This window comes from Siphateles boraxobius, unplaced genomic scaffold (assembly GCF_051911475.1).
Source record: "Siphateles boraxobius isolate OS27281-9 unplaced genomic scaffold, OSU_SipBor_1 48, whole genome shotgun sequence".
NCBI classification, from domain to species: Eukaryota; Metazoa; Chordata; class Actinopteri; order Cypriniformes; family Leuciscidae; genus Siphateles; species Siphateles boraxobius.
Window position 1 is genome coordinate 5,191,403 of NW_027509119.1, and position 60,948 is coordinate 5,252,350.

At 38.5% G+C, this 60,948-nt stretch overlaps 1 protein-coding gene and 1 long non-coding RNA gene across 7 annotated transcripts; one reads left to right on the forward strand and one right to left on the reverse strand.

Annotated features, from left to right (window-relative positions):
• The first annotated feature begins 14,644 nt into the window (after positions 1-14,644).
• Positions 14,645-17,855, forward strand: LOC143710652 (uncharacterized). Its single transcript, XR_013194619.1, has 2 exons — positions 14,645-14,754; positions 16,703-17,855. It is a non-coding gene; the product is annotated as an uncharacterized LOC143710652 (long non-coding RNA).
• mmp15b (matrix metallopeptidase 15b) lies at positions 17,397-57,819 on the reverse strand. 6 transcript variants are annotated; one of them, XR_013194616.1, is made up of 11 exons: positions 50,616-51,580; positions 41,691-41,839; positions 39,719-39,841; positions 39,312-39,619; positions 36,081-36,242; positions 32,327-32,553; positions 29,811-29,949; positions 26,213-26,363; positions 24,659-24,777; positions 19,299-23,256; positions 17,397-19,213 (listed from the first exon to the last, which is right to left on the reverse strand). XR_013194616.1 is itself a non-coding variant. In XM_077201645.1 (10 exons), the coding sequence occupies exons 2-10, from the start codon at positions 41,825-41,827 to the stop codon at positions 22,769-22,771; spliced, it is 1,854 nt and encodes a 617-aa protein (XP_077057760.1). In that variant the 5' UTR covers positions 41,828-41,839; positions 57,577-57,819; the 3' UTR covers positions 17,397-22,768. The 6 variants fall into 6 exon arrangements, 2 of the variants coding, with proteins under 2 accessions (XP_077057760.1, XP_077057759.1); XR_013194615.1 differs by having other exon boundaries at positions 17,397-19,256; XR_013194617.1 differs by having other exon boundaries at positions 17,397-19,156; positions 19,200-23,256.
• Positions 57,820-60,948: the final 3,129 nt, after the last annotated feature.

Here is a 60,948-nt window from a genome sequence, read left to right on the forward strand (position 1 = left end):
TCTTATTTCTTATAATCCTCACCAACTGAGTTACGTCAATAATGACAGTTCAATATTATTGAACCACCATGGTTCGAACAACAAATGTGCAAAAGAGTTTTGGAAAACAAACATGACTAGTTTCTCCAACGATGCATTATACAGTGGTGATTAGCAGCCATTTACATCGTTGTAAGGTCAAGTTTATTTATATAGCACCTTAAAATAAAATAAATGATGACCATTGCTGCACAACCAACATAACACAAAGGGAATGTGCGTAAGGGTAACTTACTACCAGCTACCAGCTTAGACCAGCATGAATTCTCTGGTTCATGCTAGTTTGGCTCTGATAAAGCTGGTAGACTAGCAGGGTTGAAGTAAACAACACCCTCAGGTTAAGCTCAAGTTTTCCGGTAAAGGATATCCCCACAGCAGAAAACTGACATGGAAATGTGCTAGGAATAAGTGCAGACACAGTTTTGAGAATGTAAACATGAAAGTCAATGTATAATCAACATAATTCCCTATTTGGCAACAGAAGCCTAATTTAGTGACAGTGTACAGGGACGCCCGGCTAAGTATTGGAATCTGGAAGGGGATTTGACAATCCACTCCGCTGGGCTGTTTATAGCCTGCGCTACGTAACACTTGCAAAGAAAATCCAGCTTCAGCTTCAGTGTGCATGATAAGCGTGCATTAGTGGACTGAAGAGAATAAACAGGCCAATAAATTACACCGAACGCCCGTCGTAGGCAGAGGAGAGGCGTCTTAGCCCCTTGGGATGTGTTTGTGAAAAAGTGGGCAAACATGGAAAAGCTAATGCGAGTCAGCAAAAAAACAACAACTCATTATTATGCCGTCTAACAAGCATTTTCTCTCTTCATTTTACATGCTTTCCTGGACTACATCAGGATTAGAAATAAAGCAACATCAGCAATGTGGGTTCAGACACAATTATGTGTTCATTACAAGGGAAAAGTAATTCTAAATCCTAACTAAGAATACTGTGATTATGAGTTTAGAGATTATGCAGTGGCTGTGACTTGATCCAGAAACACATCCCACTTGATAAAGATCTTTTGTTGGCCCTGGATCAACATTCTTAGTCCTAACCCTTTCCCTGAAGTCTAATAAAATGACATTCACTACAGAACACTTAAAAATTACAGAGTAATGATAGGTTGCTAAGAATGTTGTTCAAGCCAAATTGACAAAGAGATAGCAAGGATGAAAGCCACCGTGTTGTTGCTGTGTTGCGTCTTGGTCAAAAAGTTGCGCTTGAATAAATGGCAAAGATTAACAGTCGGCGTTATACGAAATTACTCTCCATACCAGCAGGTGGCAGTAGTCTGTATTTGTCATTAAAAAATGGAAATCGAAAATAGGTCTCAAGATATACAAACCATAAAGCAGCAATTGCTTATCTTTTTGATTATGACTCATGTTGGTTAGTTGGTATTCACGTTCTTCATTCCAGACAGCCATGGATTAAACAACTAGATTCATATGGATTACTTTGTGATGCATGAACGTTTTGGTTGCATGAATTTTCAATGGTTGGACAAGAATGGTGAAAGAATATTAAAAATACTATCCTTTTTGTTCCGAAGATGAACGAAGATCTTATGGGTTTGGAACGACAAGGGTGAGTGTATCATAGGGATGATACAATTTTCATTTTTGGGTGAACTATTAATAACCACACCCTCAGCGAAATCTCACTGGTCTAAAATTGTGCTCCACGTGGCTTTATAAATAGATAAGCTGTGTATCTGATGCTATGTGCAGAATTTTCCCTTTCAATGAGGCTATAAAAGGGAGAAATTAAGTGATTAAGGTATAAGTTCTTCTTTCAGGTTTCCTCAGAAAATAAATAAAGGAAGTGATAATTTCACCAGCTGACCACATCCCAGCCAACATTTGTATATTGGGCCCATATGGGTATGAAATGCGCTGAAAAATGGGCCCCATGTAGGATTGTCCGCGGGTTACAAAATGGCCCCATGTTAATTGCCCAGATGAATTTCATGAATGATTGGACTTGGTACTAGGTGGGACCCAAGTGGGTAACATGCACAAGACCCATCTCGGTCCCAGCTTTACAACAAATCACTAGGTGCGTTGATCGGTATGACGTTGAAGTACCGTAAGAGCGATTAAAGAGCAGACGGCTCTGTATGCTTTTGAATCGCTCTTTGATGTCATGCCCCAATTGGTCTGTGCAGGGCCACTTCAACTCGAACACACACCTAATGTCTTCACGTTTGCAACTCCCACACACTGATATTTCAGCAGCTCGACCAGCATATCTATGCCCTTTCCTCTAATGGTCCACTGCTCTTCTCTCTGTTTATCATCAGCTGACTGAGGGTTAAAGAGAGCTGGAGGATGGGGTCTTATCGCTGCCTAAAACCCTTTCATCTCACTCCCTTCCCTCCTCAAACTCTGTTTGAAGGACACTTGTGTTGTAGAAATCCCTTTTGAGGGAAGGAGCTGTTAACCCTCACATAGACTTGAACTCTACCTTAGGGACTTTAAAAAGCCTACTTACCCTTTTCGTGTTGCACAAATAGAGATCAGGACGGTGCATATATCAGAGAAAAATGTGTGAATCTCTTCTGCATCAATGGCTTCTTTCGGTTTAAATCACATGAGAAGTCAACAAAGATTATACTGGACTAAAAGGATTTGGAAAGGCAAAGACAGAGACTCTGGCTTTGGCTCCATGCCTCTTAAAGCTTATTTTTTTTAAATAAAATGAAGATAAAGTATTAGAAAAGGGGGGAATAAAGTGGTACACTTATAATTGTAGTCAATATGTAGTTTTAGATGATAATTTTGCACATTCTCTCTGACCCCAAGAATTAAACAGACCCTTTTTTTGTCTTCTATGTAAACACTCTCTTATTACAGAACATGAAATGAAAAATAATTATCTCCTGTGCTTATGTACATGCCCGGCAAGTTTAATGTTGAGTCAAATATGGTTGTCATCTGTCGTATATCAAGATGGGAAAGAAACATTTTTGTACCTTAGTTTCAATAAAGGGACATTTTGGACCGGGAGGAAGTTTTGAGTCATGAAAGTGACATTATTTTTACATAGTACTTTCACAATTTGATTTCTCATGATTAGCCTTTAGCAAATTCTTAAAGCCACGTATTTTTACACCCTAAAACTGTCCTGGTCGCTGAAATCATTTCACCCATGATTTTATGTCAAAATCATGTTTCCTTCAGACTATGGCAAGTGAATCACAATTACACACACACACACACACACACACACACACACACACACACACACATACACACATACACATACACACATACACACACACACACACACACACACACACACACACACACACACACACACACACACACACACACACACAATGATGCCATTCAAGTGTGGAATGGAGAAAGGAATGTGTGCAGTGTGTTGGTGTGAGAACCAGACAAGAGCATCACACCACCTGCATGCAAGCCCTATTCATTTAAAAGCAACACCAGCAAAAGAAATGATCTAGTGTCTCACCCAAAGACATTTTCACATTTTGTCACATAATTCACTGTGCAAAATTATGGTGTTGTGGGTGGTTGTCATGGCATTGTTGTGCAGTTTCTATGGTGGTTGCTAGGTGGCTACTTACTGGATCAAGTCAAAAGATCCCACCATCAACTCTATGATAGCCTGGTCCCAATATGGTTCAGGTGTCTCCTTCGTCTTATGGAATTTTCATCTGTTTTTATAATCAACCAGACGAAATTTAAAAGTCTCACTTAATAGTGATGTTTGCATTAGCAAACACCATTAATAATGCAATATCATAGTCCCTCTGCCCTATTATATTGTTTTAGACTGGGCAGAAAGCATGATTGAAATAACATCTCTGGCCTGACTAAGAAATTATGTCCAGTGAAAAGTGCATTACATTAAATAAGGTCAAAAGACACATTTCATACCAAGGTATGCATGAGTAATGAATAAAAATAATAAAAATGATGAATGACATATTTCACATTTGGCTCCTGAAAACACTTTTTCTTGAATCTTGATATATCTCAACTCTTAAACTGTATATGTGTCATACAGTATCACATACCATAAATACCAAATTACATCACTGTTTTAGGGTCACAGTTTCGGTACGGTTCAATATGTGCAATGTTCAGGGGGAAAAGTACTGTCAAATAAAAATAAAGAAAATAAGAACAAATAGTCAAACTACAAGCTCAAATAAATGCAATAAAGCAAATATACGAATAAAATAAACAGTGCTTTTCAGGTTTTTCAGGTTTCTAACAGTAGTTTTCAGAAATCAGAAATTGCATATAATCTTCACTGTAAATGAAATAAAGAGGAATCATTATTAAAGTTACAAACGCTATTCAATCAAGAGCAGTGAGTGATTTCCTTGTCCTTTGTGTTTAATTGCCATTAAAAACACAGATAGCAGGAATATTAAGCTGCTGTCACTTTAAGATAAAATGCACGGATCCAGTACACTGATACTGTAGACATGCATTGTCTTTCTCGGCTGTTTACGTTCACTTAAGACATAACCTACTATATTTGCTATACTTGCCAAGACAGGCATGTTGATATAATTTGTGTGTTGGTGTAAATGACTGGTGATAAGAGCATACGACACTCGCATTGAACAAAGTTTAGGGGAAGCTAGAATCCGTATCCATCGACAGAAACATACATTAGCCTAACTATGTCTGTCTGTTTTATGTGTTGTTATTTTCAACAAACCGTATATTATAGATGCGTATGCAGATTTGAGATGAACCACAGCGCAAGTACGGGAACCGTATGGCTCGATTTTTTACAGAGAACTGTTACACTTCTAATATAGGCTATAGGTATTTATATTTTATATATTAGTATTTATACCAAAACATAAATATGAATTAACAGATAGAAGTCAAAACTTAAGATGTTTAAGTGTTTTCAGCAGCCAAATGTGAAAAACTACATGATGAATAACAAAAGGAAAGGAGAGTAATAGTACCTAATGCTTGTCTGTGCTGATCAACTCAGAACTTGAATTAAGTCCTGACTCTCAACTCTATTTCCCTAATTAACATGCCACAGGAGAAGAGGAAGTGTCTTTCCGCCGGGTCTCCATCTCTCTAGTGTTTCGGTTGTTTATGTGAGTGATCTTATCTGGGTGACAAGCCAACAAGAACCAGCATGATGATGGATGGAGTGCTGCAGTGAGCGAGTGGATGAGTGCAGCACAATGAAGCACTGGCACAGAACAAGGGAAGGAGGGGAAAGAGGAATGACCTTTCATGATGGTCATCTGAGGTGGACATCTAAGGCCTTTTCCACACTAATACGTTTTCATTTGAAAACGCATCTTTTTCTCTCCGTTTTGGCCTTCCGTCCACACTGAGGCTATGTTTACATGGAAACGATCTGAAGAGAAAACGCAAAAGTGGCATTGCGTTATCACTTTTTATTCTGCGTTTAGACCAGCGTTAGCTCCAGGTGGCTCAACACCAAGTCCGCGCTCCTGCGTACAACCCTCCTTCCACCTCTCTCCCTAGTAGCGCGAAATAAAAACATGGCGTAGCGGACACCAAAAAGACTCTTGTACGTTTATCAGAGCTGCCACGGCAACTTGAAGGTCCGACGTATGGGTCTAATCTGACATGTTGGTTGTTATTTTCCTGTACTGGCGCATGCCTGTGACGTAAACGCGTACGCGACGAGAGCCACCGTGAGCAGATTTGCGTTTTTACCCTTTAGACGGGAAAGCGACGGTGGAGCGTTTTTAAGATTTCCACTCTGGAGGGTGGTTTCACTTTTTTGAGACGACACACTGAAAAAACGCTGTCCAAAGTGGCTAGATTTGAAAACAGCGTTTTCGTGTTGTAGTGTGGACTGTAAAAACGGAGGTATTTTAAAACGATGACATAAGTTTAGTCATTTGTACCAATATTGTATTGTAACCAGTATTGTACCAATAAATATTCTTGTTTATACTGGTATTGTGCCTTTTATGTGCTATTTACTTTCACACTGTTGCTAAAATATGTTACTTTGCACACTCTTCATATCTCAGTCCTGCAAAGATGACAGAATTTACTCTCATTTGCTGTCCTGTGGCAATAAATGAGAGAAGTTGTTTTAAATCAAACAAATGGTGACTGAGCGCGACCTGGACGCATCAGTTAATGGTGAGATATTTTGCTAAATAAAATGATCCTGCCAGTATTTATATTTCCGTCTGTATCATCTCAGTGAGCTTTTGTGATTTTTTACGCATACGCAGTAAGGTGAATTTAGCGTTTTCAGGCGTTTTTCAAAAGTTTCTCATCCACACTGAAACGTCGGGAAAACGCCTGCAAACTCTTGTGTGGACGGAGAGTGTTTTTAAAAGAAAACAGCGTTTTCAAATGTATCCAGATTGATGTAGACGTAGCCTAAGTTGGGTGTATCTATAAGAGTTTTGGAGAGTAGATGATCCGTAGAATCCTTCTATTCTCGGAGCTCAGATCGAATTCTGTGTCCCTAATTCCCCATCTCTAATATCCATTTGGAATCGAGGAGGAAATTTGATGGACTCTATATCCATTGAGTCATCCCAGGACTCTTTTTGCTGCCTGACCCTTGAACACTCCCTGAAATGATGGTATGGAGTCCAGATGCTGAGCCCCCCGGTGGGGTCTCCACTGCACAGCTGCAGGACCAGCAGACATCATGGGCCGGGAATGTCTGACTAATCGGAGAACAGGACCACGAGCAGATGTGCTGAGTCTGCTAAGTAATCTAACATACGTTTGCACACTAATACAAGTGCACTCCTCCCAACACACATTTTAATAATATATCAGAATGATTTTTATCACTCTGACGTAGCATAAAAGAGTGTAAATGTCTTAAGAGAAGAAACAGATTGATGCTCTGGTCTTACTTTCTCCTCCGTCCTGAAAGGTCTAGCTCAGGGATGTCAAACTCAGTCCACAGTCCAGGGGTGCGTTTCCCGTACAACGATGTAACTGGCTGCTTAACTACCATAGTACGATGCATCGAAATCAAGAAATCAACTAGCTAGTCACGACTGTTTCCCGAAACCGTACTGTCGCAAATTGGTAGTTCAACCAGGTTGGTTAATGATGTCACGCACTTGGTGGAGTACTTTTAATGAATCTGTCTGAGATCGAATTAATGTTAGATGTTTTGCTCTAAGTTACTGACATGGCATCTATTTTGGACTATTTCGCTTTATTTCCAAATTCAATCTAGGCTCGTTCATACGCGCATGCGCACTCGGTGCTTTAAATCTCTTGACAAACTAAAAGATGTAAAAGACATTGGTATGTATTCTAAATAAAAGATAAAGATTGTACTGAATGTCAGCTTGCTTATTTTGCTCAGGATAAGAATTTATTAAGTCCACATGTCATGCAAACAAGAAACTGCTTCTACCACAGGTTGAGATCTGTCGTTCCAACCACACAACTTTGTGATGCTGTTTGCGAATGTTCGTTAGAACGATGGTTTCGGGAAACAACGACTCGTTGAACTGCTGATAACGACAGAACTTGCGACCATAGTTGGCTAACGATTGCTTTCGGGAAACACACCCCTGGACAGTTTAGCAGTTAAACACACCTAAACCAGCTAATCAATGTCTTCAGGATTTCTAGAAGCTTCCAGGCAGGTGTTTTGGAGCTGGTTGGAGCTGAGCTTGACACCAATGGTCTAGCTTATGTTTTGGATTCTGGTCCTTAAAGTGGAAAGCTGAAGTGCGTATAGTAATCTATGTATAATCACGCAGGGAGACGACAGAAAAACACACGGAGAGGATCAGGTTTAGTTTCTGCTCTAAAGCCGTAAGACCAGCCGAACGCTGTGAGTGTGTGTTAGAAATCAGGAATGGTGGGAGAACATTGTGCTTGGTACATTTTTCAAACTTGCGTCTTCAGCCGACAAAGTTTAAATCCCGTTTGGCTTGAGCGCTTACCATAATGTTCACGCTTTAGATCAGTAGACGGAGAGAAGACGGTCTTTTGTGGCTGTTTGAACACATTCGACCACATGAGCATTTACACTATGAAAGCAATCCAGTTGAATGCGTTTTGCCTCCACCTCTGAACACAACAGCTGAAGCATTATTGCGTTAATGTAGGAAAACTCTTTTACCTTATTGTAAAGTTAATTTCCAGGTCATGGTTGACTTGTAATATGACCATGGTTGTCAGAGTATGACAAGATTTTATCCACATTTTGGCCTGTTTTTTCCCGAGCCCTTTTAATGCTTTTAGCATCAGTGTCTGTCTGATGTTGTTCAATCTATCCAGCAGGGAAGGCAGAAAGACACCTGTGCTGTTTACAGGCGGAAACGCCCTGCAGAGAGGTAAACAAAGCATTTACTAGAGTACTCACAGATGTGAACACCCAAGGCAAGGGAAGTATCTCTATCACTATTCCCAATATTTAGGGTTCGAGGGAGAGAGAAGTCTTAAAGAGATAGTTCACCAAAAAAATCAGTCATCAATTACTCACCCTCATGTCGTTTCAAACCCTTAAGGCTTTCATTCATCTTCGAAACACAAATGAATATATTTTAATGCCCCGCCATTGAAAGTCTGCTTACCCAAAACTGTTCAAAATGTTCTTAAAGAGATTGTAAAATAAATCCATATGAATCGAGCGGTTTAATCCAATTCTTCTGAAGAGACACGGTCGTTTTATATGATAAACAGATTTAATTTAGGCTTTTATTCACTTATAAACATTGATCCACAAACATATAGATAACTCAAATATGGTCAAAGCTCAATTGTACTTGCTTGATGCGCAAGAAGAAATCTCATTGGTTCTCGCAAGTCTGAAACTGAAGCATGCTTGAGTTTCCGTTTACTAAATTTGGGTGCTCAATGTACGTTCAATGCACCAGACTTACAATTTACGCCTGGTAAATAATAATAAAAGCTGAATAATTCCATAGACTTACATTGAAGAAAAAAAAAAGCCATACAAAACCACATTTTAGTTGCTCTTTGTTTGCAAGTTATTAGGCCAGTTTTCTATGTTTCTTAGCACGTTTTATATTTTTAATAGCATGCATAGTGAGATGTACTAGAGTAACATGGAGATTGTGGCGTTTTATAATGTGGAGTCAGCATGACTGAACAGACACTGCAGGTATCCTGTCTTATTTGGCAGTAATACAGCTTTTGGTTCTTAAACACATGTCTTTTGATTCACACAATATGGCCTTTTGCTGATCTGATTCTATAAAGGATAAGAGCAGTCTATTAAAGTTTTTTTTTTCTTTTGAAAAAGACCGATCAAAAGGTTCTGTCTCTCAGGACTATCTAATGCTATAGTCATAAAGAACGATCACATAAATCAATACCATTTGTGAATATAATCTCTGAGTGCTTTGCATCTGCATCAGAGGAGATGGAAATTCTTTAAGCCCCAATGCACATGAAAATGTATGTGTGTGTTCGCAATGAAACATGCTTACTAGTATACCATTTACTGCATACTAGGCAAGTCACAGTGCGTTATACAATACAGTAATAAACTAACAGTAAAACAACAGTATTAATGTTGCAATGTTCTTCAATTATAAAAATTTCAGCTGTAAAGCAGCTCTAAAAAGACAATAGTGTCATTATGCAGATCAATTTAGTTCAATGTTGATTCAATTTATTCAATAAAAGTGTCAATTTTGCAGTTCATCATGAAGTGAGCATAAATCCGCTATAAGAAACTCTAAAGGACATGATTTTGTTATTCAGCTCAAGTCAGTACAGTGTCGATGTTGCAGTTCATCAATTATGAATTATTCGATTCAGCTATAAAACAGATCTACAGAAGATATTTATCCTCATCCAGCTCAATTTAGTTCAAGCTTTGATCTCATCCAATAATGTCAGTGCATTCAAATTGATAATGATATTAAGTGTTTTGACGGTATACCGTGCATTGCCTACTATTTTAACCATATACAGTATGTGACAGCATGCAGTAAGCAACTATAAACATCTCAAACAGAAGTAAGCTGTCACATGACCTCAAAAAACCCTGGAATGAGTGCATGTAAACAGGTCCAAAGATAACCCAATGTGTTCAAAAGAGACACTGCTCCCCCTGAAACTTTAGTGTGTTCACATGTCGTAAGTATTCGAGATTTCGACTTGTAAAAAGTGTTCACATCCTCATTTAGCTCGTAATTACAACTAGTAGGCTGGGAATTTTCTGAGAGCTCCTACTCACACCACTTAAAATAAGAACTTTAAAATATATACTTCAGTCCGAGTTGAATGTAATGTTTTAAGCTGCTTAAGTGCATTTGCAATTAAATAAAAAAGTGCTTTTTAAGTAGAATTTAAGAACATATTTATATGTATTTGATAATTACTTCTATTGATCTTGAAATATTGTTAACACGTACAGCTGGATATACTGAGAAGTATTTATGCTAAGCTAAAATTTGATGTAATTTCTATTGAAACGTGTATGTTATGTATTTCAATATATTGCAATTACACATCTGTACTAATGAAGTTGCTATATAATATAGACCAATATAGAATATCGAAAATGTCAAAACAATTTGACGTGATTATAAAGTGCACTTAAGGGGATTTTTATTTCATTATACTTTTAATTTAAAGTGAATTTTCAATACAATTAAGCAAGATCTTTGAGATCCATGTGAACATGTCGTGTGTGTGTGTGTGTGTGTGTGTGTGTGTGTGTGTGTGTGTGTGTGTGTGTGTGTGTGTGTGTGTGTGTGTGTGTGTGTGTGTGTGTGTGTGTGTGTGTGTGTGTGTGTGTGTGTGTGTGTGTGTGTGTGAATCTCCAGGGTTCTGCTGCCTCAAATGTCAGAGACACAGGGAGGTTATGGGAACTAAAGAGTAGAAAGAAAGCTGTGATGAGCAAAGACCACGACTACTTGATCAAGACTTTCTCTCAGGAAACACAGTGACCTACACAGACCACCTGACCCTGTCAAGCAACTTCCTCTGACCTCCGATAGCACACATCTCCACATATCCTCAATATCAGGTGATGCAATCCATCCCATGATTCTCTTCTCCAGGTTAAACCTCCAGACGAAATAGCACACTACTGGTTGTATTTTCTCATAGGTGGAAAAAAATTGATTAAAGTGAGATTAAATACATCAAGTATATTTGTGTAATTTAACATAGATAATTATTGCATGTTTGCGTAATATTCTGAGTTTGCAGTAAATTGAGTAAATTTACTGTAAATTTAAAAGTAATGCAATACTAGTTACTTCAAAAAAGTAATCTGATTACGTACCTCACATTACCCCAATACTGATCTTAAATGTACTAAATTGCAAATTCATCATTACAAATGTGTAATTGAGAATATATTTAAATGGATGAAATACAAGAAAAAAAAATACTTTTAAGTATATTTTGTTTAGCATAAATGCTTGTCAGGACATTTGGCAGTACACTTTAAACATGTAACATGTACTTCCCTGAGTCAATAAAGCACTGTAAACAAATGCTAGTTGCATTTAATATAGAATTTAATACATTTTCATTTAATTGCAATTAACATACAGTTAAATGTCAAAAAAATCATTTTCAGCTCGCACTTAAGTAATATAATTTTAAAGTGTATTATTTCCATAAAAAAAGTATATGCATGTAAAAAGTAAAATAAAAATATTTCCCTATATCCCTTTCTTGCGGATGCTTTACGTCATATAGCATTTAACAGATGCTTTGTCAGACAAACATCCTTTTACTGGCAGTTCTGAAAGCTTCTCTGCATTACAGCTCAACCGGAAGGTCATTACGAGCTAGAATCTCATTATGATCATAACAATGATAATTTTTCCACTAATGTGTAACATATGGAGGACTTCAGCAGCCATTACACGACCAGGCCATTAACCAGCTGCTAAATGACCTCAAATGCTTTTTCAAGACTGAACTCATGTAAATACTTGATTGTTTCTCTGAATTCTGTAATGTGAGTTTACTTGCATAAGTCACTTTTCATGAGAAGTCATGCACAGTAATTTTCCAATCTGCTGTCAAAGAAAAGTTTAAAATTTTGTTTCAAGTTTAAAGTTGAACTGATAGATCTGTTCTGTGCGTGCAATAAAAATTAATAAATCAGTGATTTGCATTTCCACTTTACATTAAGGTGCACTTTCCCAGGTTATTCATGTTTATAACTAATGAAATAATGTTTTGAATGTGTCCACCCTACATTAAGGTTCACGATAATTAATATTGGAATTCATTTGTTCATATTTAAAAGTTAAGGTTGTGCTATTATATATGTTTTGATACTTTCATATTAGAATTTAGATGATGATTTAGATGAAACAAGAAATAAATTTTTATACATTGCTGTGGATAGGCATCATGAGCTTCTGTGCAACATAGTAGGAAAAGTGACACATGAGATATTAATTTAAAAAAACGTAAGCATTTATAACATGTAAGTTCAAAATGGCTCACTTTTTGGAAGATATTGCATTAAAGGTGCAGTGTGTGATTTTTAGCGGCATCTAGTGGTGAGGTTACGAATTGCAACCAACAAAAGTTACGGTGGCCGACAAGAAAATATGCCATAGTCGGAGACAGCAGAGAGTAGCAGTTCAGCAGTGGGGTTTCTTTACAAGGATAAATGAAAAAAAAATGATTTTTATTTAATTATTCAGTAAAACTGCTCATTCTAAGGTAATACAAATATAACGGTTCATTAAGTAAAGTCTTTATACACCACTGAAAACTTCTTTTTCAAGGTAGTGAGGAAACGCGCTCTGTAGCGCTGTGTGTTCGCTGTCGGCTACGGTAGAAACATGACGACACAATATGTCGACCTCCATACATGGATTTCTCGGCGACGTCATCACTGCTTGCGCACGCAGCCAGGGGGCAAAAGACCCGCGGTCTTCGTACCGGAGTAAAGGGTTTCTGATGGCAGATACATTTTGATAGACGTACCCTGCCATGCATTTGCATTTAGCCGTAAGGATGTAACCAAGGCCCTTATGGACATACACCCAGGCATCATAAGGCTTGGCTTTAATGCCTTGCCTTTGACTAGGGAGGACATCTGACCTCAACACGCAAAAATTCGGTGCAGCATCAATGTATTTGACGAAAGTATTTCAAAGTATTTGACGAGCTGCACATGACCACATAGTAGCCACGTAGTTGTAGGCCTATGCATCAAGGGATTTGTACGCTCGAATCATTTCTCTTGTATATCCTACACACTTGGTGTCTGAATTAGATAATTATATATATCAGGCCATACAATTGCTGGCCACTTCTTGTCATCCACAATCCAAAGATCGTCAGGAATTGCGTAGGGATCCGGCAAGATCTCACCATTGCTGAGAGTACGTTTTTTAATATAATCGCCACGGTCGGAGCTAGGTAGCCTCCCACATAATCCATCGTCAAATCTTTGATTTACAGTAGAGTAACGTTTTATGTGTGCAGTCATGATATGTTGCAGGTCGTAAAGTAACGTAAACAAGGTTAACTTATATAAAAGCAAATTCGAGCTCTATAGAGGCTATTACACTACCAACTTAGTCTAACATGATAATTCATACATGCATCACAGTATGTCCGGATTTTGATTCGTAAAATGTTGGACGTTTTATAATGTTATATGAAACACAAACAAACAGATCCAACTCTGAAATTGTAGTTTATTATTGAGTCAACAAGAAATTACAAACAATGCGATATCTACGTTAATTACAATGTTCTTTTACATAACTCGGCATAACAGATAGCGGTTTTTGGCCCCCTGGATGCGCGCGCATCCGGTAGTGTTTGTATACAAGGAACCCATGTATAGAAGGGGGCGCACGCGGTTATGGAGATATAAATGTCTCATTCTAAGGTAATAAAAACATAACGGTTCATTATGCAAGGTCTTTATACACCACTGAAAACATAGTTATGGATCTTACATTGCATTTCTGTCAATAGATCCTCAGAAATATTACACAATGCACCTTTAAAGTCACCCTTTTTATACGAATGCAGTTATAACTGCTTATCAACGATTTATGCAATTGTAAATTAGTTATTAGTCTAATGAACACCCTTATAAACCCTCTACAAAGGGAACATTAATGTAAAGTGTCAACTTATTTTATTATATTAGCTATCTGCAAGTAGTTGTTTAAAAAAATACATGTTTGAGATTTGAAGTAGGCCTATAGCCTACATGTCGACATTTAATACAATTAAGTGCAGGTCTTTTCATAAGAGGTATGAAAATGATATGAGCAGAATGTCAGTTAAAACCCTTCATATTAAACTTGGATTTCCTTTTCCCGTATGACTTTTTTTTTTTTTCGATAGTGCTAATGCATTCAATGTGACCTGCACTAAGTGGACTTTGTTGACAACATTACTGATCAGGAAATAGTTTAAAGACCCTTGGAGGAATAAAGTTTCCACAACATCCTAATAGCCACCTTTCTGCTCAGCCATTGTTCTTTAACCCATTGTGTACCTTCAGTCTTCAGAGCTGTCCATCAGTGTTTCGTCTGGCCTCGGGCTGAGAAGCTGACCAAGCATTGAACGCCTGCTTCTAGGGTTACAAGTGTGTGGTCAAAAGTGTGTCAGGTTAGAAAAACAGGCATGCCCTTGGAGGATTCGTTTAAAGAAAACGCCTCAGAGCTGCAGGTGTTCGTCGTGTGTTATGAAACATTCACAGATGAAGGAAAAAACCCATGGCTCGCATCAGACGTGCGCAATTAAAAGGTGTGTTAAGTTGTTTTGGTCTGTGTTGTTTACAAGTTTAGCGGAGGAAATCTTGAAATTGTTCGTGAAGGAAACCATATAAATCCAAAGAAAGAATGTGCTTGCTGGGTCTTGTTAGAGTCGTGGGTTTTTATGGAGAGATGTTATGGTGTGCGATCTCTGCCCAGCATTATTCTTCCACAAATAAACACTCCAAACCACATGCTTTCTGCTAGAAAACACTGACCTCATTCCCCAGCCGGGACGACATGTGAATGGAGTGGGGGGATGCTGTCAAAATGTAACCAAGCATGTTAGCGACAGACCACCTGTTTTCTTCAAGACGATCTGTTAGGAAATAGCAGGTGCCTCAGGGAGGAGTGAGTGTTAAGTGTGTTTCTTTAACAAACACCAGGTTAGGATCTGAAAGTAATTACCTCAGAATTAAGTAGAATCATATGACAAAAATAGTAAGAACTGCAGGCTAGCATGCTATTTTGAATTCAGCCAGTTTGAATATAGCGTACTCCTAACTTTCTGCTCTGCCTGCTTGTTTTAACTCAATGTATTGAGTTAAAACAACTCATTACAGTTGCTATACACCTGCTATTCTTACTATTTTTGTCATATGATTCTACTTAATTCTGAGTTAATTACTTTCAGATCCCCACCTGGGGTTTGTTAAAGAAATAGGCTACACTTAACACGTGTTCAGCGAGTGGTTTTTCCATTTCAGTTATTGTTTTGGAAATAAAATTGTTATTTTGCATGTGTAATAAAAAATTTTGGTTTAAAATGGTCCCAATGAGTCTCATGAAAAAGCTCAGGGCTGATTCTGGTCCATTCATTACATTGGAAATATAAAGTCAAGACAAATTTACCTAACACATTAAACTCATATTACTATTTTTGCAATACATGCCTCCGTTTACAGCACCTTTAGACAAATGTACCTTTATGGGTCAGTAAGGTTTTTTTAAAAATGTTTTACTAAGAAATCTGTTACATGCATATTTTTGTAAAGAAAAAATACAGTAAAAACAGTAATATTGTGAAATATTCTTACAATTAAAAGTAACTGTTTTCTATTTAATATATTATAAAATGTAATTTATTCCTGTGATGCAAAGCTGAATTTTCAGCATCTTATTCTTCAGTGTCACATGATCCTTCAGAAATAATTCTGAAATGCTGATTTGCTGCTCAAGAAAAATTTCTGATTATCATAATAACTGTTGAACACAGTTGTGCTACATAGTGTTTTGTGGATTATTTGATAAAAATAGAGTTCATAAGAACAGAATTGATTTGAAACAGAATTTTTGTAACAAGGTAAAAGTATTTGCTGTCATTCATTTTAGTGCATCCTTACTGAATAAAAATATTAATTTCTTTAAAAAAAACACTTTGAACAGTTGTGTAAGGTCATCCATACATTCAGAAAATTAGTACACAGCGGAAAGAGAAGAATGATAGTGTTATTCCGGACATAAAGGGGATGGGGAGTTTAGCAAAGTTGGGAGTTTTGTCATTGCTATTTTATCAACACAGATATTGAGATGGAAAAGGACATAACAGGGAGGAAACATTAGCTGAGTTTTGTTGATCTAGGTCAGGGGTGTCCAATCCTGTTTCTGGAGATCCTACAAAGTTCAGCTCCAACCCTGATAAAACAACTGGCGCAGATATTTAAGATCTTCAGGAGCACGTGAGCACATTACAGACAGGTGTGTTGGATCTGGTGGATCTGCAGGAACAGGATTGGACACCTGATATAGGCGGTTCATGGTGGTTCACCGGGTGTCTGAGACAGCCTGAAACTGATCCATAAAGCTTCCTGCGCATGATAATGATTAAAATCAGTGTATAAATCAACAGCACACTCTGGATTTGTGTCTGCTTGGATTTCAACAGTCCACGTTGTGGCACCTGCTCTTTATGCTTCTCATCTTTTCTCTTTGTATTTCAGCAACTATAAATATCCCGTCCCGTCTCCCATGGCCCATGCGGCCCTGCTCTTTCCTGAGGGAGAGGAAGCTCAGGCTGATTCAGGGACCCGATCTTTCTCCTGGGAGAGAGGAGAGCCCAGCGATGGGGGTTGGGAAGGACACGGCTTGTTTACACTGGAGATCCCTGGAGGTCTGCACTGTACAAAACACGGGCAACCATGAAAGGCAAACACAACAATGAACATTAGAGAGTGAATCAATGCTTTTTTATGCATTCTCAAAAGTATTGGCTAATTTTATTTTTATAAATTAAATGTTATGACTTTAAAAGGTTTAAAGTCAACATGATATTGTATTTGCAACTTATTTTACTTAATGCGATGCACTGTTGAATTGTTCACAAGACCACAAATGTGTGTAAAGTAAGTACACTGTAAAAAAAAAAGTTGCTGCCTTAAATTAAGTACAATCAACTTGGACGTTTAAGTCATTTCTAATTAAGTTACATTAAACTGATTCAAAAATCTTGTGTAACAAAGTTGAAAATTGCTTAACTTTATTTTAATGAGTTAAAGCAGTGTAAAAACATATGTTGTCAACTTATTGATCATATCATTTTTTACAGTGTAAATTAGGTCGATTTTGATTTCATGTTTACTTTGAGAAGACATGTTTGAGAAGTAACTGGAACTTCAACAGAAAACGGAGACTTGATTCTTTAACATATTTTTTCTTTTATTACTGTTTACATGTCCAGCATGGATAGTTAAACACACTCAGAAGATGTGAACAAACACAAATGTATAAAATCCTCAGTTTCTACATAAGAAAAAAATCAAAAACACAAATCGGAATGTTATTAACAAGGTAAACACCTATTTAACAAAAAACACAAAAGAAAACATTGAAAAGGCACTATTTACAATTTTAAAAATGACCAAATTTAAGATAATATTAAGAAAAAATATTAACTGAATCTAAATTTAATTTTATCATTATTAATAAAGACGATGAGGTGTTTAAAAAAACACTGCAGCACAACGTTGTGCACATTAACAGCATTGCTTTAAATGTTAGTGATTTGCTACTACTGCATATTTTGTCTGAAATGCTCCGTCTAGTTTTAAACAGCATGTTTTTGTAAGGCTCATTAAGTAAAGTGAGATTCCCTTCTAGACAATGTGCATGCCTAGATGCATTGTAACACAACAGGCTTGATTTGATATTGAATCTACCCTCGACACAGAATAATCCAGGCAAGAGCAAACACACCGCCTCATTCTGCTCAGCTGATTCCACAAAAGTGAAGACAACATATTGTCTCAACATTTTTTGGCTATTTATTCAGTAACCTAACAATGATTGCAGTCTAATAACTGCAGCTGGTTAATAAATGGTGTGGACGGATGTTCTTAGAGGCACCTCTGATCAGAGCTCAAGTTTATATCAGGAGAATATACATACACACAGAGAGAGAAGTCACATGGCATATGTAGTGTCACTGTACTGTCCATTTGGGTGGTCAAACTCCACTTAACTGTGATGAAAAAACCCATCATTGCATAAAATAGCAGTGGTCCTGAGCTACGTTTATGGGAACGGTGTGACCAAAACTGTCAACGTCCATGATTTACACTCCCAGCCTTCTGAACAGAGACTGTTGTTAGTATGCAATGCTAGTGTGAGGGCCGGTGGGAGGAAGCTTTGTGGCCCTGGCCGAGGGCCCAGTCTATCTTCCTGTTGGCCAGAAGCAATGTGCAGGACAATAATGCAGCAAGAGAGAGGGGCCATTGTTATAAGAGCCAGTCCTAAACTTGGCCAAGAGTTGATTTGAGATGACGGTGAAAATATTAGACCTTAAAATCTATGCTATCACATACTAATAAACAGACCGTTTTGATTATTCATCAGTCATTGTCTATCACAATCTTGTTTAGTCACCCTTATCATTTCTGGAAAAAAAGTCAGACAGACAAAAACAGTGTAGAAACAAACGTACTTAGTAATACAGTTTTAAATGCATACTACTTTACTTAAGGTCCTTGCACACTGAGTCTGAAATATTCGTATGCGTTTTTTCGTATTCATCATTCGGTGGCTCTGAAATGTCAAAAAAAAAAAAAAAAAAAAAAAAAACTCTCAAATTGTTTGCTATGGACAGTTGGACCCGATCCAATTTTTTTTATGACGGACGAAAGTTTCGGAGGCAGTGTGTAAACGTGATTGACACAACGTGTGGTCGTATTTATTTTTTAACGTGTGAAAATTTCGGACTCAGTGTGCAAGGACCTTTACTCTGATGGTACCATGGTACAGTGAATATATCAGATATATATAACATCAGGACTGGATTATGGACCGAACCAGTGGTGCCAGTTCCCAGGGGCCGCCCGAGCCTACAGCCGTGCCAAAGACTGCCAAAAGGACTGGTAAAGGGGACTCATCACAAGGGTCCTTGGTGTATACAGCTGAAGCTGACCACTAGGGCCCAGGGACCCTGAGCACATATAATGGGACATGACCACTAGGGCCTCGGGCCTCTGGGCACATATAATGGGACATGACCACTAGGGCCTCGGCCTCTGGTCACATATAATGAGACATGACCACTAGGGCCCCGTTCCTCTGGGCACATATAATGAGACATGACCACTAGGGCCCTGGGCACATATAATGAGACAAGAACACTAAGCCCCCGGGCTCATACAGTGGGACATGATCAGTAGGGCCCCGGGCCTCTTCTGACAAATGGGGCCCCTCAGGTAATACAGAGCAAATGAACCCATAGCACCTCTTAGTGAATACAGCCCAGACTGACCAATAGGGCCCTGATCACCTCAGCGAATACAGCATTTGCTGACCTTTTGGGACCCCTAGGATCACTACAGCAACCAAAGTGACAATTCGACCAAAACATGTTTTCCCTAATTGTGTTACCTAATGCAGGATGATTTATATTATATATAGAGAGAAATAGGAAGGATGGGGCTCCAAAGATGTGTGCCACTAGAGATCTCAAAGAACCATGACCTGACCCTTAATACCATACTAATGATTACTATTTATGTAGATGATTTGACTCTAAGAATACCATTGCATAACCATCATGGTTGTGTCCAAAAAGAATGGTATTGCCATGGTACTACAGTATGTACCAAAAGACCATGACAATATCATGGTACTTAAAAAAAGAAAAAAAGTGGCAGATTATGGAAAAAGGCCATAAAGGAGTATTAAAATAAGACAAAGAATGGGCTGTAGTAGTGGGAATAAGGCCTGAGTGAGCGCCTGAGAGTGAGCGTTTCAGATATCCTTCAAGCCTGTTTATGTATTCCTCATTGATCTGGGTGAGTGGAGGAGAAGGTAAAGGGCGTCTGGGGAGGGACGGAAGAGCTTTTATGTCTGATTAACTCTCCTCCAAATCTCCCCGGACGACAGGAGCACCGTGAGGAGGGGCGGATCGCCTGGCAACTGTATTCGCCGGGATTCATCAGTGACAGCATTCCGGTCATGACTGTCCTGTGTCTCCTCTACTCTCCCAATAATATATATCGAAGTGCTTTCTGCTCTACCTTGTCTGACAGGGCAATATTTATAATGCCACTCACTTTCGTTCTCTCCTCGACGTCTACATCTTCCACTACAAAAAGGGAGGTACTCTCTCGCTGATTGCGAAGGGTAAATGACAGAGATTTTGTCTGAGGCACTTTAAAAAATGGCGGCGGTTTGTTTTTCAATGCTTTCCGTGTCCTAGTATACTACCTGTGTTTATGTAGGTTAGACACAAGACTAAGCAAACACCACAGAAAGCAAACACAGACCTACCTGGCAGCAGTTATATCTTACAATGTTAGGAAAATTGACTAATTTGCCTACTTTGCCTAGTAGATCACATCAGCATGAATAAGTCGTGAATGAAACAGGGATCCTGTTTCCTCTGCTGGTCAAGGAATGCGCTCCAAAAATAACTGGCAGTGGACCCTGGCAATGTGTGCCAACACGCTCTCATATAGGGATGGCATTGCTACACACACTATCTACCAAGCGGCTCAAGCTGAGGCCAAAAATATACTCTAAGCAAGTATGATAACGCAGATGTGAATGCGAGGCCAATGCACTGCAAGTGTACGGTCTCGTCGGATACACTAACGTGCATTCGTATTCAAACCTCAGGGTGAGGCAATGGAGGTACCCCTTAAAATGTCAAGATTCATTAAACGTTTTATTCAGGTAGCTAGCTAGAAACATGTCTACAGTTTAACCAAAACTTGCTCAGCAAGATTCCCAAACTGTTGCTTCCAGATAGTGATTAAATATCTGGCCATAGAAGAACGTTTACACTAATGTCTGATATAGCACCCCTTGAGGCAATTCTGAGAATGCAACACATACAATTGAGACACCTAAATAATATATGATCACATACTTGTGTACAAGTATGTTTCAGCCTTGGAGAGGGAGCTGGCAATGGGTTTATCCCACTCCTGGCTGTTTGTTTATTACACCCCCACCCCTAAAATATCCCCACCACTGTAATATAATCCAGTTCAAACTCTATAAACACACTAAGTCCTTTCGCAAAGACTTCAGATATAAGGTTTCTGCAACTTAACCCTTTCCTTCTGAACTCACAGTTGTCCTTGCTTCTTTCCCTATTGTCTCACCCCACCTTTGTCATGACGAGTGACATTTCTTTGGTAGGGAGAGCTTTGGGTTTGGGAAAGAGGAGCTTACCAATGGTTTTCAATCCCCTGCTGTTTTTTAAATTAGACTATTACCTAACATTCCCTACAACAGTGAGCCCCTACTAAGGCTTTTATTTATAATTGGGCACCAAGAAGCTATTTTCGCATTTTAAATTGGTGTACGCTAGTGGTATGTATTTTATAGTTCTATTTTTCATATTTTCATTTGATTGAACAATGTAAAGCTATTATATAAATATACACTCTCTCAATGCCTCAAGCTTTTTCAACCCCCCGTAAATGAAACCAACCTAATCATTATACTGCTCAGACAATAAAAAGTATAATCGCCACAGGATCACGGCACTGTTGGAGATAAAAACACACCAGCTTGCAAGAAAAAAAGTCAAAAGGGCTCTACAAATATGGACGGAACCACATAATAAATGTTAAAACAAGGGGCAATAAAATGCACTAGGTAAGCAAAACGTAGAGAAAAGTCCCTATTTTGACACCAAAAGAAATAGCAGGTAAAATGCAATCAAACACAATTGGACGAAGTTAATGGTTGAATAACCAGGTCCAGTTGCTTGTGAACTGACACCAAAAAGAAAGGTCTAAAAGTCGGAGACCACTCGTTGAGAATGTTTAATTTTCTTAATGCAATAAATGTTTTCTACATTAAAAATATTATGAGAATGACCGTTTGAACTTAAATAAGCGTGAATTTCTTTACTTTGACAGCAACACTCAAGCTGCATGAACAAAAATAATTCAAAATGTGTTGCTTTTTTAAAAATCTAGAAATTTTCAGGTTTAAATTAGTCTCTCAATCCCAGACTTTCCTTGTGGTCTCAGACGTTTGGACTTCGCTGTATTTCAACATATTACCAACAAGTTATGATAGAAGCGGCCACAGTCTTTATAGTCTTTACGATGATGTATTATGACTTGCCCGGTCGGTTGGAAAACCACAGCTGAGAGTCCTGAGAAAAGGTGAATGGATGCAGAAATATTCCTTTTCCCACACTTTTTGCTCTGCAAGACTTCCCGTTCATCTTTTACGCAGTGATTGGAGATCTAGATTGTGACATCTTCAAAACAGAAATTAAGAAAACCCCAAAAACAACTGATTCAAAAGAAAAGAAAATATTATGAAAAGGAAAGCCCAACAACAAAATCAATGTGCAAACTTTCTTATATAAATAGACTAGACAACATGTTAGGAAAGCACCATGGGAAAGGAAAAGAAGGGTGAACATGAAAGTGTGTGTGTCAGTATCTGTGTGTATACATGTGTGTGTGTTTGTAAGCATGTTTATGTTGGTGTTTTGTGTGTGCAAAGTTTTAGGGCATGTGAAATGGAAGGGCAGAACAGGGATCGGGGATCATTCTGAGAGGTTAAACCCAGTCCTGCATTGAACGTCTGCAGTGCACTAAATACTTGGGTGCTCCTTTCCTCTGTAGTGTGTTGATAATAGCGTAAATCAATCCCAAGATGCACAGCACCAGGACCAGGGGTACCGTCACCATGATGATGTTCATGGTACGTTGCGTTTCATCTATCTTCAGAACCACGTCCACCTCATTCGTTTTCTCTTCCGTCTCTTCTTTAGAGTCCACGTCATTGGTGTTGTCCGTATCCTTGTCCTTGCCCTTGTCTTTGTCCTTGTCTTTGTCTTTGTCCTTATCTCGGCCAGCATCTGGGTTGAAGGGGGGCCGATCAGGCAACTTGCGTCCCGGGTCCACGTCGGTGTCTATGTCAGGATCGAGGTCCACATTACAGCCCATGAAGTCTCTAAGAATGGACTTTGGGTAGCCCGGCTCGCTCGTCATTCTGTGGTTGTCAAATTTCCAGTACTTTGAACCCTTGTAGAAGTAAGTATGAGCTGTGTGAGAGACAAAGTTGGAGAGTGAAAATTGTGCATCACCGCATACAAACTAAATTTAGATTATCTGGTCATTACTTTATTCACTGACTGATTGGGGAAAATATTATGCACATAATACACATTTCAGTTCCACCTGCAAGCACACACTAAATCAATTTCATTTCAGTTCAAATTAATTCTATTTGTAAAGCGCTTTTCACAATACATATTGCTTCAAGCTGCTTTACAGAAAATGCTTGTTTCAATTATCCATTGAAGAACCAAAATTCTACAAAATATCTTCTTTTTTGTTCCACATAGGGCAGCACGATATTGGGGGGGGGGGGGGGTATTGACATTGCGATATTTTGTATTTCTGCAACATATATTGCGATACGAAAACAATTTCAACAGATGACTTGAATAGCTCTATTTGGAAAGAATTAATCATTTAGAATGATTTTGTAGGGAAGTGCATCTGCATAGATAAATACAATAGATACAAATTAAATAAAGAGTGCTTTATGTTTTTCAGGTAAGTCTAACAGTATTCAGGTACGGAAATTGAATAATCAAATGTAAAATTACACTGCATAGCCTTAACTGTATAAATGAAATATAATGAATCTTTGTTAAAGCAACAAAAGTGATTTTATATTTGTATTTTATAGTTTGATCAACATTAATGACACAGATAGCAGCAGGAATAATCGGCTGCTGTCACTTTAAGATCAAATGCACAGATCCAATAATGATATGCATTTGTTTTCTTTCTCAACCGTTTACGTTCATGTAAGCCATGACTGTTTAAGGGGATTCTCGCCGTGATGAGCATGTTGACATCATCTTGCGTCTATGTGTTCGATCAAGTACAAATACACGCGAGAGAGAACTGAATATGGTGAATGTTTAAACGGACGCAACCTAAAACACGTGCTCTTTTGCTCTATGATGGTTAAACTGCAATTAATCTGGTGATCAACTACGATCCCTATACTTGAAAGCGCACATCCTGCGATGTGACTATTGTGGATGCACACATCACAATATCGATGCTAAAACAATATATCATGCAGCCTTAGTTCCACAGAATAAAGAAAGTCACAGGTTTGAAACTACATGTGAATGAGTAAATTAAGACAATTTATCTATTCCTTTAAATCAAAATTAATATCTATGGTTATTGATATCATGCCACAGATCCTGTTTGACTTGCAGGAACATTCCTTTAAATGGGAAAGAGCTTTCAGTGATGTAAGTGTTTCCCGACCATATTGCATTACTTTCTGAAATCAAATGTCATGCATTACCTTCTCTCAATTTCTTTGTTTCACCGTCTGTTTGATCCCCATCCATCCAGTACATTAGATGACAGGCTCTAGATGACCCATCAACCCCACACACCACTTCCCTCACTCACCTCCATCATCGCTGAGGAAAGCCCCCTTGGGAGAAGACGGCACAGAAGTGCCCCACACACTGATTGGTTTAGGGTAGTCCTGATCCGCGGCCCTGGTGTGCTCATTAAAGCGCCAGTACCTGTCGTTTATCAAACACAGTTCAATGCATATCATTCTGACTTTCCTTGATGCAACTGTTTCAGCAACAGCACAGTGACCTGATTTACATATAAAATGAACATCCAATAGCAGGTGATCTGATCATAAGTGCACACCACTTTCAAGGTGCTCACTTTGCATTTGTATCATAAATGCTAATGCGAAACAAACACTGAAGGATGTTATCATTGTCGCAAATCAAGGGCTTAAAACTTTGCCAGGTTTGTATGACTTTAAAAGTTTTTTTAAAAAAAGAATAATACATAAAAAAAAATAATGAGGTCAAATGATGTGATATTTTAAGAGACTTAACACCAGTAAGCATTTAAGTGGTTGTTGTTTTTCTCTCTAGGAAATTCTAATAAAATATTATGTTTAACTACTTAAAGGGAAAAAATCCCTCATGAAAAGAGTTTCGAAAAATAATGAACGAAAACCTTATGATATCAGGACAATTGTATCTCTGATATTTTTGACTTTGTGCTCCTTTAAAAATATTAAAATTACCTTTTTTAATTTAGAAATGGAAATTATATCATAGGTGTATTCAGTTCAATGTATGTATGAATTTTATGTATTAAAATTCATGTATTTATGTATTTTTGATGTAGCGTCATTGACCCATTTATTGGAAAATGGTTAAATGTAGTCAAAAAATAGTCAACCTCTCCTCTATGAAATACAATCTAGACTGGTCACTGAAGAAAAAGGTGAGATGTGTTAATACCATGAGTAAACATCAATCTCTCTCAGCGGACCACTTTTGATCAGACCACCCTTGACCAAGATTAAGACCAGATCCAGCAAAGGCAGTGACGCACCAAGCCAACATAAAGAAAATCTGTGCTTGATCACATCAGAAAGACTACAGGCTACAGACTACGTGCATGTAAGGAAATAACTGTCTATAGCAGGTATCAATTGTCAATATTTTCCATAAACAGAAATTAGCACTGCAGATATACAAACCAGTGCTTGTTTACCATTTTGATTATCATTCAAGCTGATCACTTTCTTCATTCCAGGCGGATCATGGTGTTATGAAGTTATTTGCGCATTCAAATGCTCAGGTAAGATGACATAATGCAGCCTTCTGTCTGTGCCATCTTGACTTCACTTTTTTTTCTTGTGCATTGACTCAATTGCTAAGCTAAACAGCCAATGAGAGTTATCTCTCTCTCACTGACAGACAATGATTCAGCATGCTCAATTGGCCAAAATACCCCTGATGTCCAACTGGTGCAGACGGTGCGTAACACATAAAAAAAAAACTGGACTGGACGATGCTCAACAACGGCCCAACGTTAGCTTAGTGTGTCAGGGCCATAAGGGCCAAAAACAGCTCAAGGGAAACGATTAGACAAACATAAGAGGCAGAATTCTTTGTGGAACAAAAAATAAGACCATTCCCTCACCAGTCTCCTTTGAAGAAGTAAGTGAACCCAGAAGGTTCCCACCAGATGGCCGTGTCTATCTTGTCATATGGGATGTCTCTGCCATAATCCATCAGTTCTTGAGGGTAGCCGGGCTCCAGGTTGGCTTCCCTGAACAACCAGTACTGGCTTCCTACAGGTGGATGGTCAAAAAGAGAGTATCGTTTTTTTTTTTGTGTGTGTGAAATTTGAATAAATATTGTGTAAAATGTTTTTGGGGGAGTGTTATTTTATTGCAGCAATCTCATTGCTGCAATAAATCATCATATGAGGTTTATATATCCACCAGCCATTGAAAAACCTATATTGGTAATTTGCAGGTGGGACAGACCACTTTTTGCCAGGGTCGATATTGTTCTTGGTTACACCTCTGGTAAAATTGTATGTTTAGTTTTTTTTTTCTCAGAATTTTTTACTTCATCAGAATGGTACGAAACTTATGATATGGATGTGAGATATGATATGGATACTTATGGATATGATCCGAAAAGGTTAAATGGTCCTTAAAAACAGTCACTTGTAGGGGTGGAACGGTACATGTATTCGTATTGAACCGAATCGGTACGGTCGTCACGGTTCAATGCACAAATGTACACGTAGAATACACGGTATATAAATAAATAAAACTCTAAATAGCGATAAAATTCGCTCAGTTGGCGTTTGGTCTGAACGCAGCATTATGAACAGACTGCGATGTCAATATTTCAATGCTGAAGTGTGTGTGTGCGCGCGAGAGAGAGGGAGAGGCACGGGCGCGATCGAACTGTGTGTGTGTGTGTGTGTGTGTGTGTGAGAGAGAGAGGCGCGGGCGCGATCGAACTGTGTGTGTGTGTGTGTCCATGCTCAAAAAGTGAATAAATGGATTATAATTTAGTGCTATAAATCATTGAACTAATTATTATTGAACCATTATTGAACTAAAATATAGCATAATCATTTTATTTATCAAGTCATTTTTGACCAACACACAAACAGTATCAGAGGGTAAACCAAACCTGGTTTTTACCACCAGACCATTACGACATACGAACATTAATTGTCAACATATTATGTATTTATTTACTGACGCAAAGAATATCGGGACTAACAATATATTATATTACAGTAGATGTAAGGATGAAACTATCACATTAAACATGAGTTACATAAATAAAGTTACATTACAATAAATTAAACTCGGAACCTCGATCACGAACATATCGCTGTTGATCCCTGCATATCGGCTAACTACTAGAAAACAGGTTACAAAATAAAACACTCAAAAGTTCAAAATTGAACATGAAGAAAGAGAACAGAGGTTGAAAACAATAATGAGGAAGTAGAAAAGACAAGAAGGGGGGAGGCAGCAACACTCAATGAGTAACAGGATTTCATTATGCAAGTAGGGACTTTCCAACCTTTGACACAGTCTCCAGCACTGAACCACAGATTGGTGTTTACTCTCGATTATAACACATATAACTGCATGACAACACTGAAAAAGATGCACCAACAATGTGGGTTAGGTTCGAATCCCACATTTTAGCGGTTAAAGTGACGACAGAGAGCATCGCATGGAGCTGTTACAGAAACATTGGGATAAGCTTCAGTTTTTATTATTTTACAGTATGGCAGACACCGAGGCACCATCCTCATGGACCCGTTTGATTCAACGGGCCCTTATCCAAGTCCAACCGTTGCTGTCAGCATCTGGTAGAACCGCTAGCTGACGCAATGGCCTCGCCTCACCAAGAACAGATGTTGCTCCCCAAGATGTTTGGTCTCCCGATTTTCTCGGATGGCAGAAATCCAAATGTAAAAGGGCCTTGCCATTTACATCACTTGCCCTAAAGAGTTTCCTTATGGGAGCCAGCTTTTCAAAAGTACATCGCATACACATTTATCTTCACAGAAATCTTCAGTAGGAAGTCATTAGATGTCTGTTTCAGGGGTGCAGGGTGTTGATATGTAGAACTAATGTGGGAAACCTCACTGTGGTCTGAGCCGTTTTTGATTTCAATCTGCTGGCAGGGCTTGATCATAACGAGGACTGAGTTTCTGGCCAGTTGACTTTGCACCAGAGATTTCATTGATTTTATGACTTGCAAATATTAACATTTGGTTTCCAGTTATAAATTAAGATGATTTCAATATTATCTAGCAAGATGTTAGCATGGATGTTGTTGGACTAGAGTGGTGCAGAGATGACGTTTTTTGTGTGCCACAATCCGTAAACGAGTTAGCATTTTAGCACTGAAGTCAATGTTTTTTTTTATGGGTTTTTGTTTAAAAGCTTGAAATAAAGTAAGTCTGTGGTGAAAATAAGATGGACATACAGTATGTCGGAAGCTTAATGATGGAGTATTTACGCTTCAAAATTCATAAAAGTTTTGTCCATTTGTGAAGATTAACATGATGAGCAAAACGAGTAAGAATCAAAAGCTTTTGTTGGTCACAGTCTTTGTTTTCTGCAATAATCAAAAAGTCATTGGAAAAATCCTAATGGGTTTTTGTCGAAGGAAACAGTGTGATGCTGAAGTTACGGGTTGGTCTACACAAATAAATCATCACTGCAAAAAATTACAAACCAATCAGTAATGTTTGCACCATTTGAGATTAGAAAAAAAACAAAGCAAAAGTAAACAAAGCAAAGTATGTTTATGAATTTATTTGATGTAATGGAGTGACATTATTGTGGTTTAATTACTAGCTTTTTTTTTTTAACTAGGCAACATTCATTTGAAATGTTTTTAGGAAAACTTTTAACAAAAAAAAGATTTGTATTAATCGGACACATACAAAAATGTAAAATGATAAAAAAAAATATTTATTTTGGTAGTAGGACATTTATAGTAGTAACATTTATTACTGTTATCTTTTTCACAAGAACTTACAAGCATTATGTAAAAAAATATATATTTTCAAAAATCCGACATATAACATTGCACAATGCTAAAAATAAAATATTTTTGGTGGTGGGGGCAGTGAAATACTGCTAACTTTTTTACTGGCCCTGCAATACATTTTTTTGTCATTTTCAAATCATGCAAAATGCTATAAATATACTTTTATATATGCCAGAAAAAAGTATATCATTTTCATTATAAGGGTTTCTTGTTACTAATGTAATATTAATTGTAATTTTCAGCTGCAAGTAATAATAATAAAAGCAAAAATTCTTATTGAGTCCAGATTGAAGTGAAGCTAATGCGAGTTAAAGCATTCACAGTATTTTGCTTCCTTTGCAAAATTTATGGTCAATCTCCAGAATTATGCAGCTCCTAAATAAAAAAAAAATGAATTTCACCTTAAACCCATAAACCCATATATAAAACAAAAAGCCATGTCTCTGAAACTCTACCTGTAAAATCCATCAGACTAACACATGAGAGGCTGAGGGAAATCAAGGACACTTCCTGCACTAAATGACAAACGTCCAAATCAATGGCTTGTTCTAATGTAAAAAGCACTTCAATGTGATGTAATTCTGCCAGCCTGGGAAATAATTTCTCTCATGAATATAACATTTTTATGGTCTATATTAACTTTTAACAGCACAGAGCTATATCAGTTTTCAAGTGCAGTTAGAAAGGGAAAATACCTTTGAAAAACACAAATCGGCCATCATGCCTTTCATACGCAGCGTCGATGTCTCCCGGGAGACCCCTCCAGAAGTGTCCGATCGGCATAGGGTAGTTATCCAGCACTCGATTCCTCCTCACTCTCCAGAACCATCGACCCTGGGTAAGAAACGAGATGATGGTTGTGTATTCTGTACTAATGGTAGAAAAGTTTATTTGCAGCCCTCTTTTGTCCACTGATATCTTTGAGGGGAGGGTCTATGTGTGGGTAAATGTATGCGTTTATTCAGATCTTTAGATCTAATGGACGAAATAAGCTCACGCAATTTACATATGAACGCGACGGGGAACGACGGAAAAACACATGGAGAGCATCAGCTTTAGTTTCTGCTCTGACAGCCTCAAGACCAGCCGAACGCTGTGAGTGTGTGTTAGAGATCAGGAATGGTGGGAAAACATTGTGCTTGGTACGTTTTTCATCTTCAAACCAAATTTGGGTCTCCAGCCGACAAAGTTTAAATCCTGTCTGGCTTAGCGCACTTCTATAACGTTAATAATAATAGGTGGGTGTGGCTCTGAAGCTCCGCCTTCTCTGACGTCGAAATCTTCTTCGGTTCATTTCTTCTGTTCAGTCTGTCGAGGTCAGGCGTCCGTAAGTAAAAACATGAACACAGCTGCTGCTTTAAAGCAATCTACTGTATAAAGAGCTATATAAATAAACTTGACTTTACTAGAGTGCAGAATTGCAGAACTGGTACAAACATCCACATCACTACGATGAGATGCTTTCTTAACTGCGGTTTTCTTACCGTTTTCTCATTTTACCTGTGTGTAAATTCTGTTATTAGGAGGAAAGTGCACAGTACATATTTACATATTCATCTAAACGTCGCTCCAAAGTCGCTATACCACTGCAAAGGTATTTCTTTTTACCCCAAAGAGAAGAACGAAAAACAATTTCGCTGTGAGTTTATCGGGGCCTTTAGTATGAGATGCGCTAATGGTGATCAAGTACATGCACATAAACTCAGTGTATCCTTTACACACACTCTGGTTCTCCACCAGGACCTTTAGTGTGTTCCAACTTTCAAACCAAGTCCAAATTAAAACCAGAGCCCGTTCTGCGGCCAACACGCTCCCTACACCCTCCTCAACCCCAACACCTCATCGTAACACACACACGTGCACCTTGTTCTTGCATGGAGGAACACAGTCTTGCACGAGTTAACTTGTAGTATTGTGTTACATGAGGAACGGCCTTATTTCAGGAACCTGGCTTCGAGACATGCAGATTACCAGGGAGTGGTTCTTGAATCAAGTCATCAAGGCATGTGATTGTTGTGTAATGGATAACCTGACCACTGCGACCAGTTAAACAGTAACACCTGAAGAAGAAACACTGTGCTAACAACTGTGCTAAGGTGTAACATGCCAAGTAATGCCTGCCCGTGGCTCCCCATATTAAAACTAGTTTTTAATATATTTTAAATTGTGTTTAAATGATACAATATAGTTGCAGTAGCATTAGTAACATTATTTATAATAATAATACATTAACAAAATATAATATTAAAGTAATTTTTGCTTACCACATCTATAAATAAAATGAATATTGAAAAAAAAAAAATATATATATATATATTAACACTTTACAATAAGGTGCCATTTATTAATCAAATATTCAGGATATTTTGGTTCCTAGATAATTATTTGTAAAAAGGTTAACCAGGAGGACACAGACATAATTGCTAAATTACATAATTAGGATTTTTATAATAACCAAGCTATTTCCATTTATAAATATCTCTTCGTTCTTTCATATACTGTACATTTCTTCTAACTTCTCCAACAGCAAGACTAAAGCAATGTGCTTCTTCATCTAATGGCAGAAAGTGAAAGATCATATGATGTGGTGTTTTTTTGTTTTGTTTTTCAGAGGAATTAAAGATACTCTGCCACAGAGAGCACTTCTTTCATGCAAGAGCAAATCACATGACATGATGTGACCACAAAACCGCAACTCCAGCAAAAGGGGCAGAGAAGTCGTGTGATGTATCTCCTGATCAACTCCAGACTCCAAATACATGTTTCCTTTCCTCTTTATGGAGCTCTGCCCCGTAACAAAGATCAGCACGAGGGTTTTTACGGCCCATTGCCTAACAAAGCCTGATTGAGAGCAGGCCAACCTCAGCAGGACTCGACCTGTGTCTCAGGGCTTTCACCTGGAACTGTGACTGTTATTGCTTCACCGCTTGAGTGAATCTAACAATACCCGTCAAAAACATGTTTGCAACATATAATTCTCATTACTATAAAAAGCTTGGTTACACTTTATTTTAAGGTGTCATTGTTACAGTGTAATTATACAGAGTAATTTTAGTTAATAACATGTACTTACTATAGGGTTAGGGTAGGATAAGGATATGGTTGAGGGTTAGTTGCATGTAATTATGCATAATTTACTGTACCTGTAACAAGGACACTGTAAAATAATGTGTTACCAAAAGCTTTTATATAGCTAGGGTCTTTAGCTCACCTTAAAGACAAACATCTCTCCCCTGAGCATGGTGACGGTGTCGAAGTTGCCCTCGCAGATGTTTGGGCCGTAATGATCGGGGCGTTCGGTGGTGCGAGGCCCCGGTGGCCGGCGAGGAGGCGCTCCGCGGGGGGTTTTAGGAGGCTGAGGGACCCTGGGGTCCGGGTGGGCTGGGCGTCGAGGTGTCACAGTGGGGAGAGCCTGAGTTGGAGAACTGTTTGGGGGTCCTACATGGAGGAGTGGAAGAAACAAACACAAAATACTTCAGAATTTCTACCAATAATAGCTCATTGTTGCAACCTCATAGTTCAGGCTATAATAAACATTAAATGGATAGGTTATATATATATATATATATATATATATATATATACATATATATATATATATATTAGTGCTGTCAAACGATTAAAATATTTAATCGCGATTAATCGCATTAATGCCATAGTTAACTCGCGATTAATCGCACATTTTTATCTATTCTAAATGTCCCTTGATTTCTATTTGTCTCATTATTTTTTCAAATTTTAATGCTCATCAACATGGAAAAGTGGATCAGCAGTAAGTTTGTTCTTAGCTGTGGTATCCATGTGCTTCTGTCTGAAGTCATCCATTGTAGAGCTTAGATCGGGCCCAAAAAATCAAGCCCGACCCGAGCCCGTGCGCATTGTGTCCGAGCCCGGCCCGACACATAAACTGTAATTATGAGCCCAAGCCCGATTTAAACCCGTCCATTTTTTTCATACGTGGGTCGTTATAACTGACGTTCTCAACTATTTTCTATGTTACTTTCTCCCGCCCGCAACATTTTTGTCCCGCTCCCGCCCGCAAATACTCTTTTTTTGTAGGCTACCTCCAAATACTTTCGCCTACGTGTCGCCACCATACACATCAGCATAAATGCTCCTGATAAATTATTTGTTATTAAAGCATTAACACACAAACCACTGTTATAACATAAAAGCAAGCAGGCTACTGAGTGCATGGTTTGGCATGACTGAATGCACGCAAAGTGCGCTCCCTTAATAATTCCTAAAAAGCTGACATCAGTTCATCGCCATCTCACACATCTGTTATTATCAGTGAAGCTGACTGCACAATGCATCTTCCATAATATATACACTTTGTTTGTTATAATTTGAGGATTTGCCAGCTTACAGAATTCAGCACTGAACAAAAAGTTTTTTTTGAGCGGTGAGGGGAGTCTATTTTAAATGCTTCTGATGCTTCTTCATATGTCTGTGATTGGCTACATCCCTCAACGCTGCAAACATGTTATAAAAAGAAACTCTGGCCTGTAAATCGTTTCTATTTTGTTTTAGTTGTTCTTGTTGCTTTTCTGCAACATGAATAAAAATGTATTAGTTTTTATGTTTTATTCATAGATATTTCTAGTTTGCGGGAGTCCCGCGAATCGTTTTATTCTCCCGTATCCGCACACAGAGTGAGTGCATTACCGCTCGAGCCCACCCTCGCACTCGGCCATCAAATCTAGTCCCGCGCCGCACTCTACTGCGTTGAGAGTGCACGTCTCTAGATCGGCGTCTCGCGCTCGCGCCATCCACTCAAAACGTACCGTTAGCCTACTACTCTTTGGCCGGCGCGCAAGCCCAAAAAAGTACGTGCGGCGTGCCTGTTGTTTTGTTTCCGGTCTAGCTATCCGGTGTGATGTTGTTTGCTATGCCAAAAAGAGCGTTAATCTCGCGATAAAAAAATTGACGCCGTTAAAATGTGTTTGCGTTAACGCCGTTAATAACGCGTTTAACGCACAGCACTAATATATATATATATATATATATATATATATATATATATATATATATATATATATATATATATATATATATATATATATATATATACTTTATTAGGTACAACAGTTCAACTGCCTGTTAATGCAAATATCTAATCAGCCAATCACATGGCAGCAACTTAATGCATTTCGGCATGTAGACATGGTCAAGACAATTGAGCATCAGAATGGGGAAGAAAGGTGGTTTAAGTGACTTTGAATGTGGCATGATTGTTGGTGCCAGACGGGCTGGTCTGAGTATTTCAGAAACTGTTGATCTACTGGGATTTTCTTGCACAACCATCTCTGGTATTTACAGAGAACGGACCGAAAACTGAAAATATCCAGTGAGCGGAAGTTCTGCGGGTGTAAATGCCTTGTTGATGCCAGAGGTCAGAGGAGAATGGCCAGACTGGTTCAGCTGATAGAAAGACAACAGTAACTGAAATAAGCACTTATTACAACCGAGGTCTTCAGAAGAGCACGCACAACATGTTAAACTTTGAAGCAGATGAGCTGTCAGCTAAGAACAGCAAACTGAGGCTATACTCAGAGTACAAAAGCTGTCACTGGGGCAGTACCTTTACAAAAGGTACACTTTTGTTCCTTTTAGCCACTTATATGTACACTTTAGCTAATAATATGTACCTTTAAGGTACCAATATGCTGCCTTTAGTTACAAAAGTGTACCTTTTGAAAAGGTACCACCACAGTGACAGCTTTTGTACCTTTTTTTTTGTTTTTTGAGAGTGTACAATTCACACAGACTCACCAAAACTGGACAATAGAAGATTGAAAAACATTGCCTGGTATGAGTCTCGATTTCTACTGAAACATTCTGATGGTAGGGTCAGAATTTGGCATAAAAAAAAACATGAAAACATGGTGTGTGTGTGTGTGTGTGTGTGTGTGTGTGTGTGTGTGTGTGTGTGTGTGTGTGTGTGTGTGTGTGTGTGTGTGTGTGTGTGTGTGTGTGTGTGTGTGTGTGTGTGTGTGTGTGTGTGTGTGTGTGTGTGTGTGTGTGTGTGTTATTGTCCAGGTCCTATTTCATCTACAAAAATAAGATAATATATTTTGATTAAAGTAAATGAAGCCTTTTGTATTGATTTTAAATTGTGACACGTTCCCTTAAACTTTCTCATTATGGTCATTTGAACATGGTAGTATTTTTTGAACTGTCTTCAATTAATGCAGATTTAAACAAAAATGTTATAGTATTACAGTAATTTATTTAGGCAATGAGTAATGATAATATAGAGAGACACCAGTGAGAATTAATGGACCCTGAACGCATTACGAAATCCTAATGGTTCTAAAACTAGTCTTCATTTTCTGTATGCAAAAAAAAATAACTTCATTTTTTTTCTTTTTAAGTATGAAAAATAATAGTGATGCTTGCCTTCACAAACACCAATGATGTGTAAAATGATTAACGAATTCACCATGACATGAGAAAGAGTGCTTTCTTCTAAACTGGGAAGGATGCCTACGATTCTCCCTCACAGCTGAAACTCCCTCATGCAAAACTTAAATAAATATTACTGAAGTCCCAAAAAGACCAGAGTATTTCAAAAGGAACATGGCCTGGTCAAGGGCAAAGTAAATCCAATCTACCAGAAAAACAAACATAAACTTTACACCAAAAGCTTTAATACCACTAAAACTGCTTACTATAAACAAACAAAAACAACTCATGTATATAATAACTATGTTCCAGACCGAACCAGGAAACTAAATGTAATCTAAAGCTGTAAATCTAGATTGTCTAAAAACGCTTTCTGCCAGATGATAAGGAGAACGGCAGAGAACGGGATCCGGAAATTAAATGCGCCAGACCAGAACAAATGTTGCAAAACCGCTACGTCAATAGCAGTAGAAATAATCACTTGTTCTTGTTCTAAACTGCCCACTTGATCAGAGATAATATACAGTAAAATAAGAACATCACAGGCGTCAGGTTACCGTAAATCTGCTGGACCCCACGGAGATCATCCTCAGGCAGCTCAAAGTTTTCCGTGTCCATCCACTGGTAGAAAGGAGCCATAATCGCCAAAGGATTATTGGAGTGCTCCAGTCCAAGGGCATGGCCCAGCTCATGTACGGCTACCAGGAACAGATCATTACCTGGAGGAGACACATATTAAATATCACATGCTGAGGTATAAGAGACAGCTAATGGTCAGCAATGAGGAGAAGGGCTGATTTACTGAGGTCTGATCTCTGATACATCAGCATTTGCTCTGGGAGATCACAGCTGCATTTAATGAGCACTCTGGCTTGAGGACACATGATATAATGCATATCAACTGCATATTGCTTTTGCTGTAGTTAAGTGTGCACATTAAACAAAATCGCCACTGGTCTTGCAGTAGATAAGGAAGAGTAGCTATATTTAGTTGGCTGGGTAAATGGGACATAAGCCGCTTTTCCACCATTGGGGCAAACCGTTCTCGTTGCTATTCTGTGCCGATCCGACACAGCTGGTACGGATGCGGTTTAATTTTCCACTGTGGGGATGATAACGGAGCTCTTTGGAATGTAATACAAATGCAACAATATGGGATGTAAATAGTGACCGTGTTATGAGGGATGAAAATATATTTTTAAACTAGTTTACTTCATTCAAACACCGCGCTTGGCCAATTACAGAGAAACTGGTAGCCAGTGACCAATCCTTTACAGCACTGCTGAGAATTGCAGGCCGAGAACGGTTTGTAATCGTGGCGTGCCGGACAAGCAGAATTGGAAATATAACCGTAACCATTCCTTACCATTCTTGGATGAGTTTGGCCTGATGGTGGAAAGGAGGCTAAACACTCTTAAAAATTAAAGGTTCTTTACTAGCATTGATGGTTCCATGAAATACCTTTAACATTTATGGTACCTTTCCATTGCACAAAAGGGTTTTTGATAGTGGAAAGAGGTTCTTTAGGTTTTAAAATGGTCTTCGCACTATGTCCCTGTTTACACCTGGTATTAAGATGCGTTTTGGTTGATCGGATCACAAGTGGATGACGGGTACAGGTGTTAACGGGCTCTAAAATGTTTTTAGCTTGTCCACTTTCGACCTCTTCCAGAGGTAGTTGAAAACATATTCGACTGGATTTATTTCAGTGCAAACACTCATGCGGTCAGTTTGCCGGCTGAAGACCCAAATTTGGTTTAAAGACGAAAAACGTACCAAGCACAATGTTCTATTACCATTCCTGGTTTGCACTTTTTTTGTGTTATTACCCTTGTGAAAAAGAAGTACACTTTGGCATACTTAAAGAGTACTTACTATGGACATAATATACAATATAATTTTACTTTTAGGACATCTAATTGAATGTTAATGAAATAAATGAAAATGTACAATGGTTTAAATTTATATTAAATGCAATTAGCTGAACTTTAGATGTAATTTAGAACATTTAAATATATTTAAAATATATATTAATATATTAAATATATAAACTTTTAATGTATTATCAAATAACACACTACACTTAAAATTATAATCATGTAATTTACATGTGCTAGTCAGCATTACAGTGTGTTAGTCAACACATCAAAATAAGGGTTCTTCTTTAAAACAACAATGATTAAAAAATTAACTTTTAAGTAAAACGTTAAATTTGAGATAATTGCAAAGCGCACTTTTTAAAAGTACTTTTAAGAAACAGCAATGAATGTGCACTCTCTTTAAGTGCACTTAAGTGGCCTTTTATTTAATTAATGTTATATTATCGGCAAGTACAGTTTTTTTAAGAAATACACTTTTGAGATTTGGAGGACACTAAGTGTACATTCAATAAAATCAAACGCACTACTTTTTCACAAGAATAAGCACCCTTGCCGATTGAAAATCATCATGTCCTGAATGGGTACAGATTTGTAATACATAGTAAGTGTTCCCCAGGCTTATCGGTGCATTTGAAAGGAGTTTGTGAAATTTGCTTTTATTTGCACACGATTAATGGAAACACTTGCAATGACAGTGCATTCAGTCTGTGACTGATTTTAATCATATTCTGTCTCCATTTTACGGCTGTCACAATGATCTGTGACTCTGCGGGTGTAAATGGCTCAATGTGATTCTTAAATCCTGATTTCGGGAGGGACAGACAGTGATTGACTGCTTCCCTTTGATACTGACTGTATTCATTATTAGCCAGTGTTAATGCAGGCTGTATGAAGTCATCGGATAGTAATGCTGCTTCTTCAAGGTTTTTTTTTCTCTCTCTCAGAGAGGCAACATCATTAAGGCTAATAAGTGTGCAGATAAGTGAAGCACTGAACTGGTAGTCCTGATGCTTTCAGACAGTTCGATCAATGACGGCTTTCACAGACCAATGCACTCGTCATTCAAAGCTGCTCTTGTCTGAGGGTCATGACTAGTAAAAGATGCAACTTCAAGGCAATAGGAGACATCTCTCCTCACAGCTGTGACACGGTGACCGAGACTTCAACTGTAGCTAACAATGATGATCCTGTACGTAGCCAGACATTACAAACCTATGAAAATACGCTGTGGAAAATCCTCGAGATTCCTTTTGAAGTTGCGTGATGAGTTCTCTCTCGGTGAATATTACAGTGTGTCAGTGATTAATCAAATGTGTCATGATGGAATGATTCCTTTAAACTGTTTGAAAAACTACATCCCATGATTAGCCTTTGGCCCATTTAAAGACAAAGAGGCTTTTCCGAGTTACTTTAGGAATCAGGGAGCGTATTATAGCAACTTTCGATCTTAAAGTCAGCATGTTAGTTGCAATAGTCTTGTGACGTATATCCGAGTGAAACGGCTACAGGACTTGATTTTGTCTATGGGGAAATCATTGGATTGTTGTGGTTTGCTATTGGTCGATCTCATGTGAGTGACAGGTTGCCGCGCCCATACGAATGATTTCTGAAGGATCATGTGACACTGAAGACTGTAAAAATTATGCTGAAAATTCAGCTTTGATCACAGGAATAAATTACATTTTACAATATATTAGAGTGGATAAATTATAATAATATTTTACAATATTGCTGTTTTACTGTATTATTTATCAAATAAATGCAGCCATAAGAGACTTCTTTCAAAAACATAAAAAAACATCTTACCGACACCAAAATTTTGAACGGTAGTGTATGAATATATCATTTCACATATATGCATATTACATATTATGCAATCTATAAAGCCCACAGGTCCTTCTGACTCACCTTGTAGGTTTTGCGAGCCAATGGTCCACGGCTCGTCTGAGTCGAAGTGAGTGTCTCCACCCATCCCCGGACCAGGGAAGTAAGCATGAGCCAGGAAACCTCCCTCTCCGTCAAACGGAGAACTGTCACCATGGAAACCCGATGCGAAGAAGATCATAATATCCGGTTCCTTCCGACGGCCGTATTTGACCTCATGGAAAGGAATCTCATCAAATGTCAGCGGCGTCACTTTCTCCCACACTTTGAAGGCCCTTCGGATGGCCTCGTATGAGTTGTACTCCCCGATCTTAGGCGTGTAGTTCTGAATACTGCATCCACAACAAACACAGGAAGAACATTGATGCGAGGAAAATCAAAATCACTGAAAATAATAATGATATGGACTGAAGAGTCAAATTCAAACCCACCTGAAAGTTATGTGGGTCTTGTCCCACTTGTGGCCAGTAAGGGCATAACGTTTCCGTCGTACATTGGTCTTGATTTGACCCCCAAACTTGTCTGGGACGCCACAGCGGGGTCTTTTCATGGCCCTAAAAAAACAGCAACAGATGAGGGCTTAGTGTTGAAAAGTAATCACAAAAAAATTCCATGTTAAGAAAGCTGAACACATGGGAACAGGGCTTGACATTAACACCCGCCAACCCGCCGAAATAATAAACTAAGTACAATGTAGTATAGTCAAAAATTTACATTTTTCGATACTGAAATATCTGAAACACTTCCAATGCTCATTTGCCACAGATTAGATAGATGATATCAGCTGCGCTTTCTCTCTCTCTCATCTCTCCAACAGCGAGTAACACACAAACCCGCCTCTCCTCACTCACTCGTTTCTTTTCCTCCGGATGAATATTGTTGCTGTTACATGGCTTGAATTTCGGCATTGCATAATTTTACTTATTCCCACAGATTTTGTGCTCACACCCAAAGTGTGGCACATAAAGCCATCTCTCAGAACTAAATTGAGTTCTTTTTCACTGCTTTAACAGTCAAACACACACAAAATAATGTCAAAATGCCAGTATTGGCGAGTATTCACGTAAACACAGTCAGTTATGTGTGAAGCGAACAATAAACAGTTGAGAAAGAAAGCGGATGTGTAACAGTATAATGGATCTGTGCGTCAAATTGTACACCTGCTGCCAAATTATGAGATACTATAAAAAATATCTATATGGCAGTTTTTCACCATGGGATGTCAAAATTGTGGCCAGTAAAAATGTTGAGTGGCTAGAGACTTCGGAAAACCACTAGCTACAGTGGCTGTGAACAAAACAAAGTTAATGTCAAGCCCTGAATGGGAAGCTCTTTTATGTCTATGCAGCATGGTGGACTTTGATCTTATTAAAAAAATGTAAAAAATATTTCCGGTTATTTTTAACTAAACATCTGAGGAGAACATCTGTGGCATGTTTTCCATTACCATAGTACAATCCTTTTCACCTGATAATACACTTACATAAGGCAGAAAACAGCACAGCTCAATGAACATTTTAAATAGCAACTATCACAGTTTTAATAACAAAAACACTTTAACATGAATGTGTAAAGGCCCGTTCACACCCAAAACAATAACCATAATTATAATAACTATAATATAACTATAATAAGTATTAATAATCATAATTGTATGAGAATAGGGAAGTTCACTCCACAGATATATCATTAGCGACGCAGAGGAATTATATTGTTTCAGAACTACTTTTTCCACCTGATTAACGATAAAAACTTGACAGCCAATCACAATCCAACCGAGTTTAAAGAGATCAAGTATTTCAGGAGGCAGACAGCATAACTGCACACACGCTTATTTTAAACTGAACAATATCATTTGTTGGTGTGGACACTAATAAAGTTATCATTAAAGTTAACATTATAGTTATCAATCTTGATTTGAACGGGCCATCAGTATTATCTGTTAGCATGAGACTGGTGTAACAGAATCGCTTGTAAACTGTTTTCTATGGACATTTTTTAATCAAACTCATGTTACAACCCGGGCTGTGTTTCCAAAAGCATCAAGTTGATCATGGAGACTATTGCCACCAATGTTCTCTACGATCAACTACGATTAATCAGCTTTTGGGGAAAATGACCCAGCTAAAAAAAAAAGGTAATGTTAACATTGATAATGCATGACCACAGGATCCTTCAGCTAGAAAAGTACTTCCACAGACATTATTAAATGACCAGCAATATTCCCTCAAGGTTCTCTATCAGGTGAACTCTGTTTTTCTGTTCAATTACAGGTTTAATGGGATGAAAGTACTTGATGAAAAATCAATGGTTTGATTACGATGAGTTGAAGATGACTGGTACAGTAGTAGCTCAAACACTACAGCTGATACATTAAATAATGTGATGGACTGAGTCTCTTACTCTATGGTGACGATGTCCATCTGTCCAGTGATCTCCAGCCCATAAAAGCGTTGCATGTCGCTGATGGCGTTCGACAGGATTTGAGCTGAGCGCATGGTGGACATCTGCCTGCTGGCCTGAGGGAGGTAGCCGTACATCCGCAGCCATGACTAAGAGAAAAACACAGACAGATGGAATTAAAAGGACATATCATGAGAAATCAGATTTTCCTTGACCTTTTCTGAACAGGTATATATAAGATATATCTTTATGACATCTGAGAGATTTCTGTCCCTCCATTGACAGCTAAGCAACTACCACGTTGAAGCCTCAAAGTTAAAAAAGAGATCGTAAAACTAATCCATAAGAATTTTGCGGTGTAGTCCAAATTTTCTGAACAGGCACGGTCGTTTTATATGATAAACAGATATAATACAGGCTTTTATTCACATATAAACTTTCATCAACTCACACATTCGTTGTGGTAAAAAGCTCAATCATCTTTGCTTGTCGTTTTACGATCTCTTTTTGAAGCGTCAAAGTGGTACTTCAGTCAATGAAGTGACTGAAATCTCTTAGATTTCATAAAAATATCTTCCTTTGTGTTTCGAAGATGAACGAAAGTCTTATGGGTTGGAAACGACATGAGGTATAAGAGTGAGGGGGGGGGGGGGGGGGGCTATGAAAAACTAAGTTGTGGCACAAAAAGTTATAATGAAGTGACTCCTTTAAGACCACAGCAATTCAAAAGAACATAAGTCTGTCACTCCAATGAGAATGAGGGAGAAATAAGATATTCTCACGGACTTAAAGACCATCACACCTGTTATACGCGACACCTAATACTGGCCCAGACTGTGTGCGACCACTTGAGGCAGATCTGACCACAGATTGAGGGGAGACGGCACCAGCTGCGGAGGTCAATTTATCAGGCTTTAGAATTAGAGAGTGACCACTTTTCCCCTCACTGCTGGGGGACTTTCCTCAGGGCAGACACATGCATGGACTCCCATCTGGCTCTTGTGTGGGATGCGGTGGGCGATTTTAAAAGGCCAGAGGGTTGATTAAAGGGGGTGAAAGCAGGACATTATGCATTGATGTGCATTAAATGTGGCTACAGCTACTGCTTATCATCATTAGTTAGGTCATTAAGACAAATTATGTAATTAAACTACCCCACTGTTAAGCCCACCCTGTAGCAAAACTGATCGGGCAGCCCTACACCAAACAACTTCCCATAGGAAGTCAGATTTCTGTAATGTCTCAACTGTTTCTCCTAGACAGCAGTGAGATAAAGTGGAGAACAGATGGGGAGGTATCTTGCTTGTCTCATTGTTTAGAAAGTCTGAACAATGTCCTCTGATTTGTAAAGATTCTACAATCAAAAGGCAGAGGTTTTAGGTCTATAAGACAGCATTCACACTAATTTTACATTTTAACATATCAAATGATTCGTCCTGTTTTTAAGACAAAATATTACTTCCGCACACAAATCCATCGTTTATATGCAGAAAAAAGAAATTAAGTTCAGAATCAATAATGAGAGAATCATGATACAGAGAAACCATTTTTTTCTCCCATCCCTAATTACTTATAATGAGAAACATAAGAGATAAATTGGTCCTAAGATGAAGGAACCGAGAACAAATGCAATACTAAAAGCAATTCAGAATCAATTGCTCAACATTGTGTTTGTGACTTTACAGTGCAAACTGTTTTTCACCTGGTATTAATAAGCAAAGGGCTAATGTGGACGTCCCAAAGGGCTCATGTGGTTATAAAGGGGTCCCTGCTTTAATAATGTGCCCTTCTCTTCCTACTCCGTAACCAGAGCTGTCACACTGTTGCCTGGACCCGATCTTCACTTTCCATGGCCACAGAAAACACAGGCCTTTGTGCCCTTCTGTGTGCTGAGAGACAGCTGGATAACAGTCAAACAGTTGAATAGCTGGCCCTGTTTTTGCCAAGGGTAATGTGCCACTGCACCAAACCAGTTATCTGCAGTCTGTAGAAGCAAAAGAAGTGACTATAACCCAACATGCATCACTACATTGGTATGGCATGTCTTATGAAACCTTGGGTATTAAACTTCTGCATAGAGTGCGTTCTGTTTTGTTAGTGCAATAGAGTTGATTAATGCCTCAAATAATGCAGCTTGCTTGAGTACTTTCCTAAGTGACCAGACTTACTATGAACATCTGATGAATGATAAAAAGTTTGAAATGATCCCCTAGACTAGGACTGCATGATTCGAAATAAAACCAAAAATAGAGAGATGGCTGAGTGCAATTATCAAATAGCAAAGGCTGCAATTTTATAAAATAAATATGCGCTGCATGTTTTAAAGTGAAATGCAGCACTGTGTTCTTACACACGAGCAGCTCATTATCCGTATGTGTTTGCAGCGTTTAAAAAATGGCTCAGTTCGCAGTAAAGCACAATAACTCACATCTGCATCTTTTCTGAGTTTGGATCACTTTATTGTGAATTTGGGAATGAAACACGCAGCTATCTTCTGATATGTATAACAAGAAGCATTTATCAATATAAGAGAAGCTTTAAGGCATTTCTGCCGTTTCCCCCAAAATAAAAGCTTGATGGAACATTTGAACATGAACACATAAAAAAAGTTACACAGTAAATATAAATTACATGAATTATAAAAGCAATCAATTGACAGCACTCGTTTTGTTCCCATTTCCATATCATATGTCAACTACCCTTGTACTTTCACACCTAGTCAAACAATACCCAGCTTTTTTCCTCTCCCGGAGCACAATCCTCTCTGTGGCCCCATAGGGCTGTGAGAGAGGGAAGTGCTAAAGGGCGGTGCAGGGCATGACACACCTTACCCCCACAGATAAGACTGCTGGCTTTCAGTCTCTCAGAGCCCTGGGGCTTTTAGCAAGGCGAGAGGTGGGAGGGTGTGTGAACTACCACAACAGAAAGACATTACCCTAGTGTTCTGCTTACTGGCTCGTAAAGGAGAACAACGTTCTTGTTTTCAGGCTTTATATGCTCTTTTCCTTATGTCAAGGGCACCTGGGATCATTCGTTGCAGGTCATTGCAATGGACGCCAAGCTCTCCAGTGCATGAGATAAACGAAGACTTAACGTTTTCAGCATCTATTCCACCATCACATCATCTTATGTCATGCATACAGAGTAAGGCTTTGCAGAGAACAGAAGCAAAGAGAGCCATCCTTCTCTCCCATCAGCCGCCGTTGCCAACCGTTGGCTCAATGGGACCTTGAGAGAGTCTGCCAACAGCATGTCCTCCAGGAACCTGTGATTCACAGCGCGTCGTGAATAGACTTGGGTTTAGTGTGAGAGAGAGAGTGTGTGTGTCCAGAACAATGTCAGCCAAGAATCTAACGGCTAGAGAGCGCTATTATTCCTGGGCCTTGGGTGTGTGCCATTTTTTGGCCATTAAGTGAGAGGGAAGGGGGAGCGACCGAACCAGATCAAGTGAAAAAGATTAAGAGGAAGACAGGAAAACAGAACATGACAGAGGAGGGTAGGAGTAAAATAAGTTAAAGCAAGTTGGGTTTTTGGCGTTCCAGACAGGATTCTGGCTCTGATATCTCAGGTAACTGGTCTGGGTAATAATCAATGACAAATTTAATTTAAACTCCATGTGATCTTCTCTCTCAGCTCTGCCTGGTATCCTATACAGCCTCCAGAAAATACAATAAATAGATTTTATAAATGCATTTAGGCTATATCTTTGTTAGGCAATGGAAGGCATTGTGAAATGAGATTCAAAGCAAGGTCAAGGGACCAAGTGCATCAATCAGTTGTCCATTTAATTTCCCGCTGTGTAAATCAATTACCTTAATCAATCAAAACAGCATATTAAATTAACTAAACAATCAAGTGAGGAGTTTTCAGAAGGAGATAGAAGTATCACCAAAAGTGATAGTCACTTTTCATTATAGTCACTTTTCATAGTCATTAACTATGTGTAGCTCTAGTTAGACAGCATTTTTAAGTTGGGATACACAGTGTATCTGTAAAATATTGGTTATCTGCCAGTATTTGTACAAAATGTATCATAACGTTTAATATTGAATCATGGCCACTCTCAAAATATTTTTAGCAAGTTATTGAATATGGCAGTGTTAATGTATTTGGTTTTGGCTGCCTCAATCTGCTACACTGCTGCTGCTGATTCAGAGCAAGTATGGACTTGCTATTGCCAATAGATTGGTGCTTGCTACAACAGACTCGCTGCTGTGAGCATGTAAGATATGCTGCTGCTGTATAAAGATACATACATAAATCCAATAGCAGATCTAGGGGCAGGTGGAGCTGGGGGAGGTGGAGGGTTTCAGAGGAACTCTGATAGTGCGCTGCAGGATTACCCTACAACTAACACAGAACCAGACTATTTAAATGTTGAGCAAGCAATCTCATTGGTTGAAGGATTAGCAGAGACCAATCAGCTTGTGCCATAGGGTAATTATGTGATTGCTTGCAGATTGCATCAGTCTCCGCCATCTAGTTTCATGACTGAACTAGATATTTCATTAAATCGTAAAAGGAATTCATGAAAAGTATCTCAATTAAAATCACTATCTTGTCATGTATGTTGTATGTTTTTTTACTTAGTACTGAGTATTAGCATTAACTTGCCCAAATGCACCAAACACCATTGGAATCAATTTTCGAATCTCCCATGCATAACATGAGGAGCATTAATTGTGTGGCATGCATAGTTCCAGTCTATGAAAAGTGTTCTAAATCAATCATACATGACGGTCCATTTCTGTGAGGATAAGGCAGTTATGTACAGTAGAGAACGAGGTTTCAGAACAGGCCAAACGAATCTGGCGCATTACCCTCATGACCTTGCAGTAATTGTGCTGGTTAATGTGGCCCTGGTTCCTAATAAGAGAGGAAATAGACCTACCGGTCAGAAGTAAAAGTCATTCACTGAGAAATGAACACAATTAGCAGTTAATGCATTTCCCCGGTCCAATCACATCTCATTACCCCTCAGAGTCATAGTGAGGAAGCCCAGACCCCACACAAACAGCTGAACATGAGTTTGTAGGAAAACCACAAAGATGCGACGTGCCAGATATTCCATTGATACTCAGGGCGGATAAAGAGCATAAGGGAAAAGTGGGACTCCAGGGGTTAAATGCAGGATAAAGATAAGGTTGCAGGAAGTGATACAGTCGGCTCTCTATGAAGTACAGTCCTCAAAATCTCCCTCCGCTCCGAGCTCTTCCCGTCTCTCTATCTACCCGCACCTCTGAACACAGTCAGCTGAACACAAGAAGTCTCATTGTTGCGCCTCAGCTGCCTGAGAGCCCTGCAGTCCTAAACGTCTCTTAACTGTTTCTGTTTGTGGCCTATTTAGAAAACAGCTGTTGCATTCACCAATCACATGCAACATGGAAGATCAAGCCAACACCTTTTAACCCTCCACCCAGAATCTAATTAAACATTCCTTATAGTTTATGACATATCCAGAATTGAAAGGACTCTATTTGAATTGCCAAGCAAGCAGATAAAGCTATCTGAAAATTGAAGGAACCGACAACAACTAAAAGTAACCTTGTCGCCAATCCCTGTTCAAAAGTTCATCATTCAAGTCCACTTTGAAGTCATATCTTTGTTTGAGAAAGCAAATGCTTTTCTATGAAGTATTGTATTGTATAGAACTGTATGACAAAAGGGTCTCTGAGCAGCACCCACACACATACTCACAACAATCCTCACTCAAGCGTCTAGTTTTTGTGTTGAGGGTGAACTGAAACACAAGCTATGAGTTTGCACTTTGTCATTGCAAAGAGATTATACAAAACATAAAGATCAAACGTTTTTCTGCGCACATACACGTATACATACATATATGTATTATATATATATATATATATATATATATATATATATATATATATTAAAATAAAATGTGTGTTATAGCTCACGTTGTGAGGTTCCTCAGATACTGTACATTCTGCAGATATGCATATGTACAGCTGGTAATTAAGAGGTCTGTAATCTGGGTATGCATGTTTTATGTAAATGACTAGCCTCTGTCATGTGGTTGATCATTTGGAATACTCCCATTCGTTAACATTAAAACATGGTTTATAACAAATTCAGGTGCGTATACATGTGTTGTGAGTTAGGCAAACAATTTTCATGACAATTAGCGAATGAGACCCAATGTTTAGAATATTCATGTTCTTAATTGTGAATCTCCAGCCCGATCTCACGGCAATTCGTACGAATTTTACGAGGTGGCTAATTCGTACGAATTCATACGACCTCACTCGTATGAATTAGTACGATTTTTGCTAAATCGTACATATTTTACGAGTTGCCCAATTCGTATGAATTTGTACGAATGACCTACCATGACCCCGCCCCTAAACCTACCCATCACGTGGGTTCAGACAAATCGTACAAAGCAGATTTGGTTTGATTAAAACAAACTCTGGTGGGATTGCTCTGTTAGTGCGGTTCATTTTAATAAGTGTGAACGCTGCCATCTGAACCCTGGTGCGCAACAAACAAGCGGACTGAGGACCACCTTTCCTTCCAATGAACTCTGGTGCGGTTTGATTGAAATATGAACAAAAACAGGATGTGAAGGCATAAGATGAGACCCTAAAAAGAACAAAATGCTGTAGTGTACCTGTTTTTTCTCTTTTCTCGTCATAGGAGCTATGTTGCCCATCACAGTTCGGATCAGGCATCAGCACTGCCATCTCTTTGCAGCAGATCTTTATTTGTGTGTGTGTGAGAGAGGAATACCTAGCACTGTTTAACTCATTTACACATTTTATAAGTTTTTTTTTAGTTCTCAGCTGGTCAAAGTACCAACATATGTACACACATACAATAAGCACACTGCACAATGCACAATGCATTGTTTTGGATATTCAGTCACAAAATATATGTTATAAAAGAGAATGCATGCACACTATACTTTCCTATTAAGGTTTTGGAGCGGAATTTGAGCCTTTGTTCCCAGAGTTATCTCACCACACACCAAAATCTGTGGGGCGTACAGCTTTAACACACATAATCCCCCTAAGAATCCATAGGCCGCTGTGGCATGTACAGGCCTATCAGCTGTCATTCAACATTTGTGATTGGTAGATTTACTAAGATAAACTGCTTCTTTCTGAAAGGGTTTCGGTCAACTATAGGTTTAAAACGTCTATATGTTAAACCATATGCCCAGACCTTGGAGATCAGGGACGTAACATGAGAATGAACCTCATTGGTTCTCACACATCAAGCAAGCGTGATTGAGCTTCTGTTTACCTCAACTTATGTGTGCGTTGATGAATGTGTATATGTGAATAAAAGACTAAATTCAATCTGTTCTTCATATAAAGCAATCGAGTCTCTTCAGAAAATCTGGACTAAACCGCTCAATTCATATGGATTAGTTTTTTTATGATCTCTTTTTGAAGCGTCAACGTGGTAGTTGCGTAGACTGTTGATTTAATCAAAAAAATCTTCATTTGTGTTCCGAAAATGAACATAAGTCTTAAGGGTTTGAAATTACATGAGCGTAAGTAAATAATGAAAGAATTTAAATTTTTGGGTGACCTAACACTTTAAACATCCTGAAAAATATAAAGGAGAATGTATAAAATTCATATTTAGGTTTTCAGTCAAACAGTTGTGTGAGAAGAAAAAAAATCGCCTGCACAGAATGAGTGATAAACAGCCGATGTGATAACCAGGTGTGTGTGAACAGCCTTAGCAATGTCACGTTTTGATAGTGTCACAACATCAGAAAGTCCCTTAGCTTTTTTTCACAAAACCAAATCATCAGGGGACGTTAAGGATCCCTAATCTGAAGAAACTGCAGGTGCTCAATTTGAGATCGATTTTGCTTCCAGTCCAGAGGAGAACTTCTATATTTATAGCTTGTGTTATTCAAGACTTTTTTATATTAATCTGGGTCAGGACTGATTCAGAAAGGCAACAGATAGCTGAAAGGATCAATATGAGGCTCCCTGCCAGATATCTGAATCAGTCTGTAAGAGTAAAATAACTAACTGCCGTTTCTTCTGTCAGTCTCTTTGCACAGTGCCAGACCACCAACGACTGGGTTTGGACCACTGAAGCACTGCATGCATGAGGTGGCACACCACTAACAACCCTCAAACCACACGGACTACAAGCTGTTCCACCACTTCACACTAAAACATCCAAAAGTTTGTCTACAAGAGCTTAGCTTTCAAAGAGACAAGAATTTTGACATTTCAAAAAGTTGTTAAAACCAAAATAACTTTCTAATTTGCTCTCTGATATTGCAGCAATTCACATGCTGAGTTACAATCATTTAGTGGTCCTATAAAAACCAAACCTGCGACTGGAGAAGAAACGCACAGTGCATCAAACCTAAATGAGAAACACACACCAAATATAGGGTTTATACTTGTAACAAGCTTATTCAGTAGAGTAGGGTCAGTAAAATCAACACCAAATGTGCAGCTACACTGTACAAATTATTGTTGGTTTAACTTAAAGTTTGAGTTAATTGAAATTAAAATATATGAGTTAATACAATGAAGGAGATTGGTTTAATGAACATAAACTCAAAATATTGTGTACTCTGAACCACATTAATAATAAAGTTGATTTGACAAAATAAAAAAGTTGTGATAAATCATGAAAATATTTTTTTAAAGTGTAGGCTACATACCGAAAAAAATATGCATTTTAGCAGGACATCAACAAACCAACTATTCCTGTTCTAGTTCTAACTCTTCAAGCACGGACAACTATCCGAATACATCATTTTCTATTTTGTTTGTCACCAAAACGGTGACCAAACGTAGTGATCAAATAAATGTAAATCTAAAACTCGAAGTTCTCACCATAAATACTGATTAAAGAACTGAATAAATCCTACGTGAACAGTTTGTGATACAAAAATGCAGCCTATTGATCATTTGAAAGAATCACCTCTCCGTTAAAGGTTTCATCTCCAAAGGCGCGCGCTCCGCTCATCAACAGCACCAGAAGAGAATACATTAGAGTCCGTCTCCACAGCAACGTGAACGGGTCATCCCATAATACTGCCATCATTCTCATCGGGATCAGTGATGGTGGGTTCCGCAGCTTAAACTCTTTAAAGTGTAACCAAAACTATCGGTAACTAAAAACACAAAAAGTCCAATGCACTCAGATTAAAAACAATCTCATCGTGGGCTCGCTTCTAGTCGCGTGTCCTTTCTGCAGAAGCGCGAGGTTCTTGAGCACAACAATCATTCAGTGAGATTTAAACGACAATCCCAGAGTCAATAAGGTCCGATGCTCTGTCAGAAGTTTCGGAGTGTGTTAGGTATCATATCCCGCGGGTGTGCCCACTTAATGCTCGTTTCATCCCACTCACGTGCTGCCTATAAAATTAATTACATCTACAACCTACTTCAAAGCAGGCGCTGTGCAAACTTGCGTTGCAATTTCCTCTTGCGGTATGACTCTGTAAACGAAGCATGAATACTGTCTGGTTTTATTGGGGTGCACAGATTTGGGACAGAAACTTGCTCGTGAACGATGCCGTCGGTTGTCGCGCGCATCAACCACAACACAAGAGCGCTCAAATTGTTCGCAGATGACGGCAACACTCTCTGACACCTGCCGTGGATCACCGCCCTGCTTGTAAAGATTTAATATGATGGTTTCTTCTCGATAAAATCCTCGTTTTCTCTCAGTTTTCTTGGACTGTTTCCGCTTGTGACGCCCCTCATGTGTGCAGAGAGTGACTCGGACTTTGTGCCGAATGCGGCGTGTCTCGCTGCCGTGTAGAGCTGGAGGAGGGGCTCAACGCGACGGACATCAGTGAAGCCAGTGCCACCTCCAGTCTGGACATTTATCTTAACACAAAGACATGCACGTGTTCATACACTTCTTGAGCTATGCATTAAAAAAAAGCCTATTACTATGTCTTTACACAATTAGGCCTACCTTTAAAAAAATAGACAACAGCCTATTTAACAATTACAACAGTTTCCTCGCTATTCTGATTGGGAACAAATCAGAACTGCAAGATAGCCTATAAACTCATGATAGAATAGTACGGAGCCCCTTAGGGGACATGGTGACGGAAAAAATTATGAGATGGAGGAAAATGTATTTGTCAATGCTTTTGCGTTCTCTCACAAATGTTTTGCGTTCCCACCGAGAAGCTTTGCGTTCACTTGCTTTTGAGCTCTTTGCAAACGAATGCAAACAAAGTTTCAAGGGGGAATGCAAAACAGTTTGCGAGTGAACGCAAAGTTTCCAGGGGAACGTAAAGGTTTTGTGAGCGAAAGCAAAGTTTCACGGGAGGAACACAAACGTTTTGCAAGCGAACGCAAAGTTTCTCAGGGAACTCAAACGTTTTAAGAGCGAACGCAAAGTTGCTTGGGGAACTCAATCGTTTTGCGAGCGAACGCAAAACATTTAAAAGAGAACTTGAAAGCATTGATTTACATTTTTTCTCCCATCTCATATTTTTTTCCACCACCATGTCCCTTTAGGGGCCTCGTAGAATAGCAATAAACTCGCAATTGTGGGGAAAAAAGTCAGAATTGTAAGACCGTGTGGCCACCAAAGCGTTTTTTTCCCACAGCTGGCATATTTTTCCAATTGTTTTCAATGGGAGGGCAGAGTGTAGGCTAACTGAAGTGCTGAGCTCTGCGTTTTTTACCTATCGCCTATAGTTGAAGAATGTTCAACTTTGGGTAAATGCAGCGCTCACTGCTGGCAAAGAAGAAAACAACAAGCATAATAACGGAACAAAATAATTTAAAACAAGAGTTAGAGCAAATTTACATTGTATAGAAACAATACAGAAACAATCTCTTTGAAATGAGATATTAGTAACACTTCCGCGGATATTCGTAGCTTAGCAAGCAAAGCGCCTCAACTGAAAAAACGCTCTCAAGCGGCCACATATGCAGCTAGGCGTTTTCAGCTGGATAAAAACGCCTTGATGGACACCCAAGAGAGAGAAAATCGCTAGGCCTATTATCTCTTTTTTTATTCAGTGTCGGAAAAAAATTACATAGTTGTCACTTTAGAGACAGGGGTAGCCTATCCAATCCTTCTCCACTGTCCTGCAGATTTTAGCTTTAACCCCGATTAAACAATCCTGAACCAGCTGGTCTTAATTCCAAGTTTACACATCAAAGGTGGCACAGAAGCGCTTCTGAAGTGGCAATTATGTGTCTTTACACAGACTGTTTAATACTGCTCAGTCAGAGGTGACATAAATGCATTTACACATCAATTTTAACTATTGTTATATACTAAACAATACTAATACTGGTGTAACCAGACGCTAGAGGCTGAGGTAGGTCAGAGCAGGCATACTTTAGTGTGGCTTTTATGCTGCAATGTATTTTTACACAGAATTTTGAGCAGGCACTGAGCTGCCTTAATTCAGCTGTGTAAAGATGCCTTTTAGACATATCAGATGCTTCGGCTGCATTCAAAATTGCATACTTCCCTACTATATAGATGTGAGAAAATAAGTATATATGAATTCACAGTACTCATAAAAATGTAGGCAAAAAGTACCTGGATGAAGATTATGAAGTGTGCATACGATGGACACTTTACTATCCCATGAGGCCGCGGGAGAGGATTTGTGAATGGCAGTGAAGCGACACGTCTGATGCTGCTAAGAAACGTGATGAGGGCAACATGGCGAATATAGATTACATTCATACTATATAGAACATACTTTTTAGCGTTTGTGAAGTAATTACTTATTTAAAATAAGTATGAACTCGAACGTATGAGATTTTGGACGCAGATTTCCAGACAGGTGTTGAAACAACTTGAAGATAAACTCTGCAGGACAGCGGCACTCTGGAGCCAGTTTGGGCATCCCTTAGAGTTTATTTGCTATCAGACATTCAGAATTATGCTCTGATCAATTTCAGACAGTTTCACTCTGTTCATTTTAGATTGGTTGTTTACACAATGGAAATAAATTAACAGGATGTCAGTAGCATGTGTTGAAGTCACTCACATTCAAGAATAGTCATGTGTGACGGAGAATCTCAGTGACAGAATCAGAATGAGATCGTGTAAATAAACTGACAGTCAGATAATGAGACAGATGTAGAGCGCCCTCTACAGGACAGATGTCGTGTTGCAAGATTTTAAAGTATTGCATCCCAGAGGCTTGGAATAAATAATTTCATCATAGGCTACTTTTGGAAAAAACACGAGAACCAATGGCGGGCTTCGAATATTAGACTATATGAGCACTGAAAACAGAGTGCTATAGACAAGTACTTTGTTAAAAACTACACGTTTAAAAGAACAAAAAAAAGATCAAAGTATTTAATAACATGTATTTAATGATGTTCACTGATGGTTCAAAGAACCCTGAGAACAGACACAGGTGCTGCAGTGTACATCACAATTTGACAAAATGATCAGGAAAAATGTATAGATCTGGTGACCATAAAAAGAGTGTTTTAGTTGCATCATGTGGTTTGTCAGACTCACAAGTCTAAAATCAGGGAAATCATGCAGACTTAGGCGTGAAAGGAAATGGATATATTGGCTAAACAGTCTCTTGAGTTACAAACAATAGATTTTTATATTTCATTAAGTGAGTCTATCACAAAATATCTCTCTGTGGCAGGAATATTTGGATATTAATGATACAGAAAGACATTTATATAATATTCAAAGACATGATGGTATTGTCAGAGAGATGGAAAAAATTTAAGGGAAGTTTATTACTCAGAATAGGGCATACAACAGCATACGACTCAACATGACACTTCATATATATATAGTAAACACCCAAATAGATTGTGCGTATAACTGTAACCAACCAGAATCTGTCCAACATGTGATTACAGAATTTAATATGAAAAGGAAAGAATACCTAAAAGATGCACTCAAAATTGTGAAGCTAAACTTCACATAAAAAAATCCTTGGAATAGCATTTAGACAAATCTATGCACAGGTATTTTACATTTTTTTAAATAAACTTGATTCTGGATGGAGAGTATATAGAATGTCTTTGGTTTATTTATTTTATTTATTTAGTTAATTTTTCCCTCCCAATGTCCTAACCACTTCTGTCCAATAGGTGTCAGTAATGCACTATAAGCTGTTTTGCCAACAGCCAATAAACACCAATAAAATGTCAAATAATTTACAGAGAAAAGTAGCTCTTGGAAGTTTGTTAGACCGAACGAGAAAAAAACATAAGTTGTGTCCCAATTCAGAGGCTGCATCCTTCAAAGGACTCAGACTTCACAGGCCACGCCTTCAAAGTCCACATAGGTCGAACCAAACATTGTTGGCCCTGTCCCAAATGGAAGCCTAAGCCCTCGCAATTTTCCTCCGAGTCTCACTTTCGTCACAAAAATGGCGCTTTGACTGTCATATACTGCGGGGCAAAAGTGCGCATCGAGGGCGCATATTGGCAGCAAAGGTGGTGCAAGCGAACATCCTTATAAAACCTAAAATGACCTAAAATGGGAAACTACAAGTCCACAAGACCCCAAGTGCACATGAACTGTCCCATTTAATGGGACGGACTAACATATGAAAGATTGCTCTTGCTGCCTAGCAACTTTGACAGCTCCCGAGCAGCAGTAACGTTGTACTGGACTTTAAAGAAAGTTATATTTAACATTCAACTGTCTAAAAATAAAACACGGTTCACAGTCTGTAATATGTTCACCTTGGTCCATTTATGTAGATAAAGAGTATAAAATGTAATATTGCATCTTAGAAAAATTTGAACTGCATGCTTTAAAGTTTGTGTTTTTTTTTTTGTTTTGTTTTTTACATTTGTATCATTAGATACACTGCCAAAAAGTTGCCATTTAATAAATCCATCAAGAGCTGAAACAATACTTACATTGAAAAGTGTAATCCGACATTTTAAAATTTCCATTCATCACTTGACACACAATTAATCCTGGGATATTAGACTGCGAAGGATCTGGCCCGGGAAAAGCAGGACGCATTTGTAGGCCACATTCAAAGGATCCTTTGAATTGGGACAGGCTTTGAGGGATAAAGCTTCTGAATTGGGACACAGCTATAATGTGGGTTACTTTCATTACAGCTTATAATGAGGGTTCATTCCTAATTTATGTCCATTTCGGCATTGCATATACATATTTACCACTCTAACACACAAAACATACAACCTCGACACCTATAGATTATTGTTAGTCAAAACGAACAAATGTGTCCTCATGGGTTTTATTAGTAATTGTTGCTTTTGTGATCAAATGACCATTACTACAGATTGCTCTATTAAAACCATTTTCGTTTCTGACCCTTTTCACATTTTAATGCTGCCAGCTTTATAAAAACTGTAGAATTAATATTTATAAACTTTGCAGAAGCACAAGAAGCTATTTCTGTACCATGCTAATGAAAAGAGACTCAACATTTGAACTGTATGAAAATTCCAGTAAATTTAACACAAGTAGTTTGCTCTGTTTTCTTAACTTAAATCTATGTCAGTCTGCATTCTTGAGACTCGTGTACTTGTCATTACCAGGGCGTTTGTCTTGTGCTGTGTCTCGCGCTGTCTCTAAAAAGCTCAGTCTGTTTGAACGTCTTGTGTTTTAGACAGGTGTATTAAAGGACTGTCGGAGATAAGAGTATAGTTGACTGTGTGCTGAGAGCAGTAGATTGTCTAGATCTGTCAGATAGAGTGCTTTCTAACATCTGTCAACACAAACAAATTAAAGCCCTTTTTAAATCCCTACAAATACACACAGAAACGGTAGTTAGACCAGCCTAAAGATTTGCGTCAACAAATTCCCGACCATTTCAAAATTTGGCGAAAACCTTTTAGAATATAAATGACACCTTTCCAGCAGTTGAGTCAATTTATTTTATTCAATCAATCAATGACAAAAATATATTAAAATATTATTCTTTAAAAAAGAAAGGGGGAGAAATAGTACAAAAGCAGTTCAACCTTTAAAAATAAAATTGGCTTCAGAAGTCTGATGTCATAACTACAGGTGGTCCAACGGTTCAGGTTTTTAAAAATCTGTCTTGCCTCAGACTACTGCCTCTTTTCCTTTGGGTTCTCTGAAATCTGAAAAAGAAAGCATGATGTTACTCAAGTTGCTGAAACACAAAATATTCTAACTACTATTAATGCTTCAATATCAAAAGAAAGTACTATGGCAGGGGTTTCCTATTTTATCTCCAGCCCTAATTAAACACACCTGAGGCAGTTAATCAAGGTCATTAGATCAATCAACACTTCCAGGTGCTGGAGCTGAACTCTTCATGAAGAGGAACAAAGTCCTCTGAGCTATAGCCATTAACTACATCTCACTTCATTTTCTGTGAAACTATTTAACATTCAAGTAACAAGTTTATCTTGTAGAATAAAAGAGCTTCATTTTTTTCAATGAAAATTTCTTTAAAGGGATAGTTCAGACCGTAATGAAAATTCTGTCATCATTTACTCACCCTCAGGTTGTTCCAACCCTGTATGAGTTTCTTTCTTCTGTTGAACACAAAGTAAGATATTTTAAAGAATGTTGGTAACCAGAAAGTTGACGGTGGCCATTGATTTCTATAGTAGGACAAAAATACCATGGAAGTCAATGGCCACCATCAAGTCTGGTTACCAACATCCTTCACTCTATCTTCTTTTGTGTGCAGCAGAAGTAAGACATTCATACAGGTTTGGAGGGTAAATAAATGACATAATTTTCATTTCAGGCTGAACTATCCCTTTAAAGCTGCAGATTCACCTTATGTAGACCTTAATTTCTTTAAATATCACAAAATAGTCAGTCAGTCACTTTCTTAATAAACACAAGATGTTTTTTGTTATTGTGTTTCAGTGGAAACAAGCTAAGCTGAATGGAAATCAGTTACTTTTCTCAAATTTAATACAGATTCAGGAATATGGATGGTTACCTGATTAAGCAGTGATAAGGCTCAGGATATCATCAAGTCCCAGGTCAGGTGATTATGCTGTTGACAACAACTCAGTGTATAATCAATGTCAGCATTATCAGGAGGGTGCTTATCAGTTTTTTTTTTGATTGTCCATCTTCATCTGCCTTCACTCCTACTAAAGGAGCAATGTGCTCTGCATGAAAGCACTGACGGATACAAGACATGGGCTATGTTTGCAGTGTAACATTCTTGCTCATGTTCATGTCTCCTGCACTTCAAGAAATCTGTTAAATGATATTAGAACTTTATTCAGGAAATTCCTAATAAACTTTACATCTTTTAAGAATGTAGAAAAATAGAAGCTTTACTCAAACAGTTTAATAACTTTTTAATGTATCTAATTAGTGAGTAACAACAAAAATCAAACGCAAATAAGCACACAAAAAAGATTTAGAAAAGACTTTATAAGATTATCAGCTCACATCTAAAGACTTGGGTTCACAGTTTTTAGTCTCAGACTAAAGACTTGCGATAATATCAAAGATGTTTGATATGAAAGACTAGAGAAAGACTGGCATAAATCGGGTCGCCGACTGTAGATTATCACCTCACATTTAACGATCGAGACGACGGGAGCGCACCGAGACTCCAGAAAGATTCCTAAAGACTGCCGGTCTTTAGTCTGGGACTGTGAAAATCCTTTGGTGTACGCCCGGCATTAGAGAAGTCAAGTAAGTATGTCAGGTGCTTCAACAAACAAGAGGTCTGTAATAGGATGCACCTGTGTTTTCTCTCTAATGAGGAAGCATTAGACTACTGAGAAGTGCACATGCAAAACCAAGCATTTACAATCAGTGGCCAATCTGAAACTAAAATAAATGTTTTTCAACCATTTTTTAACAGACTTGCTAAAATCATGAAGGGCCACCCCTAAACCAAACCTCCAGTGGATTAGTGCGAATCGGGTAAAGCTGTTGAAAATGCCCATTGTGGTTTGAAAATGTGCCACTAATTGAGAAACACCCATTAGTGTTATGCAGAGATACATGGATGATCTTGTGCTCATCAACTACAAATCACTGTTAGTTCAATGTCACTGTCTCCACACATGTGTGCTGTTGGCTTTCATCAAAATTCCAATGCTGATCCAACGCACTTTAAATATTGAAATGTCAATCTCAACCAAAATGATGGTTTGGATCAAAACTCAACATTGTATCAATGTCACCATGCTATCTGGGTAGCAACCACCTTCAAGCTATAGTTTGTCTCAAGTTTGTCTTGACAAACCTTTATTCATAATCATTTGTGCTCTGGTTGAAAATTGCTGGCTGGATTTTTTTTTAAAATACCACACTATGTTTTTGTAACAATATTCATCTCATTTACTTGTTAAACGTAATTCATTGCTACACTTACATTTTCTAAATATCTTTATTTTGTTAAATGTTTTATTCTATATATTTGGATGTTTGTTTGTTTATCAAAGCTTCAAGTTTTCCACAGTTAGTCAAATTACTGTATTTTCCGTCACTGACCTCATTTATTCAAATCAAGTCTTTAGAAGGAAGTTTTGGCCTTTTTATAGAGAAATAAAATCGTATTTAGCATGGCATGGTACTCCAAGATAGATATCACGATATGGAGGTTTTTGTAAGTATAAAGTTAACCTACAGTATTTATTATGATGTGAGATAATCCCTAATGTTAGGTAACTACTAAAATGAGCACAGTATTACAATGTGATGAGCAGAGCCGATCCGCCCTATACGCTCACTACGCAAGCTGCGTAGGGCCCCGCAAATTACTCAAGGCCCCGCCTCCCCCTCGTGCCATAGCGCGTCAATTAATGTTTACAACATCCATGACAAAATTAAGTGAAACTACAGGTCCTTCTCAAAAAATTAGCATATTGTGATAAAGTTCATTATTTTCCATAATGTAATGATAAAAATTAAACTTTCATATATTTTAGATTCATTGCACACCAACTGAAATATTTCAGGTCTTTTATTGTTTTAATACTGATGATTTTGGCATACAGCTCATGAAAACCCAAAATTCCTGTCTCAAAAAATTAGCATATTTCATCCGACCAATAAAAGAAGTGTTTTTAATACAAAAAAAAAGTCAACCTTCAAATAATTATGTTCAGTTATGCACACAATAGTCAATACTTGGTCGGGAATCCTTTTGCAGAAATGACTGCTTCAATGCGGCGTGGCATGGAGGCAATCAGCCTGTGGCACTGCTGAGGTGTTATGGAGGCCCAGGATGCTTCGATAGCGGCCTTAAGCTCATCCAGAGTGTTGGGTCTTGCGTCTCTCAACTTTCTCTTCACAATATCCCACAGATTCTCTATGGGGTTCAGGTCAGGAGAGTTGGCAGGCCAATTGAGCACAGTAATACCATGGTCAGTAAACCATTTACCAGTGGTTTTGGCACTGTGAGCAGGTGCCAGGTCGTGCTGAAAAATGAAATCTTCATCTCCATAAAGCTTTTCACCAGATGGAAGCATAAAGTGCTCCAAAATCTCCTGATAGCTAGCTGCATTGACCCTGCCCTTGATAAAACACAGTGGACCAACAGCAGCAGCTGACATGGCATCCCAGACCATCACTGACTGTGGGTACTTGACACTGGACTTCAGGCATTTCCTTCTCCCCAGTCTTCCTCCAGACTCTGGCACCTTGATTTCCGAATGACATGCAAAACTGAGCAACAGTCCAGTGCTGCTTCTCTGTAGCCCAGGTCAGGCGCTTATGCCGCTGTTTCTGGTTCAAAAGTGGCTTGACCTGGGGAATGCGGCACCTGTAGCCCATTTCCTGCACACGCCTGTGCACGGTGGCTCTGGATGTTTCTACTCCAGACTCAGTCCACTGCTTCCGCAGGTCCCCAAGGTCTGGAATCGGTCCTTCTCCACAATCTTCCTCAGGGTCCGGTCACCTCTTCTCGTTGTGCAGCGTTTTTTGCCACACTTTTTCCTTCCCACAGACTTCCCACTGAGGTGCCTTGATACAGCACTCTGGGAACAGCCTATTTGTTCAGAAATGTCTTTCTGTGTCTTACCCTCTTGCTTGAGGGTGTCAATGATGGCCTTCTGGACAGCAGTCAGGTCGGCAGTCTTACCCATGATTGCGGTTTTGAGTAATGAAAGAGGCTGGGAGTTTTTAAAAGCCTCATGAATCTTTTGCAGGTGTTTAGAGTTAATTAGTTGATTCAGATGATTAGGTTAATAGCTTGTTTAGAGACCCTTTTCATGATATGCTAATTTTTTGAGATAGGAATTTTGGGTTTTCATGAGCTGTATGCCAAAATCATCAGTATTAAAACAATAAAAGACCTGAAATATTTCAGTTGGTGTGCAATTAATCTAAAATATATGAAAGT

Bases quoted from the DNA above. Each gene is read 5' to 3' on its own strand.
- mmp15b (XM_077201644.1), bottom strand. From the start codon at position 50,744: ATGAGAATGATGGCAGTATTATGGGATGACCCGTTCACGTTGCTGTGG. The intron at 39,620-39,718 runs GTGGGTTTGAAT...TTGTGGATGCAG, and splicing joins AAGACCCACATAACTTTCAG to TATTCAGAACTACACGCCTA. The intron at 32,554-36,080 runs GTAACCTGACGC...TCCTCCATGTAG, and splicing joins TGGGGTCCAGCAGATTTACG to GACCCCCAAACAGTTCTCCA.